At 39.1% G+C, this 72,089-nt stretch overlaps 2 protein-coding genes and 1 non-coding gene across 8 annotated transcripts in view; all 3 read right to left on the bottom strand.

Moving 5' to 3' along the window:
• Positions 1 to 9,397: 9,397 nt before the first annotated feature.
• On the bottom strand, positions 9,398 to 52,245 carry Bcap29 (B cell receptor associated protein 29). Of its 5 annotated transcripts, none has more exons than XM_027416988.2 (8): positions 52,050 to 52,244; positions 49,598 to 49,698; positions 46,376 to 46,526; positions 44,105 to 44,240; positions 36,780 to 36,888; positions 25,711 to 25,867; positions 15,090 to 15,190; positions 9,398 to 10,483 (listed from the first exon to the last, which is right to left on the bottom strand). In XM_027416988.2, the coding sequence occupies exons 1-7, from the start codon at positions 52,139 to 52,141 to the stop codon at positions 15,121 to 15,123; spliced, it is 816 nt and encodes a 271-aa protein (XP_027272789.1). In that variant the 5' UTR covers positions 52,142 to 52,244; the 3' UTR covers positions 9,398 to 10,483; positions 15,090 to 15,120. The 5 variants fall into 5 exon arrangements, 4 of the variants coding, with proteins under 4 accessions (XP_027272789.1, XP_035300916.1, XP_027272793.1 ...); XM_035445025.1 differs by lacking the exon at positions 25,711 to 25,867 and adding an exon at positions 12,576 to 12,603 and having other exon boundaries at positions 52,050 to 52,241; XM_027416989.2 differs by lacking the exon at positions 9,398 to 10,483 and adding an exon at positions 12,585 to 12,603 and having other exon boundaries at positions 52,050 to 52,245.
• LOC113835862 lies at positions 31,854 to 31,984 on the bottom strand. Its single transcript, XR_003485629.1, has one exon. It is a non-coding gene; the product is annotated as a small nucleolar RNA U109 (small nucleolar RNA).
• A 13,604-nt stretch (positions 52,246 to 65,849) lies between the features above and the next one.
• Positions 65,850 to 72,089, bottom strand: part of Dus4l (dihydrouridine synthase 4 like) — a 14,142-nt gene continuing 7,902 nt past the window's right edge. The window contains exons 5-7 of one of the 2 annotated variants that reach the window (XM_027417000.2): positions 68,450 to 68,572; positions 67,567 to 67,793; positions 65,850 to 66,924 (exon numbers count right to left, since the gene is read on the bottom strand). In XM_027417000.2, the coding sequence (XP_027272801.1) occupies positions 66,677 to 66,924; positions 67,567 to 67,793; positions 68,450 to 68,572 (598 nt within the window). In that variant the 3' untranslated portion in view covers positions 65,850 to 66,676. The remainder of the gene's footprint in view (positions 66,925 to 67,566; positions 67,794 to 68,449; positions 68,573 to 72,089) is intronic. The other variant, XM_035445024.1, reaches the window with a different exon arrangement.

Below are 72,089 nucleotides of genomic sequence, written 5' to 3' on the forward strand. Positions count from 1 at the left end.
ACCCTGGACATAGTTCAGTGGGTTAGCAGCAGTTCTGGCCTCTGTCCACCAGTTAACACCCAAGAATGTTTCTAGGTATTGCCAAATATTTGAGAGAATTCTCCCTACTCCCTTTTAAGCACTACTCATTTACTGTGTTTAGGAACTGTGCTAGACAAAACCATAGTGAGATCATCTCAGATAATATGTATCACATTAAAAATAACAGTAAGGAGCCAGCTAGAGAGGGCTGGAATATAACATTTTGTATATATACAAAAGACCTGTGAGGGGAAGAATGTGACCTGGTCCAAGATTAAAATGCAGGTATAGGTTGGCAGGGCAGGAGATGGGAACAGGTGGGAGGCCTGTAAGATACTGGGGGTTTAACCTTCAGTGCAGTGGCAAATACCTGGAAAACTTTGAACAGGAAATTACATGATCTGTTTTAATTTTTCAATTAGGCAGCTTTGGGATGTGCATATATGACAAGGATTAAGAAAAGGTGCAAGGACACATGGAGGCTGTCTTAACTGTCCGAGAGAGAGATGGTGGTGACTCAGAGTTGGGCACTCAGAGTGAAAGAAACGGCTAATGCAATCTTTGACTCACTCCTATGGTTGATGGGGAAGAACATATTAATTGGTATTTGTTTTCAAATGTCTTGATTCTAGTGAAGGTTGTTATAGATTTGTCCTATATGTTCATGAATTTGAGTGGCAGTTGTGATCATCACCAAGCTGGCAGATTGCATCTTCACATCTACTTGATTCTGGAGGTCAGAGTCCTTTATTAGTTTCTCTGGCGTCTGCAAGGCCATGATGTAGGGAAGAATCTCTTCTCTGCTTGTTGTAGTTTCTAGAGGCTTTTAGGATTCCTCCACTTGTAGATACATCTTGTCCCAGCTTTTGTGGCCACACTGAAATTTATCTCTTCTAATTTTTCTTCTTGAACAAAGATCTCATTTTGTAGCTCATGATAGCCTAGAACTATGTAGCATAGGCTGGCCTTGAATTTCCAGTGGTCCTCATGCCTAAATCTCTTCTGTGCTGGTATTATAGAGTTACTACATTCAGAATCAACATTGACTCCTCTGTGTAGAAGTATGCTTTCCCTTACCAGGGCACCTCTGACTGCATTTAGTGCCCACGCATTGCTAAGATAATCACTCCATTTCAAAATCCTTAACTGCATCTTTTGTCACAGAAGTACTTACTTATAGGATCCATGTATGTCCCTGAAAGGATTCTAGACACCAAAGTGTTGGGATAAATAACCACAAGAGAATGTGGGCCCTAAGAGATAAAGTAGGAATTCAGATACAAATATTGCAGTCACAGATGGAGCAGGACAAACAAGAATGACTCTTATCTAATTCTACTGTTCAGCTCCAGCTTATCATGCGCTGCTTCTTAGAGACCAGAGTCTCATGCAAATTACAGGTAGAGAGAAAGGCTCAAACTTACAGGACTGAAGAAAAACTCAAGGCTAACAGTCTGAGAGATAAAGTCAGAAATAATTTAATATGGAGGGTAGCTAAACCCATAGGCTATGTATAGAATTTGCTAAATATCAATGTTGGAAAGGAAAGTAGTAGGAAGACCTCTAGTACTACCTGGTTCAAACCTTGACAGTTTGGCAGGTCCAAAGGAAACTCCATCTCCCCTAAATTTCCAGAGATTAAGACAAAAAAACAAGTAGATACACCTAAGAGGGGTAGGAAATAAACTGAGATGTTGCAGATATGGCAGCACAGGTGTGGGTTCATGACGGTCTGTTGAAAGAAGACTCAGAGACACTTTAAGAATTCATTTAAGCCGGGTGTTGGTGGCATACACCTTTAATCCCAGCACTCAAGAGGCAGAGGCAGGCAGATTTCTTTGAGTTCAAGGCTAGCCTGGACTACAGATCGAGTGCCAGGACAGGCTCCAAAGCTACACAGAGAAACCCTGTCTCGAAAAACAAACAAACAAACAAAAAACCCCCCCAAAAAACAAAAAATAATTCATTTAGCCTTTTTGCAGCTGCAGGGAACCCCGGCCTCGAATGATTGAAGTATATCCTTAAGCCCAGGGCATTTTTATTTTTCCTCTATATTTACACTTTAGCCAGTTGCTCAGAACAACTTAAATGAGGCTTCCAAGTGCAAAGTCTCGATCCATCAGGTGCCATAGTTTTCCAGGTTTTAGGAACTAAGTTTTGCATAGGCCTTTGTGTCCTTAGGAAAGTCCCAAAGTTCACACAGGGGGACAAAAGTTATCCAGTCAACAAAGGATGGACTAGGCTAGGTGCTAGCTCTCCATTGCTATCACTCCAGCACCAGGCCAGCAGGATACCACTACACTGAGGGCTGAAGTCAATAAAAATAGAAACAAAGAGAACAGTACAAAGAATCAATAATACAGAGCAATTGCACTAAAATCAGGAACAAGACAAGGTTGTCCACTCTCTCCATACCTATTCAATATAGTAGTGAAGTTCTAATAGAGCAATAAGACAACTTCAGGAGATCAAGGGGCCACAAATTGAAATGGAGGGAGTCAAAGTATCATTATTCAAAGATCATATGATAGTATACATAAGTGACCCCAAAAACTCTACCCAGGAAACTAATATAGTTGATAAATCCCTTTAGTCAAGTGGTTGGATACAAGATTAACTCAAAAAAAATCAGTAGCCCTCCTATATACAAATGATAGAGCCAAAAGGCTAAAAAGGGCCAGTGAAAGGAACAGTTTGACCCTGAAACTAGAGTCAACTCTGACCCTGACCAACTAAACCAACCAATCCCTGAGCAGAAAATCTCCCTGGGAAAACTCCATCCCTAAGAAGCCCTATATAAGCCCCTCTGCCTTTTCAGTTGCTGGCTATTTTTTTCCACCCTGGCAGAAGCAGCCAATTACCTGGACTCCACCTTCCCAAATAAATCTATTAAAAAGAGTTTTGGGTGAAGATATTTTGCTGGTGTGGAGCAGAACCTTTGCTGAGATGTTCCCTTATTGGGACTGAGCAAAAATATAAAGAACCTTTGCTGAGACTCTCTTAGGAAGGTTGAGCAGAAAAAAATAGAGCAAACATTTACATCTGCTGGGATCTCCCTTAGGGGTAGAGCAAAGAAAAAGTAACTTTTTTGCCAGAACCAGAGGAAATTGCTACATTTCTGCAGGGTCTTACGGACAGAGTGAGCGAAAGAAACCGATAGCTCTGCTAAGACATTCCTTTAGTGGAACCGAGCACAGCTCAGCTCTCTCTAGCAGCCGAACAGGATTGTTATTTCCTTCTGAGAGACCAGCCCCCACCTCACCCCAGCTTCAGTTATAGTCTGACTCTCCGGCAAGTCAGGATACCTTTCCCTCCAGAGCTGTACTATTGCAGCTCCAGGTATAAACCTGACTCCCCGACAAGTCAGGATACCCTTTCCCTCCATAGGTGTAACACTAGTACCTCCCTCAGTCCACTGCTGAAATCTCTTCTATTTCCCCTTCCAGAGAGATCCGGCCATTGCCCCACCCCCACCCCCATGACCCCCTCCTTGCTACCTAGTCTCTCTGGGAGAGACTGTGGATTGTAGCATAATTACACTTTATTTTACAGCTAATATCCACTTATGAGTGAGTACATACCATGTTTGTCTTCCTCAGTCTGAGTTATCTCACTCAGCATGATTTTTTTTCTAGTTCTGTAGCAGGCTTTTTTCGACTGCCAGCCCCCAAATCATGACACAGAAACTTGTAAGTATGGATCTCAGCCTTACCTTAGGCTTGTTTCTAACTAGCTCTTACAACAACAAATTAACACATTTCTATTAATCTACCTGCTGTTGTGTGGCTTGCGGCTTTTACCTCTCCTGTCTGGTCTTCTTCCCTCCCCAAGACCTCTCAGTCCACAGAAGTCCTGCCTAACCCTTTCCTGCCTAGCTGTTGGCCTGTAGGCTCTTTATTAAAACAGTCACAGTGATGTCTTCACGAAGTGTAAAGGAATATCCCACAGCATAGTTCCATCCCTTTACCTTCAAATTTCCTGGTGTTTTGTTTTTAACAACTGATTGATACTCCATTGTGTAAATGTACCACATTTTCTTTATTCATTCTTTGGTTGAGGGACATCTAGGTTGTTTCCATGTTCTGATATTACAAACAAAGCTGCTATGAATATAACTGAGCAAATGTCCTTGTGGTACGATTAAACATCCTTTGGGTACATGCCCAAGAGTGATATAGCTGGGTCTAGAGATAGATCGATTCTCAATTTTCTGAGAAACCTCCACACTGACTTCCAAAGTGGCTGTAAAAAAGTTGCACTCCCACCAGCAATGGAGGAGTGTTCCCCTTGCTCCACATCCTGTCCAACATAAGCTGACATCAGTGTTTTTTCATCTTGGCCATTCTGAACAAGTCTGAGATGGAATGATGGCTAAGGATGTTGAACATCTTTTTAAGTGTTTCTTGGCCATTTGAGATTCTTGTTGACAATTCTCTGTTTAGATCTGTACCCAATTTTTAAATTAGATTATTAGGTTTGTTGATAACTAGTTTCTTGAGTTATTTATGTATTTTGGAAATCAGCCTTCTGTCAGATGTGGAAGATCTTTACCCATTCTCTAGGCTGCTGTTTTGTCTTATTGATGGTGTCCTTCGCCTTACAAAAATTTTTTCGATTTCACGGGGTCACATTTATTGCTGTACCTGTGCTACTGGTGTTCTGTTCAGGAATTGTTTCCAGTGCCAATGTGTTGGAGATTATTTCCTACTTTCTCGTCTGTCAGATTCAGTGTAATTGGTTTTATGTAGGGTCTTTGATCCACTTTGACTTGGATTTTGTGCAGGGTGATAGATATGGATCTATTTTCATTTTTCTGTGTGCCAACATCCAGTTGAACCAGTATTATTTGTTGAAGATTCCTTTTTTCCATTGTATAATTTTTGCTTCTTTGTTGAAAATTGAGTGTCCATAGGTATGTGGATTTATGTCAGGGTCTTCTATTTGATTGCATTAACCTACCTGTCTGTTTTTATGCCAGTACTATTCTGTTTTTAATTACTATAGCTCTGTAGTAGAGCTTGAAGTCAGGGATGGTGATTTCTTTTCTTTTCTTTTTTTTTTTTTTTTTCTCTGTGTAGCTTTGGAGCCGATCCTGGCACTCAATCTGGAGGCCAAGCTGGCCTCGAACTCACAGAGATCCGCCTGCCTTTGCCTCCCGAGTGCTGGGATTAAAGGCTTGTGCCACCAACGCCCGGCAGGGATGGTGATTTCTTCAGAGGTTCTTTTATGGTACAGGATTGTCTTAGCTATCCTGGGTTTTTTTGTTTGTTTGTTTTTTCATAGGAAGTTGAGTATTTTTCTTTCAGGGTCTGTAAAGAAGTATGTTGGGATTTCAATGGGGATTGCATTGAATCTATAGATTGCTTTTGATAAAATGACCATTTTTACTGTTAATCCTATCAATACATGAGCATGGGAGATATTTCCATTTTCTGATATTTTCTTCAAAGATTTGAAGTTCTTGTTATACAGGTCTTTCATTGGCTTGGTTAGAGTTACCCCAAGATATTTTTTATTATTTGAAGCTATTTAAAGGGTGTTGATTCTCTGGTTTCTTTCTCGACCCATTTATCATTTGTATATAGGAGGTCTACTGATTTTTTTGAGTTAATCTTGTATCCAACCACTTGACTAAAGGGATTTATTAACTATATTAGTTTCCTGGGTAGAGTTTTTGGGGTCACTTATGTATACTATCATATGATCTTCGAATAATGATACTTTGACTTCCTCCATTTCAATTTGTGCCCCCTTGGCTAAGGCACATTTCTTTCACTGGTTCTGGTTGTAGGGCCAAAGTGTGTTTCTTTGTCTCTGCTTTCAGAGAGTCAGGGTATGTTTCTTTGGTTCTGGGTTCAGGGCTAAAGTGTCTTTTTCACTAGCTCTGGTTTCAGGGCCAGGATAGGTTTCTTTGGCTGGCCCTTTCCCCCTACAAGCGAGTTAAGCAGGGAACATGAGAGAACAGACTGGGGCCAGGGAGAGTACTGAAAAGAGGCTACTGGAAAGGGGAGGGGGAACTTTTTGTGGTCAGGTAAAACTTGGCACAAGGGAATCTACCAGGAATCTACAAGGATGACCCCAGCCAAGACTCCTAGCAATAGTGGATACATAGCCTGAACTGGCTGTCTCGTGACTAGACTGGTGCCTATCCCAATTGATGGAAACAGATATATATAGAGACCCACAGCCAAACATTAGGTGGAGTTTGGGGAATCCTACAGAAGAGGAGAAAGGATTGTAGGAGCCAGAGGGGTCAAGGACACCACAAGAAAACTCACAGAATCAACTAACTTGGGCACATAGGAGCTTAGAGATTAAAATAAAAACCAGGGAGCCTACATGGGACTGACATGGGTACTCTCCATATATATTATAGTTGTGTAGCTTGGTCCTCTTGTGAAGCTCCTAACAGTGGGGACAGGGGCTGTCTGACTCTTTCACTGGTTTTTGGGAACCTACTCCTTATACTGGGTTGCCTTACCCAGCCTTAATACAAGGGGAGGTGTTTAGTCTTACTGCAATTTGATATGCCATGTTTTGTTGATAATCATGGGAAACCTGCCCCTTTCTGAACAGAAATAGAGGGGGAGGGAGGGTGGGAACAGAAGTAGGCTGGGAGGGAGGGGGGCTGCAGCAGGGATGTAAAATACATAAATTGTTTTGTTTTTGGAGACAGGGTTTCTCTGTGTAGCTTTGGAGCCTATCCTGGCACTTGCTCTGGAGACCAGGCTGGCCTCGAACTCACAAAGATCCGCCTGCCTCTACTGAGATCAAAGGTGTGTGCCACCATAAATTTATTTTAAAAAAAGACAAAAGATAGCATTAAAAGACAAAAAATAGCATTACTTAGTAACTTGTAAGGCTGGGTTCCCCTCTATCAAAGGAGCCAGTTAAACTACCTTATCACTGCAGAAAGGACAAAGGGCTATCTGTGGGACCTGTCAGCATACCAAAGCACATGCTGGCCTCCAGGCTTGCTTAGTCAAGTACCTGGTTTTTCTCACCTCCTCCCCTGCCCTTGCCATAAACCCTCAGCTAAGGAGCTTCCCTCCCCCAGCTACTCGTTTCTCCTTCTAACTTTGCTATTTTGGCAATACCCCCTTCACCCTCTCTTGCCTTCTCTTGGTCCTCTGGTATGGACTGCATGGTGACCATTGCTGCTTGACAAAATCCCAGCATTTCAACATTGTAGACCACACTTCTCCAGCACCTTTTTAACTTTCATTTTTAATGATTCTCACATAATGCCTTTCCCTTTGGGAAATTTTGAGTGGGACTTGATAAAGGATGAAAATGTGTACAATGGTAGCTTCTCTAAACAAAATAATTCTTTGAAAAAAAAATTCTCAACATCTCAGAACCAGGAACCTCATTGTGCTCTGCTAATTATACCAAGAACAGGACTGTTAGAGATTTACTAGACACACACCTGATTTCAAGGATGAAATGCCTACAATTCAGCTGCAGAGCCTGAGGCCATTAAGGGTAAGAGTTCAGTTAGTAAATACAGAGAAATCAGAATGGTATGGTATAATGAGAAAAGAGTAAGACATCAGGACCTTCCCTTTTGAGAGCGTGATGAGAGTTGTTAAGGGGGAAGCCGTTCCTCCCCATCTCCCTCCAAACCCTCCTGCAGAAAGCCCACCAAATGATGACCCCTCCCCCAGAGATACACAAGACCACTCCCACAGGGTATTTAAACTTCCCCCTCCCCCACCAGAGAACAGACTGGTTTTTCCGGTCTCCCTTTCCCATCTCCTCTCTAGGTGACTGGAAAGCCACCCAGGGGCGTTGTATCCATTAAACATAGGCTTTTTCTAATTTGGATTGTTGCATCGGCAGAGAGAATTATCAGGGTGTACAAACTTTTCAAGACTACGAAACTGCAGTATAGTGTCTGCTCCCCAGAAGTCCTTTTCCCAAGGTCTGGCATTTGGATAAGAAGGGTTTCCATCCCTTGGGGGAGGGGGCTTTGAAGTAAGTTCCTGCTTGCTAGAGCAGTCATTCTTATCTCTGGCAAGAGGGACCTTGTGGCCTCCCATTAACTTGAGAGTGGTGCCTATTTTCAAGGTCAATGCTAGCTAGATTCCTCAACCAATGCTCTCAAGCCACATCCCAGGTCAAACTTTCCGCCTTCCCTCCACATAATCCTACATGCAATAAAGGATTTTTTCTTTCTTTGTTTCTTTTTTTTTTAGATATTTTATTTATTATGTATACAACATTCTGCTTCCATGTATACCTGCAAACCAGAAGACGGCACCAGATCTCATAACGAAAAGGTCGTGAGCCACCATGTGGTTGCTGGGAATTGAACTCAGGACCTCTGGAAGAGCAGTCAGTGCTCTTAACCTCTGAGCCATCTCTCCAGCTCAATAAATGATTTTTTCAATAAACACCCTGGCAGTCATCCAGATTCACCCTCAGGTCGTGTCGTCTCCCACCACCACTCCACACACCCTCTTTGGGACCTGAACCCCCATTGAAGCAGGTCTCTGGCAGTCCTCTTGTTTTCATCTCTTGCTCTCCTCTCTCTCCTGGCCAGTTCCAGTCTGCTGGCCATGCTCAGGTGACAACTGTTCTGGCGTCTTCCTAATGCCTCTGGCTGCTCTCTCCCTCCCTCATATTTACAATAAAAACCTTCCCCTTCACCTTGGAGCAGTCATGACATCAGTTTATACCTATATAATGTTGTTTAAGGGTTAGCAATTCCTAAAGATTCATTCTTTTCCATTTTCCCTCAGGAAAATTCCTCAAATTTTTGAGGTTTTCAATAATAGGTCTGTAAAATTGAGAGGTGAGGTCAAAGATTCCCTAACTGTAAACTTTAAAGTACTTTTTTGGTGAAACTTTCAAATCCATGAATTTTTCTATACTATACTAATCATAACTTTGAGAAACAGCATATTAGTTTATATAGTAACACTTATCTAAATTGTAATAGTCTCCGTTTGGAAATGAGGTAAAAGAGGCCTAGAAAATTTGAATACTTTGTTCAAAACACATGAGTAAACAAGTGGTGAAGCTGGGTCAGCTCTCTTTCTGCCAATTGTGAAGCTGTGCACTTTCTCTTCAATTTATGTTATTCTGACATTAGAGCTGATTTCTATAGAGCAGGTCAAGATCTCAAACATTCAGTATCTATCATGCTACTCTTTTGCTATTTCTAAGTCTACAGTTTAAGATGGATATGCTCAGTTTTCTTTTAATCCAGTGTTCCCTTGTTATTTATGGTGGTGTCACCCCTGATGTCACCAGACACATCTTCTTCATGTCTGTTTCCTAGCACTAACTCCTCAGTTTTATCTTAAATAAAATTAGGTATCAAACTGGCATTAAAATTATAATGAACATAAAAAGATAAAGACTAAGGAAGTTAAAAACTCCAATTATTGCTTTATATTTTCTTTTATATTTAAATCATTTTAAGACAAGTGGCTTTTCACAGTTAAACATTGAAATAATCTAAATTATATTACTATAATTACTACCTCTACATGAATATTTGCATGAAAACCAGTATTTAACTTTGAAAATACAGAAACATCGTTGAGAGATCTGTTTGATACCAGTGCATGTATACTGAGGTAATTAATATATATATAGTCAGTAACTTTCACAAGCATAAGAAACATGACCTTTTGGATGTCATAAATGAGCTTTGTAAGTGGAGAATTCCACAGTGCAACATAGTTCAGTCCAATGTTACGACTGTTACACAAATGGACATAAATTCTATTACTAGATGAACTTGCAAAGATAGAATATTGATTATATATGACTAAACACATATCAATTAAAAATAGTCTAATAGGTACAGAAGCATAGTAACAAAAAACACAGCTAACAATAGTGCTGCCATGTGTAGAGTACTCACTAGGCTGCCATGTGTAGTGGACTCACTAGGCTGAAGAAACCCTACGGCCATTGTTTTCATTGTTCTCTCTGACTCTCCTCTATTAATACAGTGGCTATTGTGGTTATTTATGGTTATTTCCCTGTGAACAAATTTTCTGACTGAGTACCATTTTTAAACATCATTTTCACCACCACCACTGATTATTACTGAAAACACATCAAAGCTTTTAAGGCTAATAATGGTTTCATGCAACTTCAGAACTATTTTGGGAAGCAAATGGCTAGTGAATTTTTCCTTTTATGGGGAAAGAGCCACTATATACCAATGCTATTAGCAATATATAAATATGGCATTCACATGCTTATATTTTTCAATAGAGCTGAAACACATACTTTATATCTGAAGCATTATCAAATATTTTGATAACATCAGTACTATATAGCCTATGTGCGCCTGTGGCTGCTAGCAGAGCTTTTTTGGCTGAATTTTGAAAATGTTAGTGGCTACCATGATAACAAATTTATTTTCTTGACACGGTGTATGACAATCTTCTTTTATAAAATTAATTCACAGGACTTTCTTTTTGTCTTTTTCCAAACGGTTCTGTAACAAACAAACAAACAAACAAACAAAAAAACAACAGTAGATTAATAATAAATAAGTTCATAGACACAAGGATATAAACATTTGTCTTTTGTTTATTAGAGAATTAAAATGTGAAAGTATGGATTGAGAATGTAAAAAAAACTTAAAATACTATAAAATCTGAGTTTGGTTTAAAAAATATTTCGGGGGGGGGAAGTAAAGTCTCTTGATAAATTCATTAGTTTTTCATATATTAATCTGTCTTGCTCTCATTTCACAGTTACCCCCAGGAAAACAAAATTTTTCAAATTCCCCTATTGCAGCCCCAATTAAGATTTTTGGCAAGGAAAAGATAAGGAAAGTAAAACAAAAACAATGGGAAATGAAATAGAAGTTAATATTAGAAGACTTGGATTAAGAAAGCAAATGGTCATACCAAGGAAGAAATCTCACAGAATGGAACTGCAGATGTTATTGGTCTTACACAGAAAGCCACTACCTCTTGTTAAGGCTGAATATTAATGCTTTTTATAAGAACGTAACATTCAGCAATTAAAAAGACAGGATGAGAGGAGACATTTTGAATGACAATATATTACTTTTTACATGTTTATATATACATGACCACTTTAGATATAAATCAAAGTTTTAATGAAAATGCTATTAAATTCGGGCAAATCTCCTATGTGAAGGGTGATTTTCCAAAACGAATTTAAAAATTAGCAAGTGCTGATGGCTTGTGCTGCAAATAATACCTGGTCAATTTTGTTTTTTTCCTTATCTAGAAGACAGCCAGGGCAAATAAGAAGAAACAAAGACTATATGTTTTGAAGGGAACATTTTCTAATATTTATTTAATGTTTTTGACTGGGAGGGGCCCCAGCTGGGGAAACACAAATGTATTCAAAAGCTGCAAAATGAGATCTGATTACACAAAAGAAACCAGTTTTTCTACCACTTTAATGTTTAAACAATTGTTTATACTTGTTTCATTCAAATTATCACAATTATATAAAAGTGAGAAAATATGCAAGTTTTCCCAAGAATGCTTAGTATATAAATTACTAACACTGATTTGACAATAGACGTAAAATTGATGAGGACAAGCTAAATTCACCTTTTTTGTTTGTTTGTTTTTTGTTTTCTTTTTGAGACAGGGTTTCTCTGTATTGTTTTGGAGCCTGTCCTGGGACTCACTCTGTAGACCAGGCTGGTCTTGAACTCTCAGAGATCGCCTGCCTCTGCCTCCTGAGTGCTGGGATTAAAGGCGTGAGCCACCAACGCCCAGCTAAATTCACCTTTACACTACAGAATGGTTTTCCACTCTTTTTTACTTTTTCAGACTATGAATATTAAAGAGTTACTTGTGAGAAGACGGGTCCTGAAATAGCATCTAAATTTCAGCATGTTTCTTAGATTTTCATAGTGGACAATGAGGGCTAGGTAGGTGGGCAGGGGGAAAAATGTAACAAATCAACTAAGCATCCAGCTCATGGCAATGGCTATAGAGAGACTTTCCTATTTAAAAATATTAAAAGTTCTTTCTTGAAGTAGATCTGGCATGGTGCTCATTAAGGTACCCCATCTCTCAGGTAGCCAAGTCACCTGAAATGCCAAGTGATTCAGAGGGGTTATAGGAGCAATCCAACCCTTTAAACAGATCTTTCAAGAAGTTAGACTTATAGGTGATGAGACAGCAGGCACACAAAACAGTGGGAAGGTTTAGCTAAAGAAAGCAACAGCAGAAAACCACCACCACTCTTAGGTTGGAGGGGTGAGAGTGGATGATTGGGTAAAGGCCAATGGAAGCCACCCACTGGAACTGGAACCAGGGAGAGAAAGGCTGGAGGCCAGGAAGGGAATGACACCTAAAGAAATAGGAGAAATCGGTGGCTTTCTCTGTTTTCAGTTTTCTATTAATGCCTCTCACTAGCTAAATTTGCCCAGAAGTCAGAAAGCAAGGTTCTGGAACTGTACATTTCTACATGGGGCAGGGCATGGGTAGAGAGAGAACGGATCCAAGAATACATAGATTGATGACCAGCACAGACTGAAGAACCCAGTTAAGGATGGGGGTTGTGGACAAAGATTTCCTGACACAGATGCTTACCTTTAGATGCTCTTTCTAGTTCAGTAACCTGGGAGCAAATCACATAAATTTTGACTCTTGACATCTTTGCCCACTAAACAGAGATACTAAAATATTTTAGCTTACTAAGTTGCCAAGGGAGTAAATCTGATATAAGACCATTAGCCAGGTGCTTTATCCAGAGCACACTGAATAAATGTTGGAATTCCATAAACAGAATATAGACAGATATTAATTAGGTTAAGGTTTTTTTTTTTTAAAGACAGCTGAATCTTTTTTTAAAAAGATTTATTTATTTATTTATTATATATACAACATTCTGCTTCCAAGTATGTCTGCACACCAAAAGAGGGCATAGATCTCATAACAGATGGTTGTGAGCCACCATGTGGTTGCTGGGAATTGAACTCATGACCTCTGGAAGAGCAGTCAGTGCTCTTAACCTCTGAGCCATCTCTCCAGCCCCTTAGGTTAAGGTTTACAAGTGTTATCCAATAATGTTCTAATCTGCACTACATGGGACTTAGTCTATCTAGAATAGGGTTCTTTTCCAAAGAAGCAGGTCCAACAACTTAGACGAGTACACCTATAAAAGCTTTCCACATTTTTTTTTTTTTGCTAAGAACAAAGAAGCTCCAAGCTGAAAGTGGTTTTTCTGGGGGAAGTGGGAGACTAGAGGAAATCTTAACTGTTATATATTCTTCAGGATTAAGGAGTTACCCTTACTGAACTGTTAAAAGTTACCATTAACTGTCACCATAGCTGAGACATTAAGCTATGGACAATGATCTAAAAGATTAAGGGTATATTCTTTGATTCCCTTTTTTTCATTTAAGGGCCTAAATATTTCTGGTACCTTGGAAACTTTTTCCTCTCAAAATGTGTGGAAAGAACATGATGGTTGAGAAGACCCTGGTCTCACAAATAGGAAGGAATAAAATCTACCTAGACAAGAGGCCTCAAAAATACTTCTCTTCCCATGCTGAACGCTGAGTATGTCATGGAGTAGTTCTTGTCATGCCCTGAGGAAGTCAACAATTTCAGGATCTCTACAAATGCAAATAAACATCTACTCTAGACCACATAAACTTAGCCTTTAGTGTCCTAAGACTAGATTACATATTGGTAATTGTGTACGTTTTAGATTGCTTCTTGACCGAGTAACTTAAGGCTGAAGCAGCTCTTTAGGACTAAGTCAGTCTTTTAGTAAAACTACAAAGGAATACTGATGACAATGATAGTTCGTTCTCTCCTTCCTTCCTTCCTTCCTTCCTTCCTCTTTTCCTCCCTCTGTCCTTCCTTCTTTCCTCTCTCCCTTTTTTTCTTTGAGACAGATCTAAATGCTGGAATTAAAGGTGTGTGCCACCATGCTTAGCTAACAGCTATTTATGTTTCTTGAGTATTTACATCAGTCAGGACCAATACCAAGCACCCTGCATTTTACTTAGTTTTCTCAACATTCCAGGGAGCAAGCCATTATTACTGTTCCAGTGTTAAGATGAAGACAGTGAATTTCATTTAGATGGATGACATCATCTCTTAGGATCAGAAAGCTACTATGAAGACTGATATAGTATTCCAGAGTATGTGGGTATGATGCCTATTTGTCACATGCCAAGGCTGCCTCTCTATTAGTTCTTGCTACACCTTCCCCAAAGTGTACTAGGTTTTAGCTCAGGGCTCCAACACTTGTCTATCATGCACTAGGACTTGGATTTGATTTCTGAGACACCCTACCCCCCAAATTGTGGGTGGTTGGGAAATAAATTCAGCTTGGTGGTTGACAACTGAAGAGAAAAATGACAAGCATATCTATTATGGATGAATGTTTGGAACTGACTCTTGCTAAATTAGAGACAGAAAAAGGAATTCCACGGCTTTGAGATTTGAGAGCTGCTTTAACCAAGATTCTTCACCCCCCATCTTTAAATCAACTTTGGAGGTATAAATTAGGTATTTGATCACCACAGTTCTTTCCCTAAGACACTGAAAACAAAGACTAGAGTAATACTATATGAAACTTCAAATTTTGGCCTCACATTGGCACAAATATGGCAAACATTCCAGATGGTGAAACACATTTTTTTTAGAACCAGTTTTTTAATGCTATTTTATAGCTCAATTCTTTCCTTTAAAACTTTACCTTAAGTGGAATATTTTTAAATTATCACGTTAGCAATTCTTTATATTATAGCTATCTTTTTTAAAAAAAATTTTTTATTAGTTCAAGTTAGGGAACAAGCTTGTTTCACATGTAAGTCCCTTCTCCCTCTCCCTCCCCTCATCCCCATCCCTCCTCCCCCAACCCCAACCTACCCCCCACCCCATCCACCTACCCCTCCCCAATATTATAGCTATCTTACATGGCTGTAATGGTCTAATAATCTTTACCCTTCAGGGAAATCTGGCTTTTCTTGTTATTCACTAAAACCAGGATTATGCACATTATTTGAATTTGTGAAGGGCAAACAATTCAAATAGTTTAAGTATTTATTATTTCAAAAAACTTTATATCTATAAATACACGTCACCAACCTGAAGTTCTGAGTGTTCTTTCAGGAGTCGATCATATTCTTTTGAAAGTCTCTCTGACTGCATCTTCATAGTTACCACATCGTTTTGTGCCTTTAAAAGGGCTAAAAATACCAAAAAAAATTTATTTAGAAATAATTTTAAAGAATTAGGAAAGCTCTAAGACTTAAGTAGAGAACTCCTATATAGAATACATTCAAATCCCAAACTGTTAATGTCATGCTACATATTGTTATCATACTCTCTACACACACATTTAATAGCTTCAAAAACATGTCTCTTTTCTCTTTATTTTTTATGTGCATTGATGTTTTTGTCTGTATTTGAGGCTGTCAAATCCCCTGGAACTGGAGTTACAGACAGTTGTGAGCTGCCATGTAGGTCATAGAAATTGAACTGGGGTCCCCTGGAAGAGCAGCCAGTGTTCTTAACCACTGAGCCATCTCTTCGCTTTATATCTTCATTGTGTATTTTCTAACAATAGGGCATTCTCTAACACGACCACAGTGTAATGACTAACTTTGAAAAATTTAATATCAATGCAATAATTTAATGTAGTCTACCATCCATATTTCAATAGTGACAGCTGCTATAATTATGCTTTTTTTTTTTTTTTTTTTTTTTTTGGTTTTTTGAGACAGGGTTTCTCTGTATAGCTTTGGAGCCTATCCTGGCACTCGCTCTGGAGACCAGGCTGGCCTCGAACTCACAGAGATCCACCTGCCTCTGCCTCCCAAGTGCTGGGATTAAAGGCATGAGCCACCAATGCCCGGCCTAATTATGCCTTTTATATGTTGTTTTTTCACTCCCATTTTAAGATACAGAAGTGGGTCACATTTACATTTTGTTTCCATGCTTTTTTAGTTTTCTTTATCTATACTAGTTTTTTTTTTATTTTTTATTTTTTATCTTACTCCAACCTTCTCTTTTGTGAGCCTGACATTTTCAAGACTATAGCCACTCTGAAACAGAATCATTTTCTTGGGGTTTGTCTGGTATTTCATTATGACAGAATTCAGGTCATGTATTCCATATACATGTGAATACGATACAAATGACATTTAATACTTCTCAGTGCATACACACAACAATTACTTTCTGTTATTGTTTGCCTCTGTAACCAGAGCAGCAATATGTAGGAAGATAAATTAGACTATGAAAAAATCCAGCTCTCTGTCAAAATGCCAGCCTGCCTACCTCTATTTAGCTTCTGCTGGTAATTTTTGCCTAAACCAATCATTGTGATAGTTGCAAACTAGTAATTCATCTAGCTTTACCATTTTAACTACCCTATTCAACTAGAATTGTACTGGCTTTCCTCCCTGTCTATCTGTTGGCACACCTGTCATCTGTGCATCATCAATAAATCACAGATTCCTATTTTTTCTTTGTTTTGTTGTTATTGTTTTGGGAGACAGGATCCCTCTGTGTAGCCCTGGCTGTCCTGAAACTAACTCTGTAGACCAAGCTGGCCTAGAACTCACAGAGATCCAACTGCCTCTACCTCTGGAATGCTGGGCAGTGGCTCCTATTTTCTCAATAACCTGTTCACTGAGGCTCCAATTTCCCTAGATTTGGTCAGTTAGAACTTCAGGCTGGCTCCTACCTCTAATAACTATGCTCCCACCTTTCTGTCAGTCTGAAAGGGCATTTCTTTACTTCCAGGCTCACCCTAAACTTTCCTAGCACAAGATGGTACTCCTGCATTATCAACAGTCATCAAAAGGTCTACTTCTAGAAACCATAGAGTTGGCAAAGTACTTGCTGTAAAGGACCTCCAGTACCCATGTTAAAAGCTGAGCACAACTTATGTATAATTTCCTTTTAATGGATCCATCATTCTAAATTAGATATTAAAGGCTGATTTTGACAAATTTAATGATACTACTTGGTAAATGTATGAAAGAAATAATTATTTTTATTTTTGGTGGTTGTTAGATTTCATTGGATTGCAACCACATTATAGAGTTACACCTTAGTATCAAACTTGAGCTTGACCAAAAAGACATTTCTTAAAATCTATCTGAAAATATGAAGCATGGTTAGTGTTATCTTCATGTCCTACTAAAAATGTTTAGGAGCCTGTACTTCTGGTATATAAAAATCAAAATAGATTACACAGACTAGTAATGCCTAAGTAGCTTACAATGGTAGTTAAAAAAACAACAACAACAAAAACAGCTGATACTATGGGGTGAATAATTTTTACTCCCTAAAATTTACATATTGGAACTTAATCACAGAAGTGGTAGCATTAGGAAGTGAGGCTGGGAAATAAGTCATGAAGGCAGAGCCCTCATATATGAGATTGTGTCCTAGCAACAGAGACCTGGATGGCTACCTTCCATACTGTGAGGACAGTGAGAAAGCACCATCCATGAGCCAGGAAAGAGGCCCTCAACTGATACTGAATCTCATGGTACCTTCATTTTAGACTTTCCAACCTCCAAAACTGTGAGAAATAAATTTATGCTGCTTATAAGCTACTGGGTCTACAGTACCTTGTTATGGCAGCCAAAATGAACTGGGACAGTTGGCCAGGAGCTTGTACTCAAGGCTAGTTTTAATGTAAAATGATTTACACTTACAGGAGACCGCTTCCTGAACATTACACCAGTAGCACAGACACTGAGATTAACAATTGATAAATGGGACCTCCTGAAACTGAGACGCTTCTGTAAGGCAAAGGAGACAGTCAGCAAGAAAAAACAGTAGCCCACAGACTGGGAAAAGATATTCATCAACCCCACATCTGACAGAGGGCTGATCTCTAAAATATACAACCCCACATCTGACAGAGGGCTGATCTCTAAAATATACAAAGAACTCAAGAAGCTAGTCTCCAAAACACCAAACAATCCAATTAAAAAGTGGGGTACAGATATAAATAGACAGTTCTCAATAGAGGAATCTAAAATGGCTGAAAGACACAAAACAAAATGTTCAACATCCTTAGCCATCAGGGAAATGCAAATCAAAACAACTCTGACATACCATCTTACTCCTGTCAGAATGGCTAAAATCAAAAACACCAATGACAGTTTATATTGGAGAGGATGTGGAGAAAGGGGAACACTCCACCACTGCTGGTGGGAGTGCCAACTTGTACAGCCACTTTGGAAATCAGTATGGCGACTCCTCAAGAAAATGGGAATCAGCCTACCACAAGATCCAGCAATTCCATTCTTAGGCATATACCCAAAAGAAGCACATTCATACAATGAGGACATCTGTTCAACAATGTTCATAGCAGCACTATTTGTAATAGCCAGAAACTGGAAGCAGCCTAGATGCCCCTCAACCAAAGAATGGATAGAGAAAATGTGGTACATTTACACAATGGAGTACTACTTCAGAAAAAAAACAAAAAAAAAAAACAAAAAAAAAAAAACAATGGAATCTTGAAATTTGCAGGAAAATGGATGGAACTAGAAGAAACCAATCTGAGCGAGGTAACCCAGTCACAAAAAGACAAAAATGGTATGCACTCACTCATATGTGGATTTTAGACATAGAGTAAAGGATTACCAGCCCACAATCCACACTGCCAGAGAAGCTAGTAAACAAGGAGGCCCCTAAGAGAGACATATATGGTCCTCTGGAGAAGGGGAAAGGGTCAAGATCTCCTGAGCAAATTGGGAGCATGGGAAGAGTGGGGAGGGAGCTAGAAGAATGAGAAAGGGAGAAGAGGAAGGGTGAGGAAGACATGTTCAAGCAGAAAGGTTGAGTCGGGGGAAGAAAACAAGAATGAAGATACCATAATAGAGGGAGACATTATAGGGTTACACAGAAATCAGGCACTAGGGAAATGTCTGGAGATCTACAAAGATGACACCAGCTAACTATCTAAGCAACAGAGGAGAGGCTACTTTAAATGCCCTCCCCTGATAATGAGATTGATGACTGACTTATATGCCACCTGATAGCCCTCATCTAGCAGCTGGTGGAAGTAGAAGCAGACTCCCACAACTACTCACTGAACTGAACTAGAAACCAGTTGCAGAGAAGGACGAGTGATGAGCAAAGGGGTCCAGACCAGGCTGGTGAAACCCACAGAAACAGCTGACCTGAACATCAGGGAGCTCTTGGTCCCAAGACTGATAGCTGGGATACCAGTATGGGACTGATCCAGACCCCAGGAACGTGGCTTTCAGTGAGGAAACCTCGGGAATCTATGGGACCTTCTGTAGTAGTTCAGTACTTATTCCTAGTATAGTGTGGACTTTGGGAGCCCATTCCACATAGAGGAATACTCCCTGAGCCAAGACACACGGGGGTGGGCCTAGGCCCTATCCCAAAGGACATGATAGACTTTGATGACACCCTATGGATGGCCTCACCCCTCAGGGGGAGCAGAAAGGATATATGATAGGTAGGGCTTTAATTGGGGGGGAGGGTTGTAGGGGAGGAGGGGAGAGAGAACTGGCATTGACATGTAAAACAATCTTGTTTCTAATTCAAATAAAAAAAAGAAAAAATTAAAATTAGAAATGAAAAGAATGATTTACGCTTAATGGTTTGAATAGATTATTTAGAACATTTACTACATTTTAGATACCAACTAATCATTTCCTTATTCTTCTTACACTTTTAATTAACTTTATCGCAAAAAAAAAAAACCTTGGAAATAAAAACATCAGACAATGAAATTAACCAGACTCAAAGTCTATACATTCAGTGAACTTCCACTGAAGGGACCGGCTCCCCATTTCGGCAGCCATAACAGCCTAACACGTGCTTGCCTGATCGTGCCTTGGTTACTAGGAGGTCAGATGCCTGCCTCGTTGTGGCAAGGAACCAATCAGAAGTTAGCTAGTGGCGCTATGCTTTACAGCTCTGGGTGTGCTTTACGGACAAGTGCACAGCAATGACTCAAAGAACATAACAATTGCCCTGGGAGGGCCTATGGGCCATAACAACCAGGTATGCCTCCAAGCCTGGAGGCACACCAATCCTGAGCCTGTAGGTACCCCTAGACACTCCCCTTACGCTGCCCTATAAGATCTCTATGCTGTGGTTTCTTGGTGTCTTTCCCAGCCATCTGCCATGGTGAATGGATGAAAGGTCAGAGCTAACATGGGGTTAGCTCATTAAACAACTGCAATAAAACCTCTTGCTTTTTGCATCAAGTTTTTCCCTCCGCCTGGTGATTGGGGTCGCACTGGTCCTGGGCAGAGATCCTGGGGGCCTGAGCCTCAGGGGGTCTTTCACCACAGTTAAAATAGCTATTCTGAAGCTGTGTCACACTGAGTTCAGTATTAAGACATAGGGAACCACTTACACAGCCAATCCAGGAATTTCTTCTGCTTATTACTGATAGGAACTTTTAACAAAACAACAGTAGGCAAAGAGTTTTCACTGATACTGATCAAGGCAAGGTGTGAAAGAACATGTTTCCTACTTTGTTTTATATCTCAGTGGATATCAACAGCCCTGATGATTGCTTTCTTAGAATCAAATTCACTTTAAACTTGGATAGTTTCCAAGTTCTTTATCTTCTGTTTTACAAAAGTAACAATACTGTGTCTCAGGAACAAGAGATTATATAAACTTCTCATCTAACATGACCATGTGCTTTTTAAAGCTGAATCACTTTGAAATAGCATGAATATGAAAGACATACATTATCAGACTGGGAGGTTTGAGGCAATACATCTAAGTTGCTATTTCAATATTTTTTTTTTTTTTTTAGGTTCAAATGATGTAATTCCATCTTTTCCAGGAAAACAGAAGGTAGGCCCTACCACAAAAAAAAGATATTTAATTAATGGAGGTTAATTTTCAAAGTACATTTAAATACTACCAGATTAACTACTGAAAACAAACAAACAAACAAACAACAACAAAAAACCCTAGGGTTTGGCTATTTTAATATTCTTATCTACAAAATGGGCTAGCATTTGCAGCTTTAAAGAAATGCTGAGATATTTCCTAAGAATGACCAGATTCAATCAGAAGCTAGAGTATATTCTAGTCACTAGAACCCTTTAAGGTATACTTATCATTAACACAGAAAATAAGTACAATATTATAGTGACATTAGTAAGTCAACGTGTTTGTACAGACTAACATATAACCAAAGCCAAAACATTTGTGATCTTTCCAAGTACTAAACTTAGAGCTATTTGCATGCCAATGTATCATAACATCATTATTTCTGCCAGTGGTAATAGAAACCACCAGCTTATCACTGCCAGGAAATGCAAGAAAATATTTTTTTTCAGAGGCACTGGCAAAATAGATAAAGTTGGGCTGTTGTACAATAATTATACTATCTGTGCCAGCAGAGAACATATCTTATTTGGAAAAAAATTCTGTACATTTAGTGCTAGTTTCTTTAGTTCTGTTTTTGAGAACTTGAGCATATGATATCCTGGAATTATTCAGTATTTGATATTCACATGTACTATTTCGTCAATAAACCATTGCTAGATTTGATGAAGTTACTTTCGAAAGTACCTTACTTGTCAGGTTTGTATAGGTGAGATCTATTTGTTAGTCACCGTTTCACTGGTCACCAGTCCTCTCCGCCTCACACTCATCTGTTGATAAGGTTTGTTCAGTCTACTTCCTTTTCACCTCCTTCAATTCCTACATTCTATTTCATCATTGTGACCACTCCCCTGATCTCTTACACTACTGGAATGGATTCCTCATCTGGTTGCTTAGCTGCTTTAATTCACTGTCTACAATGCTAACAAAAGTGGTTGCTCTTATGCTTTAAAACCCCCCAACAGTGCCTGAAAAATTACTAATACAGACACAAAGGTGTTTGGCCTTTCATGTTGGTTTCTATGCTGATGCTCACCTCTCACCTCATTTTACACTCCAGTTGCAATGAACTCTTTGTTGTACCTCCAAAGTGCCATATTCTTTGTTATAAGCTGCATGTTTTATTCCAGCAGCCCATTACCGCCCTGCCTTATTTAGTGTTCTCTATGTTATTTGGCTGATTAATATCATCCTTCAAATATCAAGAAGTTGTCCTTCTTCTAATGCATAGCAAGCTAACCTCTACCTCAGCACTTATGCCTGAAGGATGACTGTGTCCTCACTAGACTGGGAACTACCCACTGAACATCCAGCACACTGCCTACCAAATGGTAGGTGCTTCCACACAGGTAAGTGAGGAATGTAAGGACCTGAAGTATTTGTTTTGTGTATAAATGACAAATGTCAGGTAAATAATATAACGAGTTAGTTTAATCATCTCATAGGAGTCTTGGTTTCCAAAAGATAAGCACAACTGTCTCTTCAATCAAAAACCAAGACATTCAGGAGAGCTGGAGAAGCACAAAGCAAACAGAAAATATTTGAAATATTTTGATGGAAATGTACTGAGGCAAGACATTCTTAAGATTATCTCTGAGTATCAGAGTACAGAAAGTAAGGAAATGCTCTAAAAATCAAAACCAACCAGAGTCTGCCATAGTGAAATATGTGCAGTGGGGCACGGGAACTAATCAAAAGAGCCTTAAATGGCCCCAATAGACAATTTGATCAACAAAAAATTATGTCAGAGTATGACATAATTACTCATGAGGTCACACTGACAAACACATAAATGGGAAGAAAATACAGAACAATTAAGAATAGTGTATGTGGATTCTCTGATCTCAAGATAATAGAATATCTACAATCCCTCAAATATAAATGCGGTCTGTAAACAGTGATTTCCTTTTGAAGGTTGCAGTACATTGAGAGGACAAGAGCGGTCCATTTAGAGTAGAGAGACCCAACAGACACTTTCTTAGCCAGTGATGCAGATCAGCATCAACAGTTGCAAATCAGAGCACAGCACATACTATTGAAATAATGTGATAAAGGCCAGCACGTTGGTAAAGATACTCTCTATCAAGCTTGACGCTTTTCAAGATGTTGTCTGACCCTTCCAAATGTTCCATAGTATACGAAAGCATATACACACACAAAATAAACACATTAAATTTTATTTATTTATTTAGTTTGTGTGTGTAATGGTAAGAGGGGGCCTGTGTGTCACAACTCACATATGGAAGTCAGAAGACAATCTGTAGGAGTGTGTTCTTTCCTTCTACCATGTGGGTCCTGGAGATCCACCTCAGGTCATCAGGCTTGGCAGCAAGTCTTATCCACTGCACTATATATACAGGACTGGCTAGAAGTCAGTAGGTGTAAATACTAAGTGACAAAGAACTTATCTTTTAGCTGGGCAGTGGTGGCAGGCACACAACTTTAAAACTCAGCACTCGGGAGGTAGAGGCAGGAGGATCTCTGTCAGTTAGAGGCCAGCTGGGTCTACAAAGCTACACAGAGAAACCCTGTCTCAAAAAACAAATAAGAACTTTTTTTTTTTTTTTTTTTTTTTTTTTTGGTTTTTCGAGACAGGGTTTCTCTGTGTAGCTTTGGAGCCTATCCTGGAACTCGCTCTGTAGACCAGGCTGGCCTCGAACTCTCAGAGATCTGCCTGCCTCTGCCTCCCAAGTGCTGGGATTAAAGGCGTGCGCCACCAACACCCAGCTAACTTTTTAAAATTTTATTTTATTTAGTTTTTTGAGACAGGGTTTCTCTGTGTATCCCTGGCTATCATGGAACTTGCTCTGTAGACCAGGCTGAACTCAGAGATCCCCCTCCCTAGTGCTAGGATTAAAGACATATGCTACCACCATGGGCTACTAAATATCAAAATGACCTAAATTTCTTTGTTGGAAAAAAAAAAAAACAGAATTTTTAAATAAAACGTTGAATCACATTTTCTAAAGTTTTGAATAATATTACAAATGAAGAGAGTAGTATTTATTAGTTCAAGACATAGACTATTCAAACAATGGACCTCTAAGAAATTCCCCCAGTAATGTCCTCAGAGAAAAACGCTGAATAAAACCCTGGGCAGCAACAGGGTGGGCAGCTAGAGGAGGAACTTGCAGCTAGAGACTGATTTTGTCTTCAGGAGAAACATTTACAATTTGCCAACTGCCTGGAAGATATGTGAGGATGCAAATGAATCTCCAGTGGGGACAACTGGGATGGAGTGAAATAAAGACACATCATAGGTGGATCAACTGGACTGACCACCTCATGCCCCATTCTTCAAGCCAGAAAAACCTCATTGATTCCTAGACAACAACCCTCAGGAATGGAAGGTATGGAAGGAGGCACTTTACTGTGCTTGAAAGGAGGACACTTCCTAGAGGTCAACTTTGGGGCACAATGATGAGCATCAATTAATTTATGCTTGTGCTTAGAGTTCTACGTAGGTAGACCTGCAAAACTGAGCAAAAAGTTAAAAACTTTTGACTACAAGCTATGACAACAATGACAGCTTGTAAATTTAAATGACAAGACTGGAGATGTGCTGGTGGCGGGATCACTGCACACCACACTGCACAACTTGAACTGCTGTGTAGGCAACAAGGGAGCTTTTAGATAGTGCAGAGGCATAACCATGGTTAAGCAAACAAAACCTACTCCAGCAGCAGCAACAACAAAACTCCTATTCTCAGCAGCAATGTGAGAAGCACAACCAATGGCAGACACATTAAACTGGACATACTTTAGCAGACTGTTTTCTTAGTAAGAAGAGCCAAACATTGAAATAGAGACAATGCTACACAAAAATTACCCTACAGAACAAACATTAATAAAGACTAAATTTGTTTCTCTGCATGCATCTCAATGTTCTTACATTCTGGGTGGGGGTGAGTTTGGGGGTATGGATGAAACCCACAGGAAACAAGTGCTTTGGAATTTTGGAGACAAATATGGATTTATCCACTCAGACACAATTATTGGTACTCTGGGCCAGGGAACTGATCAACAGGCTTTCAAATTTAATAAATAAGCTCCCCTGCATGCATCATATGTGAAAGAAACATCAGTAAATAAACTTAAGTTGCTAAGTACTAAAAGTAATTTGTGGGTCTGGAGAGATGGCTCAGTGGTTAAAAGTACTGACTACTCTTTCAGAGGACATGGGTTTAATTCCCAGCACCCACATGGCAGCTCACAACTGTCTGTAATTCCAGTTCCAGAGGACCTGACGCCAAAAGCAAAACACCAATGCATATAAAATAAAAATTAATAAATCAAAAAGGTGGGTCTTCCCACATCACATTAAAAAAAAAAAAAAGCAATTTGGGGCCAGGTTGTGGTGGCACCTGCCTTTAATCCCAGCATTTGGGAGGCAGAAGCAGGTGGATCTCTAAGTTTGAGCCCAGACTCTTCTACAGAGTGAGTTCCAAGACAGCCAGGGCTACACAGAGAAACCCTGTCTTTAAAAAGCAATAATAACAGTAATAGTGATACCTTTGGCTCAGTTATTCAATAGAGAGTATCCATAGTTTTCTTACCAGCCTCAACAATCTTACTCAGACACGAACTATAATATTGGTCAAAAGGATTTCCAACTTTGCTTCACGAACCTTTTTGACACCAGGGGAAGTTATTCCTAGCCTATTTCTGCTAATCAAATCCTTCCCATGCTGATAACTCAGGTAAAATGATACTCTTCCCTTTCAATTTCCCCCAGTGGTGTCATAAGAATCAACCATTCTCTACTGTGCTTCACTTGTTTTACTTTTCTATTGCTGTGATAAAACACCACGACCAAGGCGCCTTACAAAATGAAGTATTCAAATGCTCTTACCGTTTTTGAGGGTTAGAATCCATGATGGCAAAGCAAAGGCATGGTGGCAGGAACATCTTAACACTCACATTCAGTCCAAAAAGGAGGCAAAGAGCACACTGAGGCCAGAGAGAAAGAGAGGCCATGCCTGTTATTCCTTCCCAGACAACTCCACCAACTGGGGACCAAGTATGCAAACATATATGAGCCTATGAGAGCCATTCTCATTCAAACCACCACACATGACCTGACATTATACCTTTATTTTGGCTTAATATCCAGTTCCTTACTTTTTCTTTTAATTTGTCTGGCTTTCCCAATGTACTCTATCTTGGTACCCTTCATAGCACCAAGGGAACTGTCCTGAACGTGGCCCAGTAGGAGCTCAAATATGAACCTCGATCAAGACCACATGCTACTGGATTTTTTTTAACTTTACAGTCCTCCAAGAGGTAGCCATTTCCAGTATTCCAAATCTCAAAAATTGTTTCTAGATAGAAAATGTTGAGTACTTTGTTAAGAAGTCATAGGGCACTCTACCAAGTATAAGAAGATGCTACTGATCTATTGTACAGGGCAACTGGAACAATCTTTTCCAAGAAAATAATTTTATGAGACCACTTAATAAAATTTAAATACAAATTTTCAAATAAACTTTACCCTTGACAATAATCTCTTGTCAATAATAAAGAGTACGGAACAAGATGGAAAGGGAAAATGAAAGGAAAACACTGCAACCTTGTTCTGAAGAAAATCTCACATTGTGAAAATAATGCAAGGAGATGGGGCGTGGCAACTAGGCAGTGATGTTTTACTTCATAGGTTGCAGTTTCTTCAAACACCCCAACTTACTCTATCCTACTGATCATTTTGTTTTCATGAATGCTGTACCTGCCGGCCATTTCAATATGTCTTCTAAAGAGTAAGAGCTCAAATAAATTTTATTTTTATACTTATATATTATGTTTTGTCCTTAAGGATCTTCTAGAGCAATACTGACACTTAATATTAATTATACACAATGAACATAGTTACCTCTTGCAATTCAGGGATCTCAAGCATTAAATAACCCCAAGTGGAACAGTTACTATGTAAAAGCTCTCCTCTGTCTTCTTAGTGTAATCTCCAATATATGTGCCAGAGTTCTACATTTAGACTTCTTTCCATTCTGTGCTGTCTTGGCATTCCTATTAATTGCCCAATTTAAATTAGCTGTAAGGCTGCTATATGGTCTGGATTCTAATATGAGATTGCTTTCTTCTGAGCCTCAAACTCACATTTTCAACTCTTTTGGGAACTTTCACTACAATATTCAGATGGTCCTTCAAACTTAGCATATTTATAACCAAACACATTATTTCTCCTCCCCTGCTTAGTATAATAAAGGGCTCCACTAATCCTCTGATCCTTATCTTGGATAAAAGCAATCTTGGTCAATAAACAAGAAACCCAGAGTCTTCTTAACCCTTTACTCTACCTCATACCCCAAGTCTTGCTGATTCTGCCTCCTCTACATCTCTCAAGATGGAATTCTGCACATCTCTCAAGATGGAATTCTGTATTTTTGTGGACATTGAAAAGATTTCACAAGCCTCCTGAAGGCAAAACAAAACAAGGTTTGAGGATATAGCTAAGTGGTAAGAACAAGAGCCTACTTGATTGCCAGCATCACAGAACAAAACAGCTAAAGTTCTCACCCAACAAAATTGATCATTAGTAACAATAAAACAGGCTGTATACAAAATATCCAGGAAGTGGAATAAATCTAGCTATAATCAACAATGGCTATCAGAGGAACACCATCTCCAATATTCTAAGATTAAACAGTTTATAACCAGAGGTGAGAGGCTAAAGGGAAATTTCTTTCAACTTGATTCATTCACTAAATTATTGACCCCTGATCTATTTTTTTTTTCTACAGAGAAAACGGAAAAAAAAAAGAGAGTAAACAAAATTAGAAAACATGGAGCTAGGTGTTGGTGGCGTATGCCTTTAATCCCAGCACTCGGGAGGCAGAAGCAGGTAGATCTCTGTGAGTTCCAGGCCAGCGTGGTCTACAGAGCAAGTTCCAGGACAGCCAGAGCAACACAGTGAGACCCCATTTCAAAAAAAACAAAGACATGTTTGTCTTGTCATTTATAAGAAAGCCAAAAGAAGCTATTCCACACTGAAAGATAAAAAATAACCACCTAATTATTAAGAACATGAAGCAAGTATCACAAGAAATGGACCAATGAATGGAATGGACTTGCTTCTGATTTTTTTTTTCTTATGGTAAGCTTCTACTAACTACCATTTAAATTTATGCATATGCAAAACTTGGATAAATTAAAAAGTTAGAGAAAGGTTAAAAACAGGTGTGCTAGGTGAATATTTTCTTATATAGTACCAGAAATATGTACATATGCTAGGCAATATGTTCAGATACAGGTTCTATATTTTATTTGTAAAAGCAAACACTCTTAAAAGCTGGAAATCGCTGAATAAATCTAGTCTTATTTTTATTTTCCTAATGGAATAGTAAAGAACATGCTGATTATTTTTTTCAAATCAATTCTCCTCTCATGAACTTTTATCATTCCAAATCAGTGGGTTCAGCAGATAGATGTTCTATGTAAGCAACCAGACAGTAATAAGGTCATTTTGTTTACTGGCACAAATCCTCTTCTTCCTCCCAATGCTCCACCCAAGAGAGTTCAACATTTAAGAGCTAAGAAATGGATCAAACATGCCAGGTCCTGTCCTAATGATTCCATGAAACATCTTTCTGAAGTCACAAATATTATTTAATTAACCATCTGCTGAATTTAAGTTTTAGAGAAAGGGAAGTCACTGTGAAGCTTTCTCTCATGACAAAAATATTCATATTTGAAGCCACATAACAGACATTACAGATTAATCTGATTACCTAATTTTATGGGACAGAAAATTGTTGCCTAAAAAGATCTAACAAGATTACCCTGTGCTTCCTCACACATTTCCAAGGTTAAACAATTTCTAGTAGTAAAAATCTGCTGTCTAGTTGAAGTTAGGAATGGAGTCAATTGGTCAGATATTTCAAGCAAAGAATGGCTATCTTACCAGGGTCTTTAAAAAAAGAATAAAAACAAATTAGCAAACAAAAAGAAAACAACAACAACAAAAGCCACCCACAAAACTTTTAACTTCTCATTGTATAAATAAAATTACCGTAGAATAATTTAAACTAAAAAGTCATTCATTGCTCATACCAAAGTTAATTATTATGTGTTAATGGTTTCGTGTATTTTTAAAAAGTGTTTTCAGATGGGTTGTCCAGTTTAATTTCTGTAACTACCTTTGCAATTTAAAAGTATGTATTTTATAAGGTGATGCATTCATTCTAAAAACATTTACCATGAAGGTCTTTAGTAAAAATATATACCTAGGTAGGAAATACAACAAAAAAAGACCCCAAAATATTAAATCCTTCTTTGTTTTTTTAGGGGATGCAACACTTAATCGCTATCAGTCACTGCTTCCTAGGATAACACATCAACAAACAAACCTGTCAGTCATATGCTTTGCTCCACTCAAAACAGTAATGCCATTTCATCCATTTTCCTGTCAATCTATCAGCACATTTAGAGAATTATGTTCATTGATTACATCCTTATCCCTTAGAACATGTCTTTATTCAGTATGCATTTAGTTGTCTTTACTCAGGCTTTTGGGGGGGCGGGGCTGTAGACTAACTCATAGATTATTCAGAAGAAGTGAAATTATTGTTTTATGTACATATATTTGCTGCACCTATTAGTACTATAAGCTCTTCATTAAAGAGTCTGGTTTTTTCTTGCTTAATGCTATCTAATGATTACAAAAAATTTTCCTTTGTATAGATAATTTTATTTGCTAGTAATGTCAATTGTATATAATATATTCTTTCTAAGTTACTATCTTCTCCATAGTTACTTCTTCTAGTCATCTGGAGACACTTAAAATAGTTATAGATGATGGGAGTGAGCTCATAGAAAAGGAAAATATAAGCCGGGTGTTGGTAGTGCACACCTTTAATCCCAGCACTCGAGAGGCTGAGGCAGGTGGATCTCTGTGAGTTCGAGGCCAGCCGGGTCTACAGAGCGAGTTCCAGGATAGGCTCCAAAGCTACACAGAGAAACCCTGTCTCGGAAAAAAAAAAAAAAAAAAAAAAAGGAAAATATAATTGAATGGAAATGTAAAATGGAAACAGAAATATCATATTAATATCATCATATATTAATATACATACTAACACAGGTCCTCGCATATGATAGGCAAGTGCTCTACAACCATACTGTTCTTGAATATGAACTTCTTCCAGCTCATAAAAGGGTTTGCCAAAGAAGCAAAAACTTCCAGACATGTACATTTTTGGGGAAAAAACATGTTCTTCCTTATCCAAATCATAAAATTTCATTGAAAGGTAACAGAGAAAAGAAGTAGCAAACTCAGTATCGACAAACTGTTTTGAGCACTGACAATTTAAAAACAAGATGGCAGCTTTGGTACAAATGTAAATGAAAGACAATTAAGTTTATAAAACATAGCAGCTCAATCCTAGGACTTGGGAGGGCTGAGGCAGGAGAATCAGGAATTATAGAACTGGTCTATAATTATCATAAAATTATCATAAAAGAAATGATACTCAAATTCATGATTCATAATAATTTTACTACTAAATGTTATCCATAGATTAGACTAGTCTTAGAAAGATACATTGTTTATTTATAGAAACTGGAAGCTCTATAATTTGAGTTTGTATAAAAAGCTTATTCTTAAGACTCAGGTAGGAATATAAACGCTTGGCTATACACAGTAGAAATATCCTATAACTCTGCATTCTGTTGATTTTCAATTTTTATTGAAAAGCACTTACCAGTTTTAATCTCTGGTTCCTATGTTAGTATACTTATTACTAATGAAAAGCGAAATTTTAAAAAAATTACATCTTTCAAGGTTGTAAAGGTAGTGTCTGAAAGGAAATTTTATTTTTTTCAAGGTATGGCAAGGTAATAGAGAAACACCCAAGAAGTTTGTAGTGGTCTTGCATCTAATGGTGGCCACACCCATTTGGGCGTGGCTTCAGGTGGACAGAAGCAGAAAGAGGGAAGCTTAAGGCCTAAGGCATGGTCTTGCTTGTGCAGGTCTTTTCTCTTGGGTCAGCCGATCAGCTAGGAAGGGCAGAGAATCGCTTCCGTAGTTCTTTGTATTTTTCTGTGTAATTGTTCCCCAATAAACACCCATTTATCATTTATCTTGGGTCTAGTGAAATCTTTACACCAATGCCTTCAGAAGTTGGTTGAATCAGCAGTATTTAAAAGAGGGTACAAGAATGTACTGTTCCCTGGCCCAAAACTAAAGTTTCTATTACATACTGACAGTACTTAGGTAAATAGTTCTTTACACTCATTCTCTGTTCTATTCATATTTACATGCTTTATTTAGAAAACTCATTAGACATTTGCTTTTCCCTTAACAGGCATACTTTCTTCTTTTTGAAACAGGATCTTGCTATGTAGCCTAGGCTGCCTCAAACTCATTATTCTTTTGCCCCTAGCCACTAAAGTGCTGGGATTTCAGGTGAGTGCCACCATACTTGGCATGTGTGAGCGCATGCATGCATGCATGCATGCATGCATGCATACTTGTGTGTGTCCTAGAACTTCTACAAAGACCAGGCCAGACTGGTCTCCTGCCTCTGCCTCCCAAGTGCCGGCAAAAGGTGTATTTTTTAAGAAAAGTGTTAATTATGCTTCATGTTAAATGATTTGCAAAGCATGTTTCGAAAAATTATTTAAAATCTGATGATTAAAGGAAAAAGGAAAAGAATAGGGGAGAGAAGAGTAGAGTAAGGAATGTGCCTCAATCTTTCTCGTTTGTTTCTGAGACAGTCTCCAGTAGGCCAGGCTGACTGGATTCTCCTTGTAGCCAAGCACAACTCTGAACTTGTTTTTGTTTTTTGAGACAGGGTTTCTCTGTGGCTTTGGAGCCTGCCCTGGAACAAGCTCTTGTAGACCAGGCTGGTCTTGAACTCAGAGATCCACCTGCCTCTGCCTCCAGAGTGCTGGGACTAAAGGCGTGTGCCACCTTTAGGAACTTCTGATCCTCCTGTCTTCAACCCAGTAATGCTTGGATTACAGGCATTCACTCTTCTCCCAGATCCCCTTTTAAGGAAACATGCACTTCTACATAACCTTTGTTAGGTTGGCAGTCCTAGCAATTCTTTTTAAATATAGTATGTTACAGATGTAATCATGCTCTTAAAAGGATGAGGAACAGGTATTGTGACAAGCAGCTCCATTCCTTGTTACATCCTATTTATTTTTACCATTGTCTAGATGCATTTACTATTTGAGTGATGCATGCTTCCTCTAGCTATAAAAAGAAACTGGGGGGATTTAGTTGTAGGCACAAGAACTACTAAGCATCCTGGAACGGTCTTTAAGTCAGTCTTCAGAACAGCAAGTTTTCTACAACATAGTTCAATTTCTAATATGAAAGCTTGTAAGCTTTATAAATCCCTTAATGCTTTGTATCTGATTTTTCATGACAATGCCCTTCCCCAATTACTCAACATACTGGGATATCAGGCTTGACTTACTATTAAATGGATTATTAAAGTGACAGACTAGATCCTTGTACCTGACTAGGTAGTCTTGAGTATAAATTGGGTGCTTTGGGATATACATGCTCTCTTCTGATCTCTATCTAGTATATTACTGTGCAGAACACAGAAGTAGCTTACTAACTGGTCAAAATCTGAGCCAGGAATTAAAAATTGGTGGAATATTTATAGCTACTCTTAGAGTGTTCTTTAAAAAAATATTTTATGTGTGTGCCTCATTGTATGTAAATATGTTATGTGCATGCAGGAGCATGTAGATATCAGAAAATGGCATTGGATCCCTAGGAATTACACACAACTGTGAACTACCATGTGGGTGCTGGGAATCAAACTTGGGTCCTCTGGAAGAGCAGCAAGTGCTCTTAACTGCTGAGCCATCTCTCCAGCCCCTGACAGAACATTTTAAATAATTGCCTACAGAATGATACTTTTCCAATTTGGTGCTAATATTAGTTTAAGTAAACCTTTATATTTAATACTTTTTTTTCACTAATAAAATTTGGAGAAAATCCTTAAGGTGGATCACAGAAGCACAATAGTTAAGAAAATTCCTTTAGAAAACATACTATATAAAATAAAAATGACATTGCTTTTACTTGGGTTTCAAATATAAAAGATCATTCCAAAATGTTCTTAAGCAATATCATCTTAAAATCCTCAATTTCTAAAAATAAAGGAGCATTTGATGAATCTGTCAAGCATTGTTAAAATCATACAAAATTTATTCTATCAACTGATACAATTTCTTAGTCTTACCTGCATGAATTTGTCTGGTGTAAGTCAAAAAAACAGCAAAAAAAAAAAAAAAAAAAATCTCTAGAAGCAGAACTTTTGAGTTTCTCAAGGTTATTAAGAACGCTACCTAAAAAGGGATTCCAGGTAAATGGAATGTGTTCATAAAATATTGCACCTCTTGAAGAAACCAAACAGGTCACACTCAAACAGGTAAAGTCTGCTTTGACTTCAACCCTGACTCTTTTTGAAAGTAGTCATTTCAAACACAGGCAGGACTGGCATATCTTGTTATCAGATTATAAATACATTGTCTATATTATTAAAGAGTTCATTTTCTCTAAACACCCAAGTTTTCTGTTAAATAAATACTGAAGTAATGTTGAGTTTGGTTTTACGTCAGGGTTAAGAAATTAAAGCTCTCCGGGCATTGGTGGCACACGCCTTTAATCCCAGCACTCGGGAGGCAGAGGCAGGTGGATCTCTGTGAGTTCGAGGCCAGCCTGGTCTCCAGACTCCAGAGTGAGTGCCAGGATAGGCTCCAAAGCTACACAGAGAAACCCTGTCTCAAAAAACAAAAACAAAAAACAAAAAACCAAAAAAACAAAAAACCAAAAAAAGAAAGAAATTAAAGCTCAAAATATCTCAGAATTGTAAATTTTGAAAGGCAAAGAGGAGGAAACTAAATTGACTGGAAAAGGATAAGAATACCATCTATTCTTGCCTTTGCAAAATACATTTATTTATTTTTATTTAATGTGGGAGAGCAAGGAGATAGAGAGCGTGCGCATGAGAGAGTGAGAGAGAGGGGGGAGAGAGAGAGACAGAGAAAACACATGGAAGCACAGGTGTGGAGGTCACAGGACAACATGATGTAACTGGTTCTCGCCTTTTACCATGTGGGTTTGGGGGTCTATCTCTGGCAATCTGTGGTGGCAGCAAATACTTTTACTGCTGAACCATCTTGCCAGATCTTCTTGTTTTTCTTACACTTATTTACTTATTTAAATGTATGTGCATTTAAATGTGTAGGTGTGTACACATGGGAGCCAAGAGGTCAGCATGGGCATTTTCTCTTCACTGAACCTGGTGCTCACTGATCAACTAGCCTAGCTGGTCAGCAAGCCCCAAAGACCCTCCTTTCTTTGTTTTCCTACAGCTTTGACTACAGTTGATTCTCACCATACTGGCTTTTACGTGGCTGCTAGGGATTGAACTGAGGTCTCATCTTTGTTTGTTTTCAAGACAGAATCTCACTAGGTAGCTCTGTTTGTCTTGAAACTCTCTCTGTAAACAGACTGGCCTCAAATTCACAGAGATCTGTCTGCTTCTGCCTCCCAAGTGCTGGGATTTAAGGCATGCACTACCATGCCCAGCTTCAGGTCCTCCTCCTTGCTAGACAAGCACTTTATTAAAAAGATTGTTTGAGATGGTTTTATGCTGCTAAGGCTGGTCTGAAATCCATTCTGTGGGTTAAAATGACTTTGAACTTCTGATCACTTTTACATCAATGTCCTGAGTTCTGAGTGAACCACCATGACTGGTTTAGGAGGTGTCAGGGAGTGAATACAGTGTGTTGTGCATAATTAGGCAAACACTATATGAACTGAGCTACATCCTCTGTTTTCTTTTCTTTACATTTGATATTACTTACTCAAACATAAAAGAGATCCTCATCAGATGTCAGATATAAAAAAGGTTTTCTAACTATTTTTACTAATTAAATGTACTTTTGAAATCCTTACATTCTCTAAAAGATCAACATCTTATAAATTAAAAAAACAAAAAAGATAAGCTGGGCAGTGGTGACACTTGCCTTTGATCCCAGCACTTGGGAGGCAGAGGTGGGCAGATATTTGTGAATTCAAGGTCAGCCTGGTCTACAGATTGAGTTCCAGGACAGGCTCCAAAGAGACAGAGAAACCCTGTCTTGATAAACAGAAGATATGTATGTATGTATTATAATTGTATAATATTATAATTGTAATAATATAATTATTATAATTCTATAATTGTGTATAATTGTATAATCACCATTGCAGAGAATAGACTACTAGAATATTAAATTAATTTTTATATAAATGTTAAATTTTCTTGACTTTGTCTAAATCTTTTGGAATTACAGTATATGCAACAATATAAACTATAATGAGAGTTTGAGTTTGCGGCTATACCAAACAACCTGAAGGGTACTTTGAATTTTTAACTCACTAATTCTAAACTACCTTTGTTTGCTGTTTTTATTTTACCATTTAAATAAGAAATTGTAGAGATTGATAAGATGTCTCAGTGGCTAAGAGCATTGGCTGCTTTTCCAGAGGACCTGGGTTCAGTTCACAGCACCCACATGGCAACTCACAACTGTCAGGAACTCCATTTCCAGAGGATCTGACGCCCTGTCTTCTGGCCTCTGAGGGCACCAGGTATATATGTAGTGCACAGACATACATGAAGACAAAACACCTATGCACATAAAAAATAAATAAATAAATAAATAAATAAAAGGTAAAGTGGGCCGGGCATTGGTGGCGCATGCCTTTAATCCCAGCACTTGGGAGGCAGAGGCAGGCAGATCTCTGTGAGTTCAAGACCAGCCTGGTCTACAAGAGCTAGTTCCAGGACAACCTCCAAAGCCACAGAGAAACTCTGTCTCGAACCACCCCCCTCAAAAAAAAAGGTAAAATGACTAAAGATTTTTTTTTATCACATGAAATGTCCTAATCTGGCTTTTTGTTTATAGAATTAGCTTTTACATTTGGAATTTCAATTTAAAATTCAAACATATCTTCATGAAATAAATCCCATCCAAATAATGTAAAGAGATATTTAATAATAGGAAGTTATATTTCAGAGAAGTTCTATTACACTGAGAGCAACTGTAGGTCTTTGATTTAGTCACTGAATCCTATCCTTCAACTTAAAGTAAAGAGATCTGAAATTGTGGAAGACATATGCATTCATCCATCATCACCTTAACCATGAATTCCTAATAGGTTTCCTTGTGTCTGATCAACATCAAGCATTATGTGTCCACATGCAGATACACTGCCATGGGTAAAGCTACACATACTCAAAGATTGTTTTCAGAATGACAATGGATTCGACATATATACTTTACTAAGTTATGTAGCAAGCACACACTAAGAGCAATCAAAACTTTTTAAGTGCAGAAGCAGTTATCTTCATCGACTTAGATTCAGGGTGCCCCACTTGGAATCTACAATGCAATGTACGTTGGCTCAAAGTCTCAATTTCTCAGCTGATATCTGAAAAAGACCTTTTGTCTTTTTCAAAAAATTTTTTAAAAATTTAAATTTAGTGTGTTGGAAATATTAGGGCTTAAGATAAGATACATATTATTCTGCCAAGGCTGTCTCCTTGTGATTACTTCTATAAAAGAAGAAATACATGATGACAAAAATATGTAACTCATTTTACAATAATAGGTTTACAAGAAAGTTTTCAAGCCCATAGCTCTTTTGCTGAGGTAATGACATTTGTATTTACAACACAGATCTGAAACACCTACATGTTTTTCGGCATAACAGAACATGTTTCTCTTGGCACAATGTTTTAATCTCATATTTGAACAGAAATTTATAAAGAGGTCATTATCAGTCTTGGCCAGAGGGCATTTAGCCATTAGTTTTGTTTAAGGTAAAACAGTGAGGCTTATGTGACAGCATAAAATATCTGCTAGTCCTTCCCCCTTTCCACATGCACATAAAATTACCATCTGAAGCCTTCTTCAATTCAGTTTTCAGTTTCTCCTGGTCTTCTACTAGCTTTTTATTTTCAGTTTCCAAAATTTGTTCTTCATCCTTGCCATTGTTTTTTAGTACCTATCATAAAAGAGTTATAGGAAGAAATAAGCTTACATTGCAATAGTTGGATTTTTTTGAGTAAATTAAAATTATTGGCCTTTATTAATTTGTCTTTTTAAGTATTTAATAATTTTTTTATAAAGTGCTATTGCTAATAGGAATCTGATAGTAAGCAAACACACAAAATTGATTTTGTGGAGCTGGAGAGAGCTCAGCTGTTAAATACACTATTTTTCTAGAGGATCTGAGTTTGGTTCCAGCATCCATGTCAGACAGCTCACAACCTGTTGTGGAATATTATTCTAACTAGGCAAAGATGTGTTACATTTGTTTATGCTGCAGATATGACTTTACCTGGGTAAAGGCGTGCTGCATTTGTTTATGCTGCCTTTGGTAATGATGCATGAAAGTATTAATTATGTAAAGCTGTGTTGCATCTGTTTCACCTTGCCTGTCTATTAGATTGGTCTAATAAAGAGATGAATGGTCAACAGCTAGGCAGAGAAAGGTCAATAGCCCCCGCCTGGGGCTGGGGAGCAGAGAGAATAAATAGGAGTAGAAATCTAGGCTCCAGAGAAGAGGAATGAGAGGAGGAGAGCATGAGGGGGATGTGCATGTGGGGCCAGCCAGGGAATGAGAACACGGAAAGTAAGATATAAAGAAGGAAAGTAAAAAGCCCTGAGGCAAAAGGTAGAGAAAGAGAAACAGGTTCATTTAAGTTAAAAGAACTAGCTAGAAACCAGCCTAAGCTAGTTGAGCATCCAAAACTAGTAAGTCTCCATGTCATGATTCGGAAGCTGGTTGGTGGCCCTAAAAGAAAAATTCTGGAACAACAACCCCTGTAAATCTAGCTCCAGGGAAATCCATTGCCTCTGACTCCTGTGGGCAACTATACTCACATGCATATAATCACACAGAGAGACACACATGAACATACAACTTAAAAATATTATTTAAAATGATTTGTTATTATGATAGATGATATTTCTGAAATGAAAGAAAGAATTTCTTATAGGGCTATAAGTATATAATTAATTTTGAAAGCATAATTATATATATATTCAGATTGCCTCCCTCAATTAAGGATGTGATATACATTTAATGTAAAAAAAAAAAAAATCAGTTCTGGCCGGGCAGTGGTGGCGCACGCCTTTAATTCCAGCACTCGGGAGGCAGAGGCAGGCGGATCTCTGTGCGTTCGAGACCAGCCTGGTCTACAAGAGCTAGTTCCAGGACAACCTCCAAAGCCACAGAGAAACCGTTTCGAAAAACCAAAAATCAGTTCTGGGTTTGATATTAGCTGTACAAATCATCATAACTGCACTGTCTTGCCTACTCAAGACTATTTTTACACAAACACGTATGTAAGAGTATAATGTTGCCAGGATAAGATGAGAAAATGGAAAATGGCAGGGTGATCTCTAGGGCACTACCAAACTAGTTTTTTAGTTTAGTTATCATTTAAATTCCTCTTTATATTTCAAAATCAATTTTGGATCCAACAATGTTTGTAGCTTGTCGTTTATAGGTAAAACAATAAAGATCTGAATAGTAAAATAAGTGACAAACATTGTAAAATAAAAATTTCCAATCTTGCATGCTTATATAGAAATCATCACTGTTACTAGAAACTAGAAGCAGATTAAAAGAAATATGAAATACGTAAGTTGTAAAGAAAGATAAATTGTATTTTAAAACTATTTTGAAAATAAAGATGATATAGCTCAATCAATAAAGTGGTTATCACACTGAGTTTGATTCCATAACCCACGTAAGAAACCAGGCATGGTGAAGCCAGCCTACTACAATCATAACAGTGGGGAGACAGAGAGAGGAGGAACCCTAAAGCTTCTTGGCCAATCAGCCTAGCCCACTCCAGGAGCTTCCAGGTCAATCAGAGATCTTGTCTCAAAAGACCAAGTTAACAGTACCTGAAGAATGACACCTGAGGTTGTCACACATGCACAAGGACTAGTATCCCTCTCCGCAACACACACACAACAAAATAAATAGTAAATAAATTTATGTATTCACAGGCATGGGCTAGTAGACTAAACATAGTGGCAGAAGCTTAATTCTGATGGCTTCCATGGTTAGGAAAACATGGTGATTTAAGAATTTCTACACAAGCCGGATGTTGGTGGTGTGCGCCTTTAATCTCAGGACTTGGGAGGGAGAGGCAGGCAGATCTCTGTGAGTTCAAGGCCAGCATGGTCACAAAGTGAGTGCCAGAATAGGCTCCAAAGCTACACAGAGAAACCCTGTCTTGAAAAACTAAAAGAAGAAAAAAGAAAAAGAAAAAACAAAAAAGAATTTCTACACCAGAGGGATATATTTAACAGACAAAACTCACAAAATCTAGTGAGCAATGAGTAGATGCAAACATTTTAGCATGAAAGACGTTAAGAGACAAAATGTAAGAGAAACATGGTCTATACTCTTTCTTTGGTAACTTTCGCCTGGAGGAAAGCAAAAGCAGGAGCACAAGGCTGGACCAAGAACAAGTATGGCACTACCATGCTGGAATGTTGGAGAAGGATAGGTGTAGGTGGCTCAGAGGTGACATTAAGGTTCCAGTGAACATACTCTCTAATAGCTCTTAAGAGATCAGAGGCTTGGAGCATACTCTGAAATGGAGAGAGTATCAGACCTTTTAGAATAAAAAAAAAACAAAAAACAAAAAAAACTTGCCTCTAAAATAGCAGGATGATTATTTCTCTAAGCTTCTTTTAATTTGTTGCTTCCTTCAAGTTCAAAACAATTTTAGCCTAGAAAAGAAGATCTACATTTGTAAAGTCAGAGCAGATTTAAAAGCTCAAAGCTCACTACACAGGATTACTGCACTGGGGGTGATTACCAAAACTGAAAAGCAACCACTAAGCTTAAGGAATGTTTGCAGTGACTGCTTGAATTATTTATGCCGCCGACTTGGAAAGACTGGATTTGTGGCAGTCTTGTAAATAAACTTTCATTACTGCACCTGTAAAGCTGCTCCAATTTATTATCCCTAATTTCATGTTGGAGAAAGACCAAGTGCTCTGGAGTCTGCAACTCAACAGCTCCCAGCTACAGCAGGAACATATGTCTTCACTGGCCCACCCACTCTCATGCACCCCGGGAAGAAGAGAAGTAAAGGTCATTGCTGCCATTTTAAAGCAATTGAGTTAAAATTAACTGACAGCAAGGCATGGAGGCTCACATCTAAATCACCAGTATTTCAATGACAAGCTGAGGCAGGAGGACGGTGACTTCATTCTTCTTTTTCTTTCTTTCTTTTTAAGTTGTACTTATTTTTATGTGTATGTGTATTTTGCCTGCATGTATTGTATGTCAGTGTGTGTACCATGTGTGTCTGGCTCCCATGGAGGCATCAGATCCCTGGAACTAGAGTTACAGATAGCTGTTCGAGAGTAGGGTCTGGCAACGGAATTCAGGGTCCTGTGGAAGGGCAGCCAAGTGTTCTTAACCTCTGAACCATCTCTCCACCCTGAATATTGTGATTTCAAGACCAGCTCTGGCTATTTAAAGAGAATCTGCCTTGAGAAACAAAAGTTAACTTCCATTTCTTCAATTGAATTATTAGAAGAGAAATAGTCTTGGGCACCAAACTGGCATCATCTTTTACAGAACATTATAGGAGTTGAGGGGACAAAATACGTGGTTGTAAATGTGGGTACTAAAGTCAGGCTGCATGGCCTCAAACTTCCTGAACTGTATCATTTATTTTTACTATTATCCTTTCTCTCCCTGTTTTCTCAGCTATAAAATGCAGACAATACAAACCTCATGGGATTGTTCAAGAATTAAGAGTTAATATCTTACTGTGAACAACTGAAGTAACATTTGGCATAGCATTAACTATTATTTATAGTCACAGAACCTTGAAATTCAGAACCTATGAGGAGAGTTGCCCTAGGTCACACTGTAAATTACTATAGTGCTGAAATTAGCACCAATTGAAAGTCTATGAAGCTCAGGAGTGTTTGTTTTTTTGCTAGATAATATTTTTCATCTACAGAATAAAGAGGCATTTTTAAGCAATTTTATCATTCTTTCACTAACATTTCAAAGCCCACAGGAAATACCATGAAATAAAAGCACTGTTTTTACGTCCTCACCTATTTTTGATCACTTTATCAGTCTATAAGTTATACTCTGAGTATATCCAGGATTTATCCAGTCCACAAATTTCCTTCTCACTGTATACTAGCTTTAATATAGCATATCTGATTGTCTAGGATTGGGTCAGAGCTTTACAGCAAGCAGGGAACCATAAAAAAAGATGAAATTATGGGAGGCCCAGGAACCAGCATGCAGGTAATAAACTCCCTACCCTGAGGGACTGGCTTTGAAAATCATTCCAAAGTGATGCTTAGAAGGACAGGCTAAATTAACCCTATTGGTCTGCTGCATACGGGAAAGTTGTGTCATCAAAACTGTGTAAAAATACTGTCTGCTTATAGATCAAGAATAAGAGGAAAACAACTAAAAGGGCATAGGTGTGCCTCAACAATAGCTATAATTCACTACTCTAAGCTGTTGTGCACAATTTCAAAGCAATAGAGATAGATGAAAGCTGTCTCATAAATACAAAGCTGGGGCTTTTGAATTTAATCAACATATACAAGGTTTTGATTTTACCATTGTGAAATGAGATCAAAAGGTAGAAAATCAAGCAAATATTAAAGTACAAAATGAAATTGATTGTGCTGCTGAAACAAACATCTCCCTTGCAAAAAAGCAAAAAGGTACTTAGTACTAGCTTTTTAATGCAGTTCATCCTTACATCTTGATTTCTAGAGAACAATATTACTGTAAGAGGAAGTATAGAAGACATCAGTGGGCCAATGCTTTTTCAAAACTGAACAAAGGTTGGTGAGATGGCTCAGTGGGTAAAAGCACTTGTCTATGTGAGCCTAGGGACCTTAGTCCAACCCCCGTAACTCATGTGATGATAGAAGGGAGAACCAATTCCCCACAGTTTTCCTCTGATTTCTACACATGGACTGTGGCAAGCATGCCCTCTCCATACATCATACATACATGGCAATAATTTTTTAAAAACAAGAAAGCTGTTTTTAACATGCTGTTTTCATAAAACATACTAATAATGTATTCATAGAGGCACTTTTAAAATTATGCTTCTATAGAAAGGGGTATTTCCTTACCTTTTTGTTACCATATAAGTGAGGCAAATGTCATAAAAATAAAACAGAAGTTTTGAGTAGGTGATAATGAGTTTTGCCTACTTTATGAGGTCTCAGAACTCTTCCTGTTGGCCTCCTGATAGCTGCCTGGCTTACAATGGATGGTAGATAGTGCTTGTAGGCAAGGCTTTTCTTATAAAGGCTGAGCTTCAAGACTAAGCTCAGGATGTTCACTCTCTACTGCTGAACATGACATTAACTTGGTATAATGTGAAGACTACACTTGAATCTTTTTTTTTTTTTGGGGGGGGGGGAGTTCCAGACAGAGTTTCTCTATGTAGCTCTGGCTGTCCTGGAACTCACTCTGTAGACCAGGCTGGCTTTGAACTCAGAGATCCACCTGCCTTTGCCTCCCAAGTGCTGGAATTAAGGGTGTGGGCCACCAACCCTGGCTTTGAGAAATAATCTTAATGTATGATTCTAAAAACACTTTCCTCAAGAAAATGTGTTTCGTTTATTAGTAGTTCCAGTGACTCTTTTTTTCTAAGAATTAGATTTAGTAAAACACATGGAATTTGTATGAACTGAAACACTGAATCTATGAGATCATCAGATTTTAAAATGCAAATTAATTTTGTGTTTCATTTTTCTATTTTTTTTGTCGATAGGGCAAACCTCAGAACACAGACGTATTCCCTGGATATCAAAAGATATAAGCAGCGTAAGATTTGCAAAAAGGGTTTTAAAAGTTATGAGAAATCATCAACGCTGTCTCAATAATTTCTCACTACTTCCTATACAACAAATCATACTTTAAGTGAAAGAGAAATATGTACAAAGAATTATAAATATTTAATTCAAGTTATGAAGTAAAATTAATGGTAATAAAGGTCTTCAAATTTGTATTCCAACAATGGCCATATTCTGGGTATGACACACCCATTGTAATCTTGAACTCACAGTAGCTGGGGTTACTTTCTTTGGGCCCTTGTCAGCAGACAGTCATGGGTGGTCATGGTGCCCTACCCCTCCCTGCTAAACTACTGACTACTGAGGGATTCTGGAAGATAGGAGAAGTCATTGTCATCAGTTGTGTTGAGCCCACCAAGCTACAATAGATAGTTCTAAATCCATGGTCACAGAAGGCCTTAGTTAAACTCTGCACCACAAAACAAAACAAAAAGAAATGAACATGGAAAGGAGACATGGGGTGGGGAGTTGAGATGCATGTAAGGGGATAAGAGGGAAAAGGGAGGGAGTAAATAGAATGCACTAGATACATGCATGAATTTGTTACAGAAAAAATTTAATTACAAAAAAATAAAAAAAGCATACTGCAAGAATTTTTCTTCCTGCAGGGTTGGAGTGATGGTTCAGTGGTTAAGAGTACTGACTGCTCTTCCAGAGGTTCTGAATTCAATTCCCAGCAACTACATGGTGGCTCACAACCACCTTGAATGAAATCCGGTGTCCTCTGCTGGCATGCAGGCAGAAGACATAATAAATAAATAAAATCTTTAAAAAAAAAAAAGTTTCTTCCTGGAATCACAGAAACCAGAGCACTGGTATTAATTTGTATTGAGGGGTAGTGTGGGCGCAAGCAACCCTAAAGAACAGTAACCAGCTGGGTGGTGGTGACAACTTGAATCCCAGCATTTGGGACAGAGGCAGGCAGATCTCTTAGCTCAAGGCCTACCTCATCTACACAGGGCTTCTCAGGAATTCTAAGTCAGCAAATAAATAAATAAACAAATAAATAAATAAATGAATGTGATCATTCCATAGAACAATGCTATGGTTTGTGCCACTTTCTTCTGCTAAATCATGAAAATGCTATTTTTTTTTTTTTTTTTTTTTTTTTGGTTTCTTGAGACAGGGTTTCTCTGTGGCTTTGGAGGCTTTCCTAGAACTTGGTCTGTAGACCAGGCTGAACTCAGAGATCTGCCTGCCTCTGCCTCCCGTGCTGGGATTAAAGGAGTGCACCACCAATGCCCGGCTGAAAATAATATTTTTGATGCTAAAAAGTAGTACATTACTCCTTGTGAACATCAACAACATTTAAACAATTTATAAAGAATATTAAATACCCATTTTAGCTTTTCATTCTCTTCCATGAATTTCTTGGCAGCCTTATTGGTATTTTCTGCTTGAATTTTAAGCACTGCTTTGTTTGATATTTCCTTTGCCAGCTGAGTAATAAGCGAAACCAGACGTCTCAACACTCTGAGGAAAAAAAACGAAGTTCAGAATAATGCATAACTAGATTAATCATCAGGAACTCTGACTTCAACACAAACAGCCACTGTCAAATGACTCCTGCTAGGTTTAGAGAAATGGTGGTGGAGATGATGTTTAAACAGAACATTTCCTCTTTACTATCCAAGCCTGGCAGTTAAAACAAGCTGTGCCTCACTCCTTTGTATCCTCTGCTAGATGACAAGCATTGGAACACACAAGACATGGCAGCATCTCAGGGCCTCCTGCACACAGTGGCATTTATTTTTCTTCTACAGGCCTTTATTCGAAAGGAGAAAAATGCAATTTTAGATGATACTGTAGGACTAGCAAGAAAATTTCTCTCTCTCTCTCTCTCTCTCTCTCTCTCTCTCTCTCTCTCTCTCTCTCTCTCTCTCTCTCGGCCTAGTTTGAAATTTGCATATTAAAGGTCATTTTGTAAAGGTGGCTAAGTCTAAAAAGTGAACATTGCCATGTTTACAGGTAGCCCCCTGTATTATTATATTATAATGAATTATAATGAATATTATAATGAATCTCTTCAATTATTTTTTCAGCAGCTATTTACTAAGGAACTACTATGTTAGGCATTGGGGCCATAGGTGAAAATGAACTCAGTTTTTGCTTTCAAGTTCTAATTGGAGATATTTTATATGATTTTTTTTTTTTTTTTTGAGACAGGGTTTTTCTATGTAACAGTTTTAGCTGTCCTGAAACTTGCCTTTTAGACCAGGCTGGCCTGGAACTCATAGAGGTCTGCCTGCCTCTGCCACCTGAATGCTGGTATTAAAGGTGTATAACACTACACTGGGCTTCTATGAATAGTATTTACTATAATTGCGAAAGGCACCAGAAGTTGAAGTCTAGACACAGCCTAAGAACTTTAGCAAATACCAATTTACTTTGGAAGAGATGGTGGCCACAGGGTTTCTTTGAGAAAGGGGCTAAAGGATAAGTAAAAGTTAAAGAAGAGAAGGCCAGGTATGTTCAGGTTTGCCTTTAATCCCAGCACTTGAGAGGCAGAGGTAAGTAGATCTCTGTGGGTTCAAGGCCAGCTTGGTTTACATAGCAATTTAAGAGTCCACTCAGGTCTACATAATGAGACCCTGTCTCAAAAAGAAACAGTGCTTCAGCTTCCCAAGGTACCCCCCCAACCACCTGCCCTCAATTTTTGGAATCTTTATCTCTGTGTGCTTGCTGTATTTATGTTTCCTCACCCCTGATAAAAACTCTACTTTATGCAGCTGACATTGCCTTGAGAAGACATGAGCATGGATTGGTAGTCCTTGCCTCCTCAACCTGGGCTCCATAAGATGCTCAAATCAAAATGGTCAAGCTACACAGAGAAACCTTGTCTCAAAAAAACAAAAAAACCAAACCAAAACCAAAACCAAAAAAAACAACTCCCCCCCAAAACTCTACTTTAACCACTAGAAAACAAACAAATAAATAAATAAAGATAAGGGGAGGGAAGAGTACTCTAGAATATCTTGTATGCTGACTCAGAGTAGGAAGGACAAAGATATCTGATAAACTCAGTAAATATATTTTTTAAAAAATGAATAGTGAAGAAGAGTGGGAATGGAATGTATTGTGTGTATATTGGAGAACAGTATGAGAAGGTTCCAGAAACTCAGCAACCACATCATTCAAGGCCCTTTGAAACTAGCAGATCTACAAGTTGTAACTTTTTTCCCTTTCTATTTACAACATTTCTCCCTTCTCTTTCCTCTCTCCAAACCCTCCCATAGTCCTCTACTTATTCCCCTTCAAATTTATGGTTTTTCTCTTTCTTTTTTACTAATTGTTATGGTATGTATATACATATATATTCGTAAATATAACCTGTTCAGCCCATATAATGGTACCTGTATGTATGTTTTGAGGGGTGAATATTTGGCACTGGATAACCAATTGGTGTGCTCTTCCCTGGGGAAGGCCATGTCTTCTGTTTCCAGCCTTCCTCAGCACAAAAATTGTTATTTGATTATTCATCTACAATCTTTTATGAAGATGTCATCAACAACAACAACAAAAAACCTAAGGTGTAAGTGGAAAAAAAGAAAACCAGAAAGAGAATTCTATGAGTGTTAAAAACAATGCTTATACACCTTCTTACTTACAGCCAAAAAAATAATGAGAATCCTGAAATATAAAGATTCCTTTGGGACCTAAAGAGCTTCATCTGTGTGTGCTCATAGGCACTAGGCCTGCCGGCTGAGCTCTTCTCAGTGACTTGAGTGGAGGAATACTTCCTTACTTCTCTCACAGCATCTATTACAAGAGAGAGAACATTACCTTTGGTTTTAAACAAGAAGTAGTTGTAGAATAATTCACCTTTATAATAATGGACTTTAGATATGGCTTTCTTTCTGTATGTCCCTCTTTAGTACCTGAGAGGGTACTGTGCTTGAAGATGGCTAGTAGTGGCAATTTATGGATCACTACTGTAGCATTTTAAAATCATCCCTCTAGGGCTTACTTATCATCCTCAAATCTTGATCTAAGGTGAAATATTATCTCTTACTCTTTCTACTTTTACGCATGACTAAAATTCACCCTGCTGTCAGTAACAGATATAATCCCAACTCCCTTAAAGTGTCAGCATCCGATTATATTCACTATTGCTTTAATTGAGACCAGAACCATTTCATTGCTCTGCAATGTCTATTTGCATAGACTGCTTAAAATGGGAGGCAGACTATGCTGCACTTACTTCACAATAGTTCCCCAGTTACTATCTCTAAGAGTGCCACATTTCTATCATTCCAAAACAAAACCCAACAAAGCATTCTACAATACATTTTTAAAAAAAGAGGCTCATTTGCTCATTTTATTACCTTATATTTGCATGAAATTTCTTTTACTGAAAAATCTTTATTTCTAATACCATTAAGCATAGTTGCTGTGTTGCAATATACACAAGGTAATTCTTAAATTGCTAACAATATTTTTTAAATTGCTTGTGAGTGAAGCTTCAGATTTCATTACAATCCTTTGTGTTTATAAAATATATTTGATGCTTGAAATTATTCTTTTCTCTGCAACATGTTATCTAATATATTATTTAGTTCATTTATTTTGGTTTGTTTTCTAATTTCTGGAATGTACTTCTGTTGAAAGACATATGTTCTTGGGTTTGCTACTTTGATGTCTGTTATTTATTACTGTAACACACACACACATATGATAAATACTCAAGTCTTGGCTGGAGGAATATAAATACTATATAACAGTTACATGAAAAAGGAAACAAGTTCCAAAGTAAGATATGAATTATGTTTGAGTAATCTACTCATTCTACATTATTACATCATTTTACTGAAGAAGGTGATAGTCCACTTGAAATGAAGACACATGTTGGGATAAGTCTTATCTGTCTGCCTTAACTAGCCCCAATATTATAGGAATGTGATACAAATCCATTCAAAACTTGATATGATTCCCTTCTTGGTTTGCTGTTATTGTTGGTTTGAGACAGGGTCTCACTATGTAGCCCTGGCTGTCATGGAACTCAGAGATCTATGCGATCTCATTTTTTTTTTTTTTGGTTATTCGAGACAGGGTTTCTCTGTATTGCTTTGAAGGTTGTCCTGGAACTTGCTTGGTAGACCAGGCTGGCCTCAAACTACAGATATCTACCTGCCTCTGCCTCCCGAGTGCTGGGATTAAAGGCGTGCACCACCACCACCCAGCTAGATGCTCTTAATTTTATAAAGAAGGCCAAGTCTATTTCAAAGGTTGGTATCTGGAACATAAAACATAAACACAGTAATAAAGGTTCCAAGTTGATGCCAGTAGACCCACTTAATCCGTAGCACCAAAGATTCCTAGGGAAAATGCATTTTGCAATGCAGATTAAAAGCTAAAGAGGTGCCAAGCAGTGGTGGCGCACACCTTTAGTCCCAGCACTTGGGAGGCAGAGGCAGGCAGATCTCTGTGAGTTCGAGGCCAGCCTGGTTGACAGAGCGAGTTCTAGGACAAGCTCCAAAGCTACAGAGAAACCCTGTTTTGAAAAAAGAAAAAAACAAACAAATAAAAAAGCTAAAAAGAACACCTTTAATCCCAGCACTTGGGAGGCAGAGGCAGGCAGATTTCTGTTGAGTTCGAGACCAGTCTGGTCTACAAGCGCTAGCTAGCTCTAGGACAGCCTCCAAAAATCACAGAGAAACCCTGTCTCAAAAAAACAAACAAAAAAAAAAACAAAAAAAAAAAAAAATAGCTAGGGCTGGAGAGATGGCTCAGAGGTTAAGAGCACCGACTGCTCTTCCAAGGGTTCTGAGTTCAATTCCCAGCAACCACATGATGGTTCACGACCATCCGTAATGAGATCTGGTGCCCTCTGCTGGTGTGCAGATATACATGGAAGCAGAATGTTGTATACATAAAAAAAAAAAAAACTAAAAAGAGTGACTCTTTCAAATTTAAACAAGAAACCCATTTATATTTTATACACACTTTATAGAATGTAATACTGAAGTTAATAACATCTTTTCTGTTCTTGGGTTTGGTCTATCATCTATCACACAGAGTAAGGGGTGGAATTTTCTACCTGTGCTAGTATGCTGGTGCTAAAATGTTTCTGTCATATTTGTTCTACATTTTTCCGTCCAAAGTCTCATTGATATTTCCCCTAAATATATCAGTATGCATCTTCTTAGATTAAAGACATATTCCTACATAAAAACTGTTAATAACTTTCTTTTTTTAAACAAAGGGATAAACAGTAGATGTTTTAGACAAAGGGATAGGCAATGGATGTTTTTAGAGCTTATCAGCTACAATCCTAAAGTCTGGAGTTCTGTGTGGAAACAGGCAAAGACCATAGACAAAAGCAAAAATGGCGATGCTTTAGTAAAACCATACTTAACAACAGGCCTATAATACTGCCATCACAATGAGAGCAAAATCCCAATACTACCTAACAACCACTTAGTATTAAAAAAAATCTGCAGCAGCCCCCAACGCTGTTGTTTATAGTCAGGATTCAGTGAAGATTCACATTTCCCTAAGAAACGTTTAAGAGCCTAGGGATTCCATTCTTTTGTTGCATACAGGCCAAGCCCCTGGGCACTCAGGACAATGCTATAGCTGGAAAGAAGGGCACTTATTACATTTAAACTTTAAAGTAACTAACCTAAAAGAGGCTAAGAATCCCTGCACTGCACCTGAAATTTGTGTATGTAAAATAGTACCAAATATGTATCAAAATAGCTATAACTGCCCTAATATCAATATATAAAATAATTTTCTTTCAATATATTGATATCATATCATCAACTTAATGAAAACCTGAATAATTTATTTAAAAAGAACTGGATTCAAAGACGGAATCTAGTACTTACCTAAAAATAGAACGATTAATAGTATTATAATGGTAAGAAAAGCTTTGTTCCAAAAACTTGCAATTTTAGACCAGACACTAAATGAAAAAATCTTCTGCCATCTGTAAAACAATAAAATTAGATTAGGTAAAAAACAAATAACAAATGAAAAATAACAAGAGATACAACAAACAACCAAGAGCAGGTTTTGAAATGTTTTGTAAATACTGAAATAATATTTTGATAGTGTGGCAAAAATGAGAGAAATTTAAGTTTAAAAGTTAGTATTTCTCTAACATGATAGAATAGCTCATGAAATATAAAATAATTATTTTAATTAAATACTATGACATTTGATTATTTTTGTCTTATGGTTTAAATATTCTAAAGTGAAAGTAACTTTTAAACATACATGAGCAAAACCTCAAAAAGAAATCTGGGTGTGGATTTGTGTGCACAAGGCATGCTTGTAGAGTAGGGTTAATCTGAGATGTTCCTTAGGACCCTTTCCACCTTGCTTTAGACAGTCTCTCCCTGGGACTTACCGGTGAGGAGGCTGACTAGACAATCTGCCTGTTTGTTCTCCCCAGCACTGGGATCATAAACCCATGCAACTATACCTGGCTTTCCCCATAGGATCTAGGGATCAGACTCAGGGGATCAAGCTTGTATGCCAAGCACTCTACCAATTGACTAGCTCAACAGGCCAAAAAGAAATTCTTAAACTAAAAGGTCGTATTTTTAATGGAAGCTATTTCTTTTCCCCTAGTAAAGCAATGTCTCAGAAATGATGACTTTTGATCTAACCATTACCAACATCTAATTCTCTACTGATTTGAGACAGAATCTTCATATGTAGCCCATGCTGGCATGGGACTTGCCTGCCCACTCCTGCTTCAGCCTGCTAAGTGATGTAATTACAAGCAATTACTGTTGTATTTGGCTTCTGCAGGTCAATTTTTATATGGTATGCCTTTATCATCTACTCTAAGTAAAACAATTTCTTTAACCAAAAAGGAAATTAAAAAATGACCGAGATATGACATATATGTAAAATGAAAAAAGCATACCCATATAATTTATCCATTACCCAGTCTGAACAGAGGAAAATAAGATGAGAAAGTAGTATAGACATATTGAGAAGCATAAGCAACGCCACAGTCAAGAAAATGAGGAGTTATAAGTGTTGAACTGTGACAAAGTGATCCATCCTGTAACTGGGAAGGTACCAAACTCTGTATGTAAGTATTTTAAATGAGTAACACATGGAGTCAAAAGGAGACCAATGACGGCAATTAGCATGTGAATACACCTCACAAGCACAGCTTAGTATTTTTACTTTAAGATATGACAAATTAGTAAATTTCGAAAAGAACTGTCAATAATAACTTCAAGTTGACCCGGGGGATGATGCTGCATGCCTTTAGTCCCAGCACTTGCGAGGCAGAGGCAGGCGAATCTCTGTGAGTTCGAGGCCAGCCTGGTCTACAGATTAAGTTCCAGGACAGCCTCCAAAGCCAGAGAAACCCTGTCTCGAAAAACAAAACAAACAACAACAAAAATAACTTGAAGTTGAAGGGGAGAAGATTGATTTCCTTCTATGTCAGGAGTATAACAAATATCTTAAAACATCAGCCTTTTTTTTTTTTTTTTTTTTTTTTTGTGATAGGGTTTCTCTGTGTATCTCTGGAGACCAGGCTGGCGGTCCACCCGTCTCTGCCTCCCGAGTGCTGGGATTAAAGTCGTGCACCACCATGGCTTGGCTTAAAACATCATTGTTTCCCCATTCAAGATAGCTAGTTCCTGGATCTACAGTTAAAAGGGAACAAGGGAAAGTCGGCCTACGAGTATACCGGACACAACACTTTAAAGGAGGTGGAAAGTTCTTTACTAAGGCGGTGATGCTAATATGTGGTTCTGATACTTTCCATATTCAACAGTTGTAACACACATCCATTAATTTTGACTGGAATGAAAAGTAAAGTGACAATAAATGAAGTTGTTTCTTTTCTCCCTAAGACCCAAGCTAAGAACCGTCTCTAGGCTTTGGTCTGTAAACTGCCATTGCCCTGTCGCAATGTCCCATTTTGACACCCGCCCCTTCGGGGCAGCAATGAGAAGGTAAAAGGTGAAGTCAGGACAAGACAGAGGTGTTCGGGGCGTCACACTGCTTTATTACACCTGTACCTTCTTTTTAAGACAGGCGCGGGGGGGGGGGAGGGTTACATTTGTACATATAATCGGGCTTTGAGTTTCCTTTTCCTGCAACGGGGCTCTCAGACTTTTTCTTTCTCTCTTCCCAGCCCCTGCCGGGTGTCTGGCGCATCCCAGGGCGGGTGTGTGGAGGTCGGAAGGCCACTCCCCGAGCCCGCGGAGCCGCCACGCAGGCCCCTCCAAACTTCCTCACCGGGCGAGCATCGCCGTACGCCCCGGCCTGAGCAAGGCAGTGAAGGGTGTGGGGGTTTGTTCCTACCTCTGAGGAGGGATAAAGGGCAGACAGAAGATTAAAATGAGTCCTATCTCGGCATACAGAAAGCTGGCAACCGCTGCCCATTGGATGGTCATGGCGTTTTCCTTCACGCCCCAACAGAGGAAGACCTCACTTTCACACGAGCCGGGAACGGCCACGCGGCGCGGGGCCTGACGGGAGGTCGCCCAGCACCACGTGACGAAGCCGCGCGCGCGCGCGCCGCCCCGCGGCCCCACGCTCCCCGCCGGCCCCGCCCGTCCCGCCCCCCTCGCGCGCGCACGCCGCACGTCCCCTGCTGTGCACGCGCACGCGGTGTGCAGGACGCGGGGTGAAGCAGGCTCCTCGGCCGCGCTGGGTTCAAATCCAGCCAGACGCTCTAAGGTGGCGACTTGCATCTGCCCCCCCCCCCCCCCCCCCGTTAAACTAACGCTAAGGCCCAGGCCTGCGGGTTCGTGCGGCACTTTGTTCGGACGCGTCCTGCCTGCTGCTCCCGACTCTTGTCCATGGGTGACACCGAGGCAACGTAGGAAGCCGTTTGGGGACTCTAAGCATATTCTGTTAGCTAGATAGGTTCCGGAAAGCATCGAGGGTGCACTCCCTCATGGTAACACTGCATTCTGCCTCCCGTTTCCCTGGTGACATGAGAAAGAAGCTAATAACTACCCCTCCTTAGGCCCCCTGGCCAAAATGGAATACCCGTGCTCTAGGTGGCATCCGGATCTGCTCCAAAGAGTCTAACATGACATACTATTATCTCTTCCCTTAAGCTGGCTAAGAGTCCACTCCCAGGAGAAAACCTGATTTATTTGGGGACGTCAAAGAGGTGGGACAGATAATTATCCATTTAATAAAATAATGTATTTATACTTCCCAATATGAGTGCCTTTATGGACCTTCTGCCGTGTAGCAGTACTAAGCTTTCTTGCTTTTCTGTGTTCTGATTAAGGAAAAGGTAACACCTGCCTTTTGTTTGTCTTTCTTTAGTCAACAGTCAAAGCCTAAGCTTGCTTTCCCTGACATTGGCTTTCTCATTCTCTGAATGACTGTCTCAACTGCTGCTGGACTTTCTGAACAAGGTAGTTAGCTATTGGACCCTAACTCAAAAGGCAGAACTTTTGTTTCCTCCTCTTATCCCTCTCTTTGTCGATCTTGTTTGATTTTTACTTCAAATTAATAATAATTGTCTTTGGAAAAAGATTTGACATTCTTTTATTAACAAGTCTTTTATTAACAAATCTAAGCGGGAACTCCCGAACATTTCCATGTTTTCAACATATGTGAATACACTTAAAATATTTTTTTCAATATTTGTAACTCTCAGGAATATTACACAAAGTGGAGTGACCCGTCCAGCAGGCCAGGTTATTCGCGGGTCTCGAGGGGGTTGTCACCTAAAGGGGTCATGAGGGCGAGAGAGGAGAGAGACCTTGCGGCGCAAGAAAGGACAAGAGTCCGTCTGTGCAATGTCAAGGTCTCGTTTATTGAAAGGTAAAGCTTGCTTATATGCAGGGGATTTTTACTCAGGGCGGGGTAAGGAAGCAGGAGGAATGGAAAATTTTCAAGAGGAAATAGAGGCAAGGTAAATCTTAGCCCATGGTCCCATTGTTAGCGAACCGCAGCTATTTCTGAGAAAAGGGAGAACATTTTGCAACATGTATTGTGCAGCTTAACCGGAAAAAACATCTTGTAGTCGAAGCGATTCTGGTCATCTAACAATGATTAACTCTTGATTCAGTATGAGGCCCCTTTTGGCCTTCGACATCTCCCCCTTCTGTATACAAAAAGGGATGATGAATCTTATTATCAAGAGAGCCCCTGTCTTAGGCCGCATAGGCTGCGCCCCTGGACAGGCAACGTGCCTTGTTGAGCCGGTCTTGACGACCTCTGTACGTTGTTGCCCCCTGTTCCAGGACCTATGCATACTCCCGTCATTGAGTACTCCCTTGCTGCATCAATCTTGAGTTATTAAACCTGAGTCCTTGATTACTGAACCTGAGCTCTTGCTGTGACCCTCGCTCCTCCCCCGGGTCAGCTGCTACTAATTTGTGGTAATGGACCGAAATACTTTTAGGTAAGGCCGAATCAATTTGTCTTTTAATAAGCTGGGTTAGCCGTTGAAGGGCCCATGGGCCAAAAGAAAGAAGCAATAGGAAAACAATTAAGGGGGCTATAATAGTTGGGAGTAAAGTAGACAACCAGGGGGATCCCTGTAGCAAATCTGAGAACCATCCTTTTTGGTTCTCAAACTCTCTCTTGTGACAGGGCCTCTCCTCCCAGTTAGGGAGCAGCTCCTCCGGGGCCTGTGCTGTTAGGCGGGGCAAAAGCTGTACCAAAACGCAATAATCTTTACTCTCCAGAAACTGAAAGATGGAAAAAAGGTGGTGAGTCCCTGAGAGCAAGCAAAATAAGTTCCATCAGGTGCAGCTACATATGTAGATGACTGGCTAATAATGATAGTTTGGCTGTACATTGGCTGTAAGGGTTCTGGGAAATGGAGTTCCGGTCCTCTAATACGGAGGCCTTTGCCTGAGACCTGACTTAAGGTCAAGCCCTCATGATTCACGGAATGCCATCTTAGTGAGGAAGTCTCATTAGTGAAGAGAAGATTTTTGAAAGTTAGCATGTCCTCATAGAAGGGTGGCTTAGGGGAAAAGCAAATCCAGCATTCCTGATGGTGAGAATTATTAAGGGACTGTAAGGCTAAAGCAGAAGCATTTACCATGGATTTAAGGCCTGAGAATTCCAGTCCTTTAGGACTGGGGGGGGTTTTATAGTCGTCAGGCAGCTCAGAATCGAATGCCTCTAGGAGATGGTAGAGGACCAAAACCAGTTTTTTGAGGATGGCGTCAATCTGAGACTTAATGAATCTGGTTAGTTTTTGAAAAGGTAGAGGTGACAATTTAAGTAGTTAATCTAGTAGAACAGGCAAGGTAGGAATTAGTAAATGCCTGCAATTCCCTGATAAAGGGGAGGGGTGGAAGAATAACAGACCTAACAGTCCTCTATAAGGGAATGGTTGGCTTGATGAAGGGCCTGAACAGTAGGGTTAATTAAGGAGAGAATAAGGTCATCGGAGGAGGGAGGTCCTGGGGGGAAAATGGTCAGGGGTTCCCTAGTCTGGAGAGGCGCCTAAGGCTAAAGCACATAAATCAACTATCAGGGGGGAATAGGAAGGGGTGGTTGTAATAGTTGTGGAAACATTGGCAGCATCACTGGCTTGGTTGAGGATCATCCAGGTGTAGTTGTAGATCTGATAAGGGCTTCCAGCGGCAATGGCAGTTGAAGGGGGGAAACACAAGTAGCCAAAAAGACAGCATCTTTTATCTAGAATTAAGCAGAATTAAAAGACTTCTCAGGGGCTTCCCCTGGGTGGATTATTTATTTTTAAAAGGCATTTAGGCAACCATCTAGCATTATTGGGCTGAGTATCAAAAATCCATGCATGTCCTTTTCCCCAAATGAGGACTGGATCTGATCTGTGCCATTTGTAAGTTAGGGGATCTTTCCATAAGGCTTGAGTACAATTTTGAGCCATTGATGGATGCCAGAGGCTATCCTCGGCTGATTAAGGCATGCCCCACCACTGCCTGGCTTGTGGGCTAGCCTCATGTCTGGCCACTGCTACAGAAGCACGGAGGCAGGCGTTTCACTCCCCCAAGTCAGCGGCATGCTGCGTCCCCAAAGGCCCAGCCATCCTGAGCTGCTACAGGCAGCTGGGCGGGACTAGGCCACAAGGGCTGTCCCAGTAGCACCGGTCTCAGGAATTTCCAGCACAAAATTGCTGGAAAGCTTTGTTAATATATCCAGACCCATTATCTGTTTTTATAACTTTTGCCATTCCCATGTAAGCAAAACATCTTAAACAGTGACTTATAACATGCCTGATGGCTTCTCCTGTTTGTGGAGTGGCACATTTTTAACTTGCCAAACTCTGTAATGTGAGTCACATCCATTTGCCATAAATGGTTGGGGAGCAGGCCTTGAGGATTCATCCTTAAATTAGCCATAGCCATATTGTGGACCTATTTTACATTGTTTGATGATTTGACCAGCAGTCTCTCTGGTTAAGCCAAATTTCTTACTTAGACTTTTGCTATTATGAAGAAAGTTACAAGCCTGTCAAGCTTTTTCTATTTGAGGCAAATCAACTGATTTTGTTAATCAGTTAATTCATTCCATTTGGCCAGTAATCAGTGAAAGGCCTATTTAATAGGTTCCCAATGTGACCCATAAACATGATAATTCTCTTAGGTGAATAACATTTTGAATTTGCTCAAATTAATCTAATATTGGATCCTATGTATGGAATTGTCTCTATTACCATAAGATGAAGACATAGTGACTGTCAGTATATAAATTAAATGAATTATTTACCAGGATTTAAAAGACCATTATAACAGCTTGCAGTTTGATTATTTGAGATGAAGCCAGAGCTGTCTGCTCTATCTATTTCTTTTTATTAATAACCTATATAAGTGACTCTCCCAATAGAACCATTGGTAAAAATTGACATAGCATATTTTTATAGGACTGCTTTTTACAATTTTGGAAATACAAAAATGCATTAGTGCAAACTGTAACAGTTCATGAGCTAGAAACTGATTATTAATTCTTCCTGAAACCTGAGCAAAGACAATCACCCATAAATCATTGTTCTGAAACCATCAATTAAACTGTTGCTTAGAGTAGGAGACATGTATCATACTTTGTTCTCTTTTAAAATACTTTCTAAAACATTGAACAAATGCGCATTTGGGTGTCAGCAATTCGGGGAAGCTGCACACCCCAGCAAGGGTTACAGGCTCCTTATACAGAAAAAAACACAGATCAGCATACAGGCAAGAGGCATAAAATGATTGATTACAAAGTATGATCTCATGTTAGAGTGGTCACCCAGGTGTGACTTGCTTTTCTACAAAGGAAAAACCATAGAATGTACCCTGGGAAGTCCTTGATTGTTTGTTGGCCAGCCAGGTGTGACCCAAGAGGATTGTTTTGGCGATTGGCCCTGTCTAAACCATAGGACGTGCCCGGGGTTGGGGCCAACCCCCTTGTAATGGGCCAAGGCCTGTGGGAAACTTTTTCTCTCTGTGAACTAAAATCTTTTAAAACTTTTTCTCTCAGCAAACTAAAATATTTCATTCCCCCATCTTTTTTTGTGAGGTTTTAATCCTAAAACCCATGGTCCTGCTTATTGCCTGAGAGCCTGATATTGCTGATTAAGAACTAGGGCTTGGGTTATGGATAAGCATTCTTTAATAAATCGGAGTAGGTGATTAAGAATGTATAGCCCAAAAGTAAGCAGCAGTAAAAGAATAAGTAGGGGTCCTAAGAGGGGGGAGATTCCTTTAAACAAGCCTTGTTGGAACTCCCGTTCCTTTCACCAATGGTTGAGTCTTTCTCTGAGCTTGGCCATGGAATCCCTAATAACTCCAGAATGGTTAACATAGAAACAGCACTCCTCTTTTAGGGCAGCATAGAGTAATCATGGAATTGTTGTCTCTCCAGCGTCCCCATCAGGGAGTGAGAGATATGAACTTGTCTACCTTTCTAGTTAGTTGTTTAGGTATATCTGGATCATTATCTTCTTATAGAATATTACTTAAAGGATTTAAATCATCATTAGATATCCAAAAAAATACTTAACCAATGAATATTTTATAACAATTTCTAAAAAACTCATTTAAAAGATTTTTAAATTATCTTTTTTAATTGTTATCTATTAAGCCCCAATTTCTTTAGAATATAACATATGTCTTTAACAGTTCTCTAGATTTATTTAGAGTTTTTGAGTAGCCTTTTCTAATCTAATCTTTGAGGCTGACAAGCTGATAAGACCTCACCTGCATGTTAGCTGACCTGCCAAGCTGTGAATCTAACAGGTTGGCTCTTTTTTGAGGCTTCTCATAAATCCTTCTCAAAATCATGTATCAACCCTTATTTTCTAGATGTCCTTTTTTGACCATAAAATTTTAGTAAGACCTACATCCTCTCATCTGCCAAATTTTATAGTATCATGGATTCTCATATCTCCAAGCTAATGCTATAAACTTTTGCTAACTTTTTAATTGACTATCTCCTAGGGCTCAAATCATAATTTTTCCTGTTAAGACATTGACTCATTAACTGGATGCTCTTTTGACTCTATTAAAGTGATTTTGACATTTTTTAAACAATATCCAAGGCAATGTAAATATCTCTAATCATATCCAAGGCAATTTAGGCATTTCCATTCATCCACATTCATAAATTCACAATCACATCACGCATCCAGGTGTGGCCACACCGTTCATTCATAACTTGCATACGTCTCACATTTCTCCTTTTGCCTAGGTTATGATCAGTTTGTAGAAAAGAAAAATCCTAATTGAAATTTTTAACATAGTAGCTTATAGTCAATCATTAAAATATGAGCATCCAAAATTTGAACAATTCTAAGCTTAAATATGTTGCCTTTTCTTTTTTTTAAGTCTCAAAAACAGTTTCTGTCTGGCTGTATCAATAGCATTTATATACATTAATAAGCCATCAACCATGGTGGCATCTCCCAAGGCTGTAAGTTGCAGCCTTCAAGCTTGACCGCCTCTAAGAAATGCTGCCAGCAACGAGCAGACCAGTGAGTCCTCTGTGGCTTGCAAGTATGCAGAGCCCCGGGAGGGTGAGAGCACAGGCTGAGGGAATAGGGGAAGGTCAGTCATTGGCTTCTGTACATGACAATGGTCGTGACTTCTGAAGGAAGTCTTTAACAGTCAGCAAGAGGCGAGACCTCTCACCAACGAGTTCAGGGCTCTGAATGACGTCCCTGAGAAGAGCCCAACAATTAAGAATAACTTCAAGAACATTTTTTTTTTTTAGGGGGGATTTAATTAATGGCGGAGGAGACTTAATCAATGGGGGACTTAAATTTTTTTCCTGAATATCCTCATCCATGAGAGAAGGTGTGCGTGACTCCGAGGGAGGGCCTTTAGCTTTTGTTTTTGTGCCGTCAGTCTGACTCCCTTTTGTCTCATAGTTTTCAGACAAGTCATTCAGGAAATCTTCTGCTAGAGCAAGCAGGTGAGAAACCTTTCCTTCTGTCTCAGATTCCTTAAGAATATCTCTAATAACTCCATAAAAACTAAAGAAGGAATCTGGGATCTCCTCTCCCTTTTTGAGGAGACCATTAATATCCTTTCCCACTTTATTCCAACTTGGTGGATGAATGCCAGGCCCATGAATCACCAGCCAAGGACATTTCTCCTCCACAAAACAAAAAAACAAAAAAAAAATTAATGAGATCCTTTTTCTTAACTCTACTTCCTCTCTCCCTAAGACTACTCTTTATTTCTCTGATAAAGAGGGCCTCCTTAGAGGCTGAATTGCCCATGACGATAATGGGACAGCAGTACTTACCTCGAGACAGACCGGTGCACGAGCGATGCAGGGCGTCTCCATTTTGGGTCGGCTAGCCTCTTCTTCTCTTGGCGCTGTCCGGAGACCACCGTACCTCGAGCCCCACGTTGGGCGCCACTTGACCCGTCCAGCAGGCCAGGTTATTCGCGGGTCTCGAGGGGGTTGTCACCTAAAGGGGTCATGAGGGCGAGAGAGGAGAGAGACCTTGCGGCGCAAGAAAGGACAAGAGTCCGTCTGTGCAATGTCAAGGTCTCGTTTATTGAAAGGTAAAGCTTGCTTATATGCAGGGGATTTTTACTCAGGGCGGGGTAAGGAAGCAGGAGGAATGGAAAATTTTCAAGAGGAAATAGAGGCAAGGTAAATCTTAGCCCATGGTCCCATTGTTAGCGAACCGCAGCTATTTCTGAGAAAAGGGAGAACATTTTGCAACATGTATTGTGCAGCTTAACCGGAAAAAACATCTTGTAGTCGAAGCGATTCTGGTCATCTAACAATGATTAACTCTTGATTCAGTATGAGGCCCCTTTTGGCCTTCGACATCGGAGCAGGATAGAAATAAAAAAAAATAAGATGACTTAGGAACACAAAGGAGGGTCTTTGGAGTCTGGTAGAAGTCTCACACCACTGACAGTCAATAATTCCAGCAAAGTTCACAAAATTTTGTTTTTGCTTTTTGTTTGTTTTGGTTTTTTTGAGACAGGTTTTCTCTGTGTAGTTTTGGAGCCTGTCCTGAACTTGCTTTGTAGACCAAGCTGACCTTGAACTCACAGAGATCTACCTGTCTCTGCCTCCCAGGTGCTGGGACTAAAGGTGTGTGTGTGCACCACCACTGACCAGCAAGTTAACAAAATCTGCTGTGAAGATTGTCCACAAACAATATTACTTTAATTAGCAAAATTTAAATGATTATGAAATGGCAATGAACCACACTTAAAGCCTGACTATATCTGACCACGTCAGGTCTTTTCCCTTTTTCTAGCAGTAAACCTCCAATTTTCTGGAAATCTTGTAAGTCTTCAAACTTCATTAGTGATAAAAAGACCTGACCTAAGTTTTTGTGCATCCTTTGTTTTCCTTGTACCTTATCATCCAGTGCCCTTTCGAATCACTCTGATCTCATTTGCCGAAAAAAAGTAATTTCAGAAGGTGTCCAAATCATCTATAAGTTTATTAAGACACTTACTTGTCACTTAATTTGAGTAGCCCAGGCCTGCAGTCCGTTTGCACTGTCCTTTTGCCAAGTGTCTATTATAAATGTCTGTGCTTAAATCTATGTTAAAATCCTTAAAACATTGGAGAGGGTTTCTTACTGAACCAGAACTTCACCAATTGTCTAGACTGTCTGACCACAGAGACTCCAAGGTCCTCCTGACTCTACTTCCCTGGCTGCGACTCCAAGGGGACACTATCACATTGGCTTTTACTTGGGTGCTGGAGTTCTGATCTTAGGTCCTCGGGTCCTCAGGCTTGCACCTCTAATTCTTAAAAAAATTAAACAAAATCTCTTCTTGATAAACTCTAGCTTTGGGTAGAGATGTGGCTCAGTTGGTAGTGTTCACCCTGGCTTTTGTCTCCAGCACCTCCTACTCTATACGTGTGGCACATACCCATAATCTTATCACTCAGGAAGTGCAAAGAGAAGGGTCAGAGGTTCAAGGTCATGCACAGCTACATGACTACATGAGACCCCAACTGAAAAAGAAATAAACTCCAATTCTGCTTCATACTAAGTCCCTGAATTATTGTTATTATTATTTTGTGGCACAGGCAAGAATCCCAGTTTCAGCCAAGTTGAGGTCCCTGAAAAGAATTCCTACAGAATATAAGTATGGTGTGTGTGTTCCTGTGCCTTGTATGGAAGCCAGAGGTCACCCTTGGGTGTTGCTCTTTAGGAGTTGTTCAGCTTCTATTTGGAGAAAAGTTCTCCCATTGGCCCACAGATTAAGCGTGGCTGGCTAGACAGTGAGCTCGGAAGATCTGTCTTTGCCTCTCCAGCACTATGGGATTACAAGTGTATGCAAATGCAACTGGACATTTTTAAGATTTATTTGTTCATGTCAGCATCTGCATGTTTGTATGTGTGCCACATGTATGCCTGGTGCCCAGAAAAGAGGGTGTCAGATCTCCTAGAACTGAAGTTACAGATGGTTGGAAGCCATGTGGTGCTGGGAACTGAGCTCAGGTCCTCTGCAAGAGCAAGTGCTCTTAACTACCGAGTCATGTCTTCAGCCTGCACACCTGAAATTTTACATGGATGCTGGAGATCACATTAGGAACTCATCAACGTTTTTTTTTTTTTGTTGTTGTTGTTCTTGTTTCTTTTTTTTTTCCTTTTGTTTTTGAGACAGGGTTTCTCTGTGCAACAGTCCTAGCTGTCCTGGAACTAGCTCTAGACCAGGCTGGCCTTGAACTCACAGAGATCTGCCTCCCAAGTGCTAGGATAAAAGCATGCACTACCACCTGGCTAAAGATGTATTTATTTATTCTGTATATACAGTGTTCTGCCTGCATGTCTGCTTGCAGGCCAGGAAAGGGCATCAGATCTCACTACAGATGAACTCAGGATCTTTAGAAGAGCAGCTCGTAACTGCTGAGCCATCTCTCCAGCCCTCTCATCACCCTCTTCATTGTGCTAGAAGCTCTTTACCAAAATTGCTATCTCCTGAGCTGTTCTTGCCTTCTGTTGATTTCAACCAATGGTTGAATGGGTTGAACTTATAAGTGGCAGCTGTGGTGACAGTACAATTGCAGAAGTAGTGCCTGGGAGCCGCTTTGACATCCTCAGGAAGCACAGGCTGCAAGGCCAGCAACAGAACCACAGCAGCATAAGGAGTAGTACTTGTTATCCTATTAGCAACAGTCACAGTATCAAGAGGTGGCTGAACAGCTGGACACAAGCACAAAGACGGGTACGAGAACCGTGGAAACAGGTAAGAGACGGTAAAGAGCCTATTAGGTTGGACAGAATGCTGTAAGATTCTGAAACTGCAGGGCCTGGGGGCTGACAGAGTTCCAGAGAGCTGTTATGTGGCCGTTATCCAAGGCTAGGGAAATCTTAATAGTCTAGGCTTGAGAATCATGATATCCAATGCTGTAACAATAGCTGCTGTCAGAGGCTGGAGAATCCATGCTTCCTCGACTTAACTAACCAGAGTTCTAACTGTGGATACCTCAGGCCTGCATAGAATCCTAACATAAGAGAACCACCATCTTGCTGTCAAATGCAGAGGGATATAAAACTGCCAAAGCCAATCCTGAAAGGCTTTTCACCCACCAACATTTGTATCTGGGTAGAACAAAGGACTAAGGCCAGCTTAGTAACACAATAATCTAGAACACTTCAAATGAACTAAATTTGCTGTTACTTGAAGAGCTCCATGTAATCTTCATATATATATGAAATGGTTTTCTTCTACCATGTGGGTCCCTGGACTGAACTCAGGATGTCATGCTTGGCCAAGGCAAGCACTGTTATCCACTGAGACTTCTTGCTGGCCCTAACCTTAGTTTTAAATTACAGCTGATATCACATGTAACTAAATTTATTTAGACACAACTTAAATATTTATCGAAATCTTTAGAAGGCTTTTGCTTTTAAAATTTTCGCTCAGGGCTCAAAAAAAGGAACTACAAATAAGCAAAGGAACTGAATGAAAGGTTCAGGCATTATGCTGGCCTGCCCCTGTTACCTGGCGGAACAGGCAGTACCCTGGTTAACCCAAGGTTCCATGGGAACTAAGTCTGCACGCAGGTGCAGAGGACCCCTTTAAAAAGACAGATCCCTGCCCATTTACGCTCTCTCTTCCTCTCTGCTTCCTCGCTGTTTCCTCTCTACTCTCTCTCCCATCTATGCGTTCTCTCTGTGGCAACCGGCCATGTCGGTCAGCCATTTACCGGTTCCTTTCCTCTTCTTAGTCTCCCTACTCTGCCGGGCCTTCTAATAAACTTATAGCCAACATGTCTCATGTCTTAGCATTTCTCTTTTCTTTTTAAACGAAAGAATAACACTGAAATCTGAGGGAAAAGGAATCGACTCACACACAATTAATTGCTCCTCTGCTTGTCCCTTTCTTCTGCTGCTGCTCTCTTCTCTTTCTCTATTTCTCTGTCCCCCATCCCTGTCTCCCCACCCTTCTTGGGGGTACAGGTATATATACATGTTTACAACAATAATTCTTTTTACAATATGATGTGAGGCTTGAGTTTCTCAGCCTCAGCAAGGGAGGTAAGATTTACACACAGCTGTTTTTCTGGGATTTTGTTTTTTACTTTTTAAAAAAATATATAGTGCTGATGTCTCTACAATTTTGTTCAAATGACTGCAGAACCTGGAAAAGCTGTTGCTGCTAATTTTCCTATGCATTGTGGGGGGGTTGTGTGTAGGTGTGCCAGGCATATGAAACAGCCTGAAACTGTTGTAAGAAACATGCCAAGAATAAATTTCTCAAAAAAAATTTCTCAAAAAAAAGAAAGAAAGAAATGCAACTGGATTTTGTGCATTATCTATGCATCCTACAAATCTTCTAAATTTATTTGTTAGTTTTAATTCTGTGTGTGTGTGTGTGTGTGTGTGTGTGTGTGTGTTGTATTTGTGTGTTGTATGTGTGTGTTTTGAGGATTTTCTATATATATAAGGTCAAGCTACCTTCAAATAAATGTTTTTGCCTTTCCTTTCCAGTCTGGAGACCTTTGCTTCTTTTCATTGCCCAAATGATTGGGTCCACATAGAAGTGGTAAAACAAATGTCCTGATCTTGTTTCTAATATTAAAGGAAATTTAAAAATTTTTTCACCTCAAAAAAAAAAAAAAGCTGTTGCTGCTATTGATGCATAACATCCTGCCATTATTGGTGTGTGTGTGTGTATATATATATATTTTGAATTTTTGGAAACTTTAGCTGTGTTGTCAACTTTGGAAAAAAGTATCCCAGTTTACCGTATTGAGTTGGCATTGTACAAAAATAACAGCCATATTTGGTCTAGAAATGTTGAACTTAATTTTTTTTCCATTTGTACAGAGGTAATGCACTGTATTAAATATGTAAGGTCTTAAAAAAAAAAAAGAAGGGATATTGAGAGCTCATCCCTTGTGAAGGGATGCTCTCTTGACCTGGACACATGGGGAAGGGTCTAGGCCTGGCCCAGGCTGATGTGGCAGACTTTGAGGACCTTACCCTGCCTGGGGAGTGGAGGGGGGATGGCTAGGGGCAGGTGGGATGTTGGGAGGGAGAGGGAGAAGGGATTGACATCTGAAGCAAGCTTGTTCCTAATTTGAACTAATAAAATAAAAATTAAAAAAAAGATGCAAAAGTGATAACTAAGAAAAATTAAAATATGTAACAAATGTTTTAAGAAATAAAAAAATCCATCCTGATTGTAATGAAAAAAAAAAAAGATTTACACACAGCAATAAACTAAAACTTCTAGGAGAAACTTTTAGCATCAGTTGCTCAGGACTGTAGGCCAAAGAGAAGGCCTAAGTTTAATTTGCACAACAAAACCTGGCGCCTTCCAGTGCTCTGGCCTCAGTGGCAGAGTAAACCTTCAGAAGGTTTACTTTTCCCTGATGATGAGCAAATGGGCTGATTGTAATCTTCTCAGAGGAAACAGGAGGGAACAGTAAATCTATGAGCTAAAATCAATCTCAAGTTAATAAAACAGAAAGTTTGAGAATCTTTTAGTGCAGGGTTAGTTTAGGTTATCACTTCTCTTTCTGCCAGTGAAGTAAAGCTTATTTTTTTCTAGCCATCTAGGCAGCTATGAATCAACCACTTTGGGCCTGTCCTTGGATATCTGGGGCTTTCTTAGATGGGATGCTTTTGCCTGGGCCCTAAACACTGACCAAATGCCTGTCAATAAAGGTTGCAGGAAGGCAGATCTCTGCAGTTGCAATGGAGAGGGGAACAAGGACCTGATAGTGGGAAATAGGTCTCACACATAGCTAAGGAATGTAATCAGTAAACTAGGACCTGTAATGGAGAACAGGTTTCACACACAGCTAGGGAGTGTAATCAGTAAACTCCAAATGCATGGGAGAAATTGTGCCCAGTAAATGGTCAGATAGTGTGAACTGTGGGAAGTAAATCCCAAGGTTGTTGCAGAAGGGAATAAACTACAGGAAGAATCTACAGCAAGGAACATTCACAAGATTATAATGCCAAATACAACTTTTGTATTGGTTTATCTGTCAGAAGAATCCTTAATTCTTCTGAGTTTCTCATGAGACGATGGCTCAATAATTACTGTGTGACTTTGCAGCTTGTAGCAAATATTTGAGGTATATCTTCAATTAGGAAATGTACCAGTTGATTTTCCAATTTAAAATTTTAATGTACAGTTTGAATATAATTCTACATATAATTTCTTTCTCTTTTTCATTTATATGGTTGTAGATATGTTTCCACACAGAATGTCTTGTTCTTTTTCATTTTTTATAGATGGAGACATTTGTTCTACTACTTCCTGAACTTTCAAAAAATAAAAAAAATTGTACTTGTTAACTTACAAATGAGTAATAACTTCTTGATGTTAAAAAAAGTTTTATTTAAAAGTGTTAAAAAGAGAATGCCTTTAGTAAAAAATCACACACACACACACACACACACACACACACACACACACACACACCCCACAATTCATAAATATTCAGAGCAAAGTTTTCAATATTTGATTTGGGACTATGGGATATGTGAACCTCCTGATTCTTTAAAACTGAAATTCGGGGTCCACTCAAAATTTATTGAACTGGAATCCATGAGGAAAGGGTATTTTACTGATTTTACTTTTTTTAAATTTTATGTGTAAAAAGTTCCGTGTTTTAGCTGAATGTAATGCCTGGATAGTGCCTGAGGAGGCCTGAAGGTGTTGGATCCCCTGGAACTGGAGTTGCAGATGGTAGTGAGCAGCCACTTGCGAGTTGGAAATCGGATCCAGGTACTCTGGAAGAGCAGCCCGTGTTTTAACTGTGAGCAATATCTCCAGCCCCAGGTCTGAGTTTTTAAAATTCTGGGAAAATTTCCATTTGTTCTTTGAGACAGAGTCTTACTGGCCTAGAACTTCCAGTCTTTTTCCTTCAGCTTTCCAAATGCTTGGATTAAAGACATGTGCCATGATGTCTGGCCCCAGCGACTGCTGCTGTACTGAAGTTAAAAGCTACAGGTTTAAAAGAAATACCAGGATGTAACTTCATAGGGTTCCATGTAGGTATCAAATTATACTACAATGATTTAGAAAGTCGAGTCAAACACCATAATTGTCTGTCAGGTACTCCAGGACTGCTGATGTGCTTGACAAAGCGTTAAATACTCTTTTTTCCTGCCTGGATGTTATCTTTTCCATCATGTACATTAAATGTTGATGGAAACACATAAAAGGAGTTCCAAGTTCAAGAGCAATATCAACCCAGTCCCAGATACATTTCAGTGGGGTTTCTTCATATCCAGCAAACATAGCTGGGTTTGCTAAAAGTCCCCTTGCAACCATCACACCTGCAAATTAAAGCACAACATATTTATTCATAAACGAAGAATCCATGTTTATCAGTTCAAGTAATGCAAGAGTATTTATCAAAACAAATTAATGAAATACAACAAGAAACAAGTTGATTCTGGTGCCACTGATATACTAATTGTATTTATACAACTAATTTTAAAAAGACATCTATATTAACTGTTTCTTTAAGAGACATCCATGTTGTAATAAATTGGGCCGCTTAAAGTTGAATCTATTTGCTTTCATCTAGCAACAGTTACCATAGGGCTGCTTGTTAATTATGTAAGGGGTAATGAAACCACATGGCAGTTCTAAGGCTCCTGTGGTCAATTAAAGTTCATTAACTCTCATCTCTATTCTGGTATTCTAGATGCTTTTTAAAGATAAAATGAAACAAAACAAAAATAGGCCAGATGACTTTACTGGTCACTAGATATGACTCTGGCAGCAAAATGATGCCATTGTCTCTTCTAAAATGATCTACTGTTTCTAAGGAAAAGAGCCGACAGCATTATGATAAAATACTTAGCTTAAATTAGTACAATAGGAAAATATGGCTCAGTGTGCTACACAAAATAAAATTAACATCACTCTCCCATCCTCACTAAATGATAAAAATTCCATTATTTATTTCTTACCATCTGTCCCAGACATCTGCCACACATTTTCTGCTTCTTTTAAGTTTCTTATGTCTCCGTTAGCAACTACAGGTATAGACACACTTTCTTTTATTATTTTAATGGCCTCATAGTGGACTGGTTGGTGTCTTTCTTCAATGGTTCTTCCATGAACTGTAATCCAGGACACTCCTGTTGCTTCAGCCTTCTGGCAAAGATCTATGGTTCTTGTAAGGTCATCATGGATCCTAGAATTTCAAAATTGCAGCTGTTCATAGCACACAGATTTTAATGCTAAATAACTAAGATACTTCATCGGCTACATTATTTAGCTTCACCATATTGTACTATCACTTCATGCCACTATTAATGAGGTTTTGCTGAGTGATCATTCCCATTCAAGACCTCGGCTGTAGTTATTTGACTATAGAAACAATACAGTGACAAATGTCTTTCCCTGCCTCACTGTTTTTCCTTATTAGCTCCGAGAAATCAAGAGTCATCAGCACACTGCCACAGAGGAACACCAAGAGGTTATCCTCATGCATGATGTGCATGCCTCTCAAATCAGAATCTTAGTTAAATCTTAGTGCAAATATCTTTCCTGTTTTCTAGTTGGTGCCAGAGATGTTTCTTACCATTAGCTAAATAGTATCTTGAGAAAGTTGAGGGGTTAGTGAGGTCTTTTTATTAGGAATATATTATTTTGTTAATAAATATGATTACAGGATTATAATTTAAGAATGGGGTTTATGTTTGTTTGCTAGATAAACATCTTTCAATATTTCCACATATAAGTATCTAATTTATTTAGGATACACACCAGATCACTAGACAACAGGAATATTTTTAAACTTCCCAAGTAATATAACAACTTGTTAGTAGATTGAAATATTGTGTTTACCTTATCTTAATTGAAACTGAAAATCTAGGATTTTCCACTTGATTTCTTACTTGTTTCACCATATCTTGAACAAGCTCTGGCTTGTTTATTAAGCAAGCTCCATAACCTTCTGCCATTGCCCACCTCGATAAAGCAAACACAACAGGTAGATTGTAAACACCTATAAGGGAAGATAAAACTCTAATGTATGGTATCAATCTTTTCTCTATCTGATGATCTGGAATGAAGCAGACATTTACAGTTCATGGATCTATAGTAGGCTAGTTAGCTTAGTTGGCTAGACTGTAGTCCTAAATAAATTCCATAGATCAACATTTCTAAATGGGTCCATGAAATCAGAAAAATACTTGCCTAGACTAGAAAGTAATAGAAATGGTTTTTCATTAGCTAAGTGAGAGTATTAAATTAGGATTTACCCAACCAAAACAGATTATGTGTTCACATTAACTGCAATTACTTCACATTTTTAAAATTCCAAATTTGATGATTATTGTGCATAACAAGAGGTTTGTTTTATCAGTCTCAAGAGTAGAAAGGTATTTTTGGCTCACAGCATTCCAACACTACTAAACAGAGAATCTAATTCTCCTAATGAGTATACAAATGTCTAATCTGATTTGACTCACGCTACATTTAAAACTGTGATTTATTCTTTGGGCATATTTTGGCGATTGGCAGATAACCTAGCATAGAGCCAGAACAGTAGTCTACTAAGTATATCCCATTCAAACTCAGTTACTTCAGTCTAATCAAGTAGCTGTGATACCGAAAGGAAAAAGTAACTATAGTAAGGTAATTAATTAGGAGAAAGCCAATGGTATGTCTTAAATCACACAAAATCAGCTTTTAGTGTATCTGACATGGCAGTAAAAACACATTTCTGGGATTGTAGTAGACATTAGATTCTCAAAGAATTAGTTACAGATGAGGTTAAAGCTGTTTTATCAGCTTGACACAAACTTGTCATCTGGGAACAGGGAACCTCGACTGAAGAACTGGCTCTATCAGATTGTTCTGTGGGCATCTCTGTGGGACATTTTCTTGTTTAATGATCAACGTGCAAAGGCCCAGCCTACTGTGGGCTATGCAACTCCTGGGGAGTTAGGTACTCTGGGTTGTAGAAGAAAACATGTTGAGTGTGATGGTTTGAATGAGAATGGACCCCCAAAAGCTCATATATTTGAATGCTTGGTCCCCAGTTAGTGGAACAGTTTGAGAAGGAATAGGAAGTGTGGCATGTCATTGGAGGCAGGCTTTGAGGTTTCAAAAGCCTACTCCATTTCTAGTTACCTCTTTGTGCCTTATGCTGTTAGATGAGATGAAAGCTCTCAGCTGCTGGTTTAACACCACATCTTTCAGCCTGTTGCCATGCTCCTTACCAGGACGGTCATTACTCACCCACTAAAACTGTAAGCCCCCAACATACTCTTTTATATGTTGCCTCTGTCATGATGTTTTTGTCACAAAAATAGAAAAGTAATTAAAACACAACTTGGTATCAAAAGTGTGGTACTGCTGTGAAAGGCCTGTTCATGCTGTTCTTTATAGAAATGTGGAAGATTTTGGGACTTTGGAAAAGTGGCAGAATGCTGTAAGTAGAGCTTATCAGACCATCATAGCAACAGCCTGGAATACAGCGGTGCTGAGAGCAATGCAGATTATAGAGTCAAAGAGGGTTCACAGACTGTGGCTACTTTTCACCTTTGTCCTAAGAATCTGCCTGGGTCTAAACTAAAGGGTCTTTGATTAATGTTGTTGGCAGAGATTTCAAGACCAACTAGTACTGACACTCTGGCTTTAGTCATTAGTAATTTAATCACTAGAGATAACTCTTATGCAGATCCACAGAGAAAAAGAACAAGCAGGGCAGGAAGAAATACAAAATCTACACTTTAAAGAGAAAAGGAGTGCTGGGAAATTTAATGTTGGAGCCAAGGCTGTGCTGAAAGAGATGAGGAGGGCAGAGATATTAGATGGAATAAAGGGAACAGTACTTTCTGTGGTAGACTCCACACAGCTAATCCTGCATCTTGTGAAAGGAAAAGGCCTAAGAAAATTTCTGTACCTAAAAAAAACAACTGCAGCTCAAAGATTATGCAAATGTACTTCAAAAAGGGAGCCAAATTCCATCTCAAGAAGGCCACAGGACTTGGCAACTTCCGCCATGTGGTTCTTGCTTCAGTAGCATGAAGGATTTGAGAGAAAGGGAACTGTGGAGACTTGCTCTGTAGTTAAGGCGAGCCTCTGAAGCCAGGCATATGGCAGGGGAGTCCCTGCATGGAGGCTCTGAGAAGCCATCGTGTGAAGTTGTAAAAATGAAGTCTGGATTGGGATGGAGATGCCACAGCATGTCTGCCAGGGAGAGCAGCACACATGGAGTGGACCAGCCCCAAAGAGAGAAGAGCATTGCAGTCAGCAAAGGTAGAAAGGGAGCCATCTAAGTTCTTTGATATTGGCCATAGAAGTACAGAATTTGGAGTTTGCCCTGCTGGATTTTAGTCTGTTTTGGTCCTGTATTTCCTCACTATGCTCCCTTTCCTCTCTTTTGAAATGATAATGTATATTCTGTGCCATTGTATGTTGGAAGTGTGCAATTTGCTTTATGACTTATAGGAGGTTACAATTAAGAGACTGCCTTGAGTCTCAGAAGAGAATTTTAGCTTTTGAACAGTTTTGAGACTGTGACAGTTTTCAAGTTGCACTAACTGCATTTTTTGCATCATGATATAGATATAAGCCTATGGGGGGCAGGTAGTAGAATATGGTGATTTGAAGGAGAATGGCCCCATAGTTCATACGTTTGAACGGTTGGTTCTCCAGCTGGTGGAAATATTTGGGAAGGACTAGGAGGAACAGCCTTGTTGAAGGAGGTGTGTAACTGGTGGTGTGCTTTGAGGCATTCCCAGTTAGCTCTCCCTGCCTCATGGTTGTATCTAGGAAGAAACTCTCAGCTCCCTCTTCAGGGTTATACCTACTCACCTGCTGCCACACTTCCTGCTTATCCTCTGAATCTGTGAGTCCCTAATAAACTCTTTCTTGTACAAATTGCTTTGGTCATGGTATTTGTTATGGCAATAGAAAAGTAACTAGTTAATGCCAGAAAGCAAACCAGCAAGAAGTGTTACTCCATGGTCTCTGCCTCCAGGTACATTCTTTGTCTTCCCTCAGTCCTGGAGTGTGACTTGGGAGTTGTAAACTGAAAGAAACCCTTTCCTACCCAAGCTGCTTTTGGTCATAGTGTTTAACAGAACTAAAAAAGAAACAAACAAAAAAACTAATGATAGCTAGTGATGAGGAAGAAAATCACTAGTCAAGAGTCTATAAATCATTTTAGCCATCATAAAAGACCTTTGAAGTCATGTTCCTAAATATGGAGTTGGTTCTCTCCTCCATCAGGTGTGTTCTGGGGAAGGAGTGTGTGTGTGTGTGTGTGTGTGTGTGTATGCTTGCGTGTGTGGGGTAAGACTGTGTGCACACATGTCAGAGGACAACTCTGTGGAGTTGGTTCTCTCCTCCATCACATGGGTTCCAGGGAAGGAACTCAAATTGTCCTTCTTAACTTTTGGAAAACTAGAAAGATATTTTACTGTGTTCCCATACGTTTTTTTTTTTTTTTTTTTCTCTAATTTCGTTGACCTTT

This window comes from Cricetulus griseus, chromosome 5, assembly GCF_003668045.3.
Source record: "Cricetulus griseus strain 17A/GY chromosome 5, alternate assembly CriGri-PICRH-1.0, whole genome shotgun sequence".
Lineage (NCBI taxonomy): Eukaryota > Metazoa > Chordata > Mammalia > Rodentia > Cricetidae > Cricetulus > Cricetulus griseus.

Bases quoted from the DNA above. Each gene is read 5' to 3' on its own strand.
- Bcap29 (XM_027416988.2), bottom strand. From the start codon at position 52,141: ATGACCATCCAATGGGCAGCGGTTGCCAGCTTTCTGTATGCCGAGATA. The intron at 44,241-46,375 runs GTAAGTAAGAAG...TTTTTTCCTCAG, and splicing joins TTCTCATTATTTTTTTGGCT to AGTGTTGAGACGTCTGGTTT. The intron at 36,889-44,104 runs GTATTTAATATT...CTTTTATGATAG, and splicing joins AGAATGAAAAGCTAAAATGG to GTACTAAAAAACAATGGCAA.